General features: G+C 36.9%; 1 protein-coding gene across 1 annotated transcript; it reads right to left on the bottom strand.

Moving 5' to 3' along the window:
• Nucleotides 1-3199: 3199 nt before the first annotated feature.
• Nucleotides 3200-58846, bottom strand: LOC140160409 (sucrase-isomaltase, intestinal-like). Its single transcript, XM_072183644.1, has 45 exons — nt 58580-58846; nt 57799-58084; nt 57087-57347; nt 56345-56475; nt 55701-55849; nt 54668-54839; nt 51801-51897; nt 50594-50706; nt 49592-49717; nt 48853-48987; nt 48100-48210; nt 46373-46489; nt 45483-45567; nt 44388-44505; nt 43514-43650; nt 42992-43027; nt 42353-42468; nt 41364-41512; nt 39522-39606; nt 38836-38892; nt 37972-38096; nt 37058-37146; nt 36426-36472; nt 35048-35197; nt 34048-34093; nt 23676-23789; nt 22844-22974; nt 22506-22654; nt 21767-21944; nt 19760-19853; nt 19214-19326; nt 18653-18778; nt 18078-18209; nt 15320-15430; nt 14886-15002; nt 13694-13778; nt 13391-13508; nt 10749-10885; nt 9710-9744; nt 9395-9511; nt 8862-9013; nt 8176-8260; nt 7112-7168; nt 5432-5556; nt 3200-3344 (listed from the first exon to the last, which is right to left on the bottom strand). Exons 1-45 carry the CDS (start codon nt 58805-58807, stop codon nt 3200-3202), a joined length of 5487 nt encoding a protein of 1828 aa, XP_072039745.1. The 5' UTR covers nt 58808-58846.
• Between the last annotated feature and the right edge of the window lie 5608 nt (nt 58847-64454).

The following is a 64454-nucleotide window of genomic DNA, read 5'->3' on the forward strand; positions in this document are numbered from 1 at the left end:
TGTTGAGCCCCTCTTGAGCCAGGGGGATATCCCTAAGCTGCTGGAAAATTGTGAAACCGATTTAACCTGGAAATCGTTGATATATTCATTACCCAAAGGTGTGTTAAAATTCGCTATTAACGCCTCCATAGATACCCTGACTTCCTTTACAAATTTAAAACGCTGGGGCAAAAGACTTTTTGACACCTGTCCCCTCTGTAAGGGTAAAGGTACCTTACTGCACATACTCAATAATTGCCAAAATATGCTAGATCGATACTTATGGAGACATAATAATGTTATTCGTATATTTTTATCCACATTCAAAGAGGCTGAATCGTTTAAGTGTGGCAATCTACAAGTATATGCCGACATTGAAAATAATACCATCGGTGGCGGTACAATACCGCCCAACATAATTGCCACATCCCAAAAACCCGACATTGTTTTATTTTGGCCGGCAGACAAGCGAGTCATTCTATTTGAACTGTCGGTGCCAACTCTATCAAACATGATCGGTACGCTTCCCTTGTTTCCGACATTACCGACGCCGGGTATGATTGCTCGTTAATTGCCATCGAAGTCGGCTGTAGAGGCTTGATTGACACCGACAACAAAAGTAGGCTAACTCGTTTGTCAAAACAACTTAACACCCCAACAAAATTCAAGGTATTAAAAGACCAAATTACCAAATATGTTCTCATGTCATCTTACTCAATGTTCAACTCAAGACATGAGCCAAAGTGGAATGTCCAAGAAGTCATATAACTTTTTTCTCACCGCCATGATGTATTTCCTCATTGTTTATGTGTATATTTGCTGTTTGTAATTGTGTTTACCCTTGCCTGAGATCGGTATGGATCTCAGTTGATCTTGGGGTTATATGTTCTTCTTCTTTTGTTAATAAAGATGATTAAATAAAAATTCTTACAGGATTGCCGGTCATCGGGCTTCAACCTGATATTTTATTATTAATAATAATAATTTAAAAAAGTTCGATCCCCTAATAAGTGTGTTCTTCTTTTTTACGATGTTGCTAAGCCCAGTTGATATCCAGTACTGCATTGACCGGTGTTTTGATATTATATATTTCCAGCACCTGTTGAAAGACGAAGTAAAAATATGAGAAAATAATTAAGAATTTATTATTACCGGTAACAATTCACACTATTAGGATACAATTAACATTAAAATTAAGAATTGTTACAAGCCGTAAATGACTCTAGGCCACAAAAACCTTTTTCCCCAAATTCACTTCAGAATGCACAACAAAACACATTGTTTAATTAAGTTAAACAATGCAAAAATATACCTATAATGATGTTATTTATTCAGGAAATAAAAAGAATTTATCAAATAATGTTGAATACAAAACGAAAACTGAGAATAAATATAGATTTAATAAAAAATGAAATTATTGCATTGGAATATTAAATGACATGTTATGATAAAACATTTACAACAATTGTACGAAACAGAAAAAGAGAAAGAAACAATGTATAAAAAGCGTAAGCAGACAATTTATTGACAAAGATAAAAAAATCTCTCTCATGAACTTTGATAAATTTAATAAATAAAGTTAAATAACCAAATTAAATTATCCAGAGCACATCACACAATTTAAATTATATATAATTCGTACATGTACAGTTTTGTAATTGTAATATTAAGAACAAGAAAAAGAAAATACATAAGTATACACCCTAATTTGAACCTGTTACCAGAAGTATAATGTAGCAATCATCTTACCCCAGCAATAGGTGTACTGAAGTCGCCGTGAGCTTTGCCATTAACCGTTACAGACGTAGCCGTTGCACCAAATACACGTACTGTACCCCACAGAAGACTGCTTGCGCCTGGGTAGCCATTATGAGTTACACTGCTTGTTACTGAGCTCGCCTGAAATATTGTAACAAGAAATCAGGTAGGTAAATAAGGATAATTTACTGGGCGGGAAATTTAATTTAATTTTGCCCTCAAATAATGGAAAATAGTTTACTGGGTGGGCAGCGATTATTAATGTTATCCAGGCGGTTTGATTTTTGGACATGTAGACATGTGGGGAGTTTCCAGCTAAACTACACATCGAGACCAATGTCTTACAGCAGCTTTCCACTAGCGTTTCTCGAGGGCCCAATCTGAGGCTTATTGTGTCCTAACTGATAGAATGTGTCTTTGATCTGATGTGTCCTCAATTATCTTGGCACAATGTTTTATATTTTGTATGCCTTTTGATTTTTTTAAATCGTGATTTTTGACCAAATGCATAAAATGCAAACAAACAAACAAACAACAACAACAACAACAACAACAACAACAACAACAACAACAACAACAACAACAACAATGAAGACACTTTTGATTTGGCAAAATGATCCAATTTCGCGCACACTAATTCAAGTATTATTTTATTCAGAAAGATAAAAAAATTGGTTCAGGCGCTGAAAAAATGATATTGGTACATAAAACTATACACTTACTGTAGCAGTGAAATCGAGGAATAAGTAGGTACCGCTTTCGTAAGTATCTGAAATAGTAACAAAGAAGTCCCGTATATGATGTGAATGTCACATATTTCGTGTTTATATCGTGGTTATGCACGTCAAGAAAAAGAGCAAAGGTACCAAAACCAAGAAACAAACTCAAAACAGCTTCGAAGTAAACGGGTATAATGATATTCAATCATTTATTTGTTATTTATTGTTTCATTCGTTTACTTATTCATTTTCACTCAACACAAAGAAATAATACGATAACGCAATTCCAATGATTTTCCTGATATTGGCAATTTGATGCAAACTTTGTAAAGGTTTTTAAGGTAATAGAGATTTTGACCTTATGAGGTAATTTTTATTCTATAAATTGTATATTTGTGTGAAAATTGAGGGCGCTATTTATATATATTTTAATTTAAGTTTATCCCAATATCATGAGTAATGTCTTTCATTTCATGATAAAAATTGTTTTGCTATTTGTTACTCAATATTCAGATTTTTTAATGTCATTATACAAGTGTCTACCGGTAAAAGATTTAAAATAAATAGCGCCATTAATATTCAACTTTGCTTAAAAATTAATATAGAGTTCTACATGCCAACAAATTACCGTGGCTTACGTCACCTATGCCTCATTTAGATTACATATTCCTCCTAGCAACATGTCCAACCTGTCATTTGGTTGTGTCATTAACATGAGTAAACCGCTAATGGAAGCTCTAAGCTCATTTTTTAAATAAAGGAAAGGACGTCGTGATTAAGGAAATACTGAAATACTGACCAATAGAGTCACCATCATCCCAAAAGAGGTCGCCAAGTGCCGATTTCAAATCATCCATTGCAACAATCAATCCCATTGGTTTGTTGCGACTGAAACAGGCAAATATTTTGGTATTATGTTATTGTATGTTGATTATAGGTTACTACTCCCGATTCTAGATTAATACAGCACCATTGAAATATTATCTCCTCACTGGGAAAAAAGTTAAAACTCCATATTCAAATCAATGGAAAAAGGACCAAACCCTTATTTTGCCTGCTTTCAGACACAAGTCCTAATTCAAAATGCGTATACTCCTAATTTCACACCTTTGTCTTATTTTAATAACTATGATTATATAGGAAATATGAAGCACCTTTGCAAACAATCAGGGGCTACTTTTGCAGTCTTTACACTCAGTTTGGCTGAATTCATATCACTAGAGACGAAACGTACCACAGAGACAGCCGGGAATATGATGCGAAATCATTTAACCTTGTGTGAAAATTGAGGGCGCTATTTAAAGCTATTAAATGAAAGATGGGAACCCCTCTCATGTAATCAACTTGATCCACAATAACCAAGTCAGTCAAACCTATTTATGGATCAGGCAGCATGATTTTTGCACTGCATCATTTGCATTATATGAAACAAACCCTGATGCTCAATGTGGCCGTGAAAGTATGAGCTAGTAATAAAATGTGGAGTTTCCGGTTGTTGTTAGTATATAACATGATTTTGGGGCAGATTTATGAGTGTTAGAGTGTTATAAGTGTCAGCTATATATGACTACAGCTCTATATATTTGTTCTTAAATAAGAACACTTGTATACCAGTCAAATTTTGCATAGACAAAGACCCAGCAAACACAAAACGTTTTCGACATCATTCGCAAAAGATTAAAAAAGGTTGTCAAAAACGTTTAAATGTCGGGTTATATAAAGGGTATATTAAGGGTATAAAACGTTTTCATAACATTAAAAACATTTTTTGATAATCTACTGCTTAGCAAACACAAAATGTTTTACAGAAAACGTTTAAATGTCGGGTTATATAAAAGGTATAGAAACGTTTTAATAACATTCCAAAAACATTTTTGAAAACTTGATACAAAACATTCTAAATAGGATGTTATTTTGGGGTTGAAAAAATATTTTGCGAAAAATGTTTGCCCAAAGTATTTGCTATAACGTTTTAAAAACGTTTTCATGACCTTAATACAACCCGACATTTAAATGTTATTAAAACGTTTTGAAAAAAAATTAAGAACATGTCTGTGTTTGCTGCGTGCAAATATTTTAACATAATGTTATTTAAGTGTTGACAAAATATTTGGCAAAAAATGTTTGCAAAATAGTTTACAATAAAATTTTGAAAACATTTAAAAAATATTGTTGTAGTGTGTTTTGATACAAAACGTTTTAAAACGTTTTCATCACCTTTATATAACCCGACATTTTAATGTTAATAAAACGTTTTTACCTAAAGCAAAAGCCAAAATATAACTTACTTAAAACGTTTTTAAAACGTTTTTGTGTTTGCTGGGGAGCTACTATTTCGACCAGAACGAAGGAGATTTGGAGTACGCCAAAGGGTCACATCTTTCCCAAGAAATTGAGTGAATGGTGAAAGCGCTTTTTGAAAATTGTCATCTATGCAAGGATTCTGTACACAACGGTTATATATTAGGCCAGCTGTCTTCGATGTACAAGTGTGAATCAGGATATACATCAGTCGTCCAGAACATTGATTGCAACTTAATTACCAATTACAAAGACTGCTGGATAAGTAAACATTGTAATTCATTGATTGTATGCAAAGAACATCTTCCAATCATACTATTCATTTCAAAATTCAGATTTTGTTAATTTATCTTACCAGTGTGTTTTGTCGTGCATTCTGAAGTTTTCATGGGTAAACGGGGTTTTAGCCTTGGATCGTTTCCACCAATAACAACACGGTAATATATTTAATCAGTGGCATTTTAACCAGCAGAAAACAGGCATATACTCTGTACTGAAAATGAGTTTCAACTTTTAAGATTACAAATCGACTTTTTTTTCAGTGAAATGCCGTTTTTACCCATTTTTCTAATCGCGCTCGGTGAATCACCTAAAGCGGTACACGTGTTAGATAGATAGGAACCGTTTATAGTAAACTTTTATTTGGCATTCTGCAAAAATCGTAACCTTGTTACCTTGCAGTTGTAGTTATATCCGGCTCCTGTGTGGGTAATATATAACCTCCCCGGACATGAAGTGGTATGTAATCCATAGGAGCATCCAAATTCACTGTTTTCTTACGTAAGCCAACCTCGGCACCCTGGATAGTGATGATTTTAAGAAATTTGAAGAACAACATCAGTTTTGAAAGCAATATATTTTCAAATTGGCGTGGCTTATTGTAAATGCCAAAGACGCGCAATTAAATGGTCTAGACGTTAAGAAATTATAATCACAAATAAGAGCAAACGCATAAAACAATCATATACAGTAAGCCAAAGAAGTACCAGTTGTGTTCATTCCTGCATATCCTAAACAAAGACCAATATGTCCTAATTAAAACAAGCAGCTAATACCTGCATTCTTTAGCTCTGATTTATTTATTTGTTGAAATTGGTTGAGAATTAAAGAAACGGTGAACTAAACTCTAAGGAAAAGCGAAATCAAAAGTTGCACTTTTGCGTTCTGATCAATGAAAGTACGACGTTAGTGTTAAAGTGCTAATCTATGGAAGCACGGCGCTAGTTCTCTTGTTTGAGAACGCTTTGTGTACAAATCAATAGGGCATGCAATGGAGCAAACAGCAATTTTTAAATTTGAATATTCCTTTGGTTTTTAGATAGTCGTGTCTTTATTTTTGACTTTATTACTTGACTGTGGACAAAGATCATCATTAATCATTGGTCAAAACTATAATGTAATGCAATCGAGCAAAATGGCCGGGGCAAAATGAGTCGTTTGTAGCAAAATAACTATTTGAACAGGAATCAAAGACAAAGTTTGGTGGAGTCTGTACCTGCTAAGTAAGCAAGAATATTGAATGAATATGGCCAATCAAAGTTGCGACAACGGAGTAAAATTGAGTAGTTATAATTTGCATTCTAATATATTGATTGCATTTTGTTTTACGAACTTCACATTGTTATTCCTATTCACTGAAGCCTTTGAGTGGGCATAATTGTTAATTTTACAGAATTAGGTCTATGTTAAGGGGTGGGGTATGAACGTTTGGACAGTATTTATTGTGGGACATTAGAGCACATCAGACATATCGAATTGCATTCTGAATACGAAGAATGTCCTTCTGATATCAAATAATTTTGATTTTATGAAATTCGCAATGTAATACACATTTTATAGCAAATGATTAAAAATTGATATTTTTGATATTAATTACTCGAAGTAAACTTGATAAATCTGACGATTTATACTTAAAGTGTATGTAGGTGGGATGAAAAGCCGACGATCAATTGAACATTTTGACCTTTCGTATTGAAGATATGGATTTTTTCCCAAAACACCAAAAAAAAAAATTCTTTTTGGGAAAAAATCCATATCTTTAACATGAAAGGTCAAAATTTTCAATTGATCGTCGGCTTTTCCTCCCAGCTACATACACTTTAAGAATATATCATTAGATTTATACAATTTACTTCGAGGACTGTATTATATCAAAAATGTGAAAAATATCAAATTTTAATAACTTGTCATAAAATTTGTATTATATCGTGAATTTCAAAAAATGAAAATTATTTGATATCAGAAAGACATTCCTCGTATTCAGAATGCAATTCGTTATGTCTGATGTGCTCTCATGTCCCACAAAACGCTCATTCCTTTAATAAACTAAATAAGGATAATATGTCACTACTCACGGTGTAGTAGTCGTACCATCTGGCATCTGGAAAATAAGCATCAACATCAGTCGCACCCTAAATGAAAATAGAAATGTTCAGTTTTTACTGGTTGGTATAATAGCTCCCCAACTCGAGGCGAAGAAAATGATCATTTGGATGTCAATTACTCAAGCATAAATAACAAATGGATACAGAATCAGATCAGAATGTTAAAGAACCATTTGAAAATATGTGGTGGTGATTGCTTACAGAGTGATTTTGACCAAGACTTTTAAGTCGTTACATATGGAAAGGTTTCTATACAAAAATGATTCTCTTATGAACCATCATGCGCAGTTTCCACCTCGATACACCTGAGCACACATTTTCCTCCAAGAGCTTCCAAGCAAAGAACAACAAGCAGTGAATGTCTCCACCACAGTCTTTGATTACACTACACGGTTGAGTGCATAGCAATGTGAGAGCTGTGGAGCTTCTAGCCGAAAAATGGGCCTCTTTGATTGGTTTTTGTCGAAACCTCAAGTGTTCCCTTCATCCAATCAGATTTTTTTTAAATATCAAACGAAAGCTAACACTTTCCCCTAAAGACACTTTTAGTCACTAGGTCAACAGATAACGCAATTCAATGTCAACAGATAACGCAATTCAATGTCAACAGATAACGCAATTCAATGTCAACAGATAACGCAATTCAATGTCAACAGATAACGCAAGGCAAATGTGGTAAATCTGTTGATACCTATCCAAACACATTTTTTGACCAAAATGTAGGTTTTAAAGGTCAAAACCTCAAGTGTTCCTTACAATATTTGTCCAATTTTATGTAATTAAATGAAAAAGCACACTTATATTGTCCATACACTAGAGTCACTAGAATGAACTATTGCCAATTCTCTTTAAATTGCAAATCTTGTGCAAAAAGTTACTATTTTCGCCTGTTTTGTCATACGGTTGTAAATTCAATGAACTATGACTTTGCTAAAAGAGCGGTTGCAAATTGATATGTTGTAATTGCAACTTTGACAGTGATAAAGTGAAGAAATGCATTAATGCTGTAACGTTGTCGTAATTTGTTTTCTTACCTGATCCAAGACTGGTGTAATAAGAAATGCTGAACCCCACAGGAACTGCCTGTCGATACCATGTGTGTAGGCGTCATCGATAAATCTAAGTAACAAGTCCAGTCAAAAACTATTGTCTGATATATATATATATATATTGTTTTGACGCATTTAAGAAAGTAAAGTTAACTCCATTGGGCTATGCCTGATGAAATCCATACACTCTTATGGAACACATGACGTCTTCTACACAGGGAGAGTGAGTTTCAAATGTGGTTACCTGAATAGGTGACTCCATTTGAATTCTACATCACTTGTATGCCATATTAAGAAGAAGTCGTCAACGGGGGGTGTACGGATTTCATCAGTACTATCCCATTACCACAAATGGTATCAGATTTGCTATTTTGTCAATATTTTCACCATTTCTTAGTCTTCATTAGAACTACATCAGGATTGTTTTGTAGGGGAGCCAAAGGGGCAGGGGCAAAGTGACTTATAAGGGAGGGAGCTAAAATCTAAAAAATTCCGGTAGCTAGCATCCCACAGTGGGAGAAAGAGGAGGGGAAAATTTGTACCGCAGGGAAAAGTTGCCCATTGACCACGCCGCTTGTTTATAGGGTCTTATTCAGCATCCGGACGCAAGAATGTCCAACATCCAAGACGGCAAGTTCTTCTTTTATAGTTTATCATGTTTATGTACTTACTCGTGGAAGACAGGTCTCATAACGGTGTATCCATTGATATGAGAATGATGAAACAATGTATACAGATAAGGGAGTAATGTGTAGCGTATGAGCAAGGTCTCGCGACTGACACGGGCAACCTCACCGCCAGCCCACACTGCTGGGTCTTGCTCCTGAAAATATGAAAGAAAAAACGCTTCTAACACATGAAAGGAAGATGGCGAATAAAGGTAAATGATAAAATGAAGTACCCTGCGTTTTATAGCATTCTTTTTAGAGCAATTTAACAATTTGATATGTTGATAATATACTGTTTGATTAAGTTAACAAATTCAATTTGGGAACTTGGGCACTTCAATTAGGTGTATGGTTGACACTTAATTACACTTTCATAGTATAGGACATTTAAATAGAACTATTTAAATATGGAGTCATGGGATGAGAGGCTAATTTGTGGCATTAGGTGAGAGCATTTTACAAAATATAGGGTCATTAAGTGAGAGACGGGCTTTAGATAACGAAGTTAAAACAATCAAAACAAAAGTAGAGTGTACTCTATATCCAAGTCCATTATGATTTCGAGAGAACGTATAGAAGGAACCAAGTTGCATCCATCTCTGACACATAGATTCTTCTGCTTCGCCTATGTAACCACAGATATCTGCTCCAATCTGGAACGATACAAAATAATGAAATCATATCATTGTGTAATTTTCTACTTTTTAAAGTTTGGAGTGACATAATCTTCATCATCGGTAGACAGCAAGTGAGAATTAAACAAATCTTTGTAATGAGAATGAGTGCAAATTTTTTCTTGATCTGGATTAGATAATAAGCTGAATAATTAGCAAGGAAAATAAAATACTTACATATGGAATGCCAAACATGTTAAACTCAAGTGAACCTGAAATACCAGAAAAACCAAAGTATATCATGACATGCACTGTTAAATTGGTTATTAAAAATATATAAATACCTGTTAACCTTATGAATCTAGCAGCTGTTGTACAATTTTTACACTACATTTTCAATGTTCACAAAATGCTATGTACAATTCTCAGTATCCATGATTCGTTGCGCCACCTATCGACTAAGCGAAATCGGCCGAAAATCGCAATGCATCCATGGTATTTTTCGACATCCAAACTCGGAAGTGGCCGTGTTGCTACGCACATTGCACGTAAACGTAGGTAAACTGTTTGGAATTGTCAGATATTTCTTCGATTTTTATTTCATTTTCAACCATGGTCAATACGTGTGAGGCGGCCGAGTGTTATTCTCATACAAATAAACTTTAAAAAATTGCGTTCAAGCGAAGCTAATAGATTCTATTTGTTGCCGTAACAATTGGAATTGGTAATCTGATCATTGCTTTAGGCAAGATTCGAATCTATTTTAAATGTATATTATCTTTTAATCAATGACTAGGCTGATAAAGATTGCAAGCATTTTCCTTGGAATCACTGGGGAAGCCGGTGAAACCAAGATGTACCATTGCCATCACATGTACTACAGCGATCGCACGGGGACCAACATACGGTGTCGACGGAAGTGGCTCTTTCATGCCTATATCGCTTAGTCGATATATGCCGCAATTTATTTCGAATAACGAGAATTTTGCACAAGCTATGTATTTTTTTATTCAAAACTCTTGCTAGGTTCATAAAGTAAACATTGTATAAACTTTTACTCTCCATGCTAACAGTGTATCATCCCTGAGTGAATAAAGTAGAACATAACAAAAGTGAAAAAGATCCCTAAAAAGATGATCAAATTAATTTATATGACATCTACACTTTCATGTTCATGTTACAGGGCAATGTAATAAAGCAAGGACACATAAATGGATAAGTAATGCAATTAAAAAAGTTTATTTTAAGTACAGTTTGCGAGGAAACTTTTGTTTACCAATAATGGAATAATGTAAATTACTCCACTGACTCCAGTTATCTCCTAACCAATGTCCGGAGTACTGACCAAGTCCGGGGAATGTTGACCGGCTAATTACCACGCTGCGCTTGCCTGGAGTGGCAGCACGGGCAGCACTGAAAATATACGGTAAAGAATAATATTCCAGGGTTAACAAGGACACACGTATATACCCCAACAGAACCATCAAACCTTACGTACACCCACCATCACACACACCCCACAATTACTTACTTGCTTTTGGCTAGTGTTACTAGATGTTTTTTCATCGACACCACAAAAACCCGATCAATGTAGTTTTACCAGTTTTTGGCGTACCATGCAACCCTAAAACGAAACACTAATGTAGAGGATAGGTGACACACATACAACATCCACCCACTAACAAACACCACCCCTACCCACACATACCCCACCCACCCCAAGTAATTACCTTCGATTAATGTTGTTTCATGATGTATCATGATGCAGTCATGTCTACAGTAGAATTCATCCGGATCTCGACCTTTGCAGGACTTAACCCCATTAAAAGCTATTAAACCAAGATAACACTCATTGAAACAGCTCAACTGATTAAATCGGATCTTCTCTGGTTGTGCACAAGTGTCTGTTTTCATGTGCGATATCGCAATAAAGCTGGTATTCATAGCTTCAGTTGGGTAACCGATTATAAAGGAAACGAAAGGAAACAATGGTATGTGTGGCTTTGTTCACGAAATGAGACAATGGCGTGCTTTTTGTAAACCAGCATTCTTGAAAATGAGCAACATAATGATTGTTGACTTAACACGGTTTGGAAATAATTTCTTCATATTTTTTTTGTGTTATCTGTCGTTTACATGTCCTTCCTAAAACACAAAAGTACGACCCTCTCCAAACACCTAAATTAGCTAAAAATTTAGGACATGTTACAAAACTATATTGTCTAGAATTTTAGAAGAGTACTTTTAATATTGGCCGGTTATTTTTCACACAGCGACGTTAACTAGGCAATGTACTATTACCTATAACATTAACTAAAACACCAAAGTACGAATATTTCCAAACATCTAAATTAGCTAAAATTTAGGACATGTTAAAAAACTATATTTTCTAGAACTTTAGAAGAGTACTTTTAATATTGGCCGGTTATTTTTCACACAGCGACGTTAACTAGTCATATCCCCATACTTTTAACGTAGGGCTATTTGTAGAGGTCACGCGTCAATGGGAAAGAGCACTGTGTATTGTGTATAGGTAAACGGACAGTAACTGCAGTATGTTTTACACGTACCTATGCACATAATGTAGTTATACCAATCGGTGTACAGGCTGAGTCAAAAAGAAGTAAACTCATGTTTGAGGGGCTGTAACTCGAGATCTACAAGGAATCTACCAATAAAAATACCACTGGTACATGCGGTGCTCATAGATATTGTAGTAAACAATGGTACAGGCTGATTCAAAAAGAAGTAAACTCATGTTTGAGGGGCTGTAACTCGAGATCTGTAAGGAATCTGCTAATACTGAAAATACCACTGGAAAGAGCAAATTCTACACGTCTAAATAAAAAACAAATTGTTGCAATTGCTCACAGCAAACTAAAGTTATACTCATTTGAATACAACCACCCATTTTTGTAGCTGCACACGGCTGATTGATTTTCATCCATTTCGAATTCTACGAATCAGCAAAGTGCTAACAGGATTTATTGTTGAAAAGACAATTTTTGCTTTTAATTAATATTCAACAAAGTCCATGACGGTACTAAAGTTTGTAGGGATACCAATTCAAGTCTTAGGAACGATCCGGCAGAAGCTTGATTGGTGAATGTTGGCTAAAGGATTGGGCTGATCTTTGGTCTTGCTGTAACGCATGTCTAACTCTAGCAATGTTCACTTGTGATCTAGCAGTTCGTGGTCTGCCTGAAGCTTCCGGCTGTCTGTTCCTTAGTGTCCCATGCACATTGAGCTTGTTTACATTCTTATATATACTGCTCCCTTACATGAAACCCGGTTAGCTGCAGGAAATTGGAGACGAAAAAGACGCTGAACTTCAGTGGGACTCTTAGTTTCATGATACTTCGTCGACAGAAAGGTGCGCTCCCATGCGGTAAATTGTGGTGCCATGTTGTCATTTGGCCCGTTTTATTATAATGTAGTGCAATGAGGTAAAATTCAAAATGAAAAGAGCCCTTTAACATGTAGGAATTATTAATCGAAACCACACCTGCCACAGAACTTTATTTGTATTTGAATATCGCGCCTTACCAATCAATATAATAGGTAGGCCCCTACTTGGGAAGTGAAACCGTGTGCAGCTACAAAAATGGGTGGTTGTATTCAAATGAGTATAACTTGAGTTTGCTATGAGCAATTGCAACAATTTCTTTATTTATTTAGACGTGTAGAATTTGCTCTTTCGAGTGGTATTTTCAGTTTTAGCAGATTCCTTACAGATCTCCAGTTACAGCCCCTCAAACATGAGTTTACTTCTTTTTGAATCAGCCTGTACCATTGTTTACTACATTATCTATGAGCACCGCATGTATCAGCTATTACTTGCAACTTGCAAGAAAGAAAAGAATAAGTTAATATTTTGTAAAAATATTCATATTGCAGGCCATGCTATCCAATACTTACGGTTGTGTTTGAATGGCTTGTGTGTAGCCAAATAGATTGTGCATGTCATAGTGACGACCTAAGTAATGACATGCATCAGGACACATAGTCTTATCAGCGAGAATGTCACCAAGCACACCTGTTACAAACCAAAATAATAGATCATTGCTGAAATTCCCGAAATCCTTTGCAATCGAAACCGAAACTACGTCATCATATAAAACGGTAATACGCACACTCGAGCATTTGGCGATGTACTATATTTTTAATTAACTTAAATTACATTGATTAATAAAAGAAATAAAACAATGATTTACAGCTTACGTGGTTTATATGGAGGATTATTATATTTGTTGGTATTACATCCAGTTATGCTCCCAGTGACAAAGTTAGCTGGCTCATTCATGTCCTAGAAATGAACAAGCAATATGGGTTTAAACATGTTATGTGTTCTAACGCGGTCCATGTGATTATACCGAAAAGGCTTATTAATATTTTGGTGCTGCTGGTCCTGCCTATTATTGCTATAAGTTCTTATCTTGAGATTGTCAAACATTTATATCTGGAGCATACGAAACCACTTTATCTGGATTTAGGGTCTTCCCCAAGGTTCAGTTACTGGTCCGTTGCGTTTTGTGAACTCTACTCATGTTCGTCGTAGAATGTAACGTCATCATGATGCAAAAACCCACCTTAATGCTGATATTACATTTATAAGTCAGAGATATCTCACACCATATCCAAGCAGTCATTGTTACCATAGTTGCGTCCAACGTGTGTTTTTTAAGCATTTCAAGATTGAAAAATATAAAGGAACGCGCATACTTCTAATTGAATACCTGTATACAAAACCCACCCAAGTCCATACTTTGGCCAAATTGAGTTAGGCATGGGAAATTGTTGCTTATACATAATCCTGTCATATGTATGAAAGAACAGCTCAAATTCACCATCTACGTGTGTCTAGTATTGAGCATGTGAAATCCAGCATGTATGAATAAACCACCCAAGTACAGGACTTCAGACTTGTGTAACACGTTGATTGAAATCCAGTATGTATAAACGAACAAGTCAAATTGCAACACATTCATTACTTGAGAGTGTGTTTTGAAAAAACAAGGGTTTAATCAAGGAAAGTGTGTGGTTTATATTACATGGCAGTGTGCTTATCAACATACATACCTGTGTGATTTATTTTGTATTATCTTAATAATGGTAATCTCATTCCAACATTGTAGTCTTTGTGCATTTAAAATGAAGCCCAACAAAGTCCCTGAAATGCTAATCGTCATACCTAATCCAGTTTTACCCACTCATTTGCAAGTAAAACTTGCCCTATTGACCAGATAAATCTAGCTGAAGGAATTAAAATGATATACAGTTTTTAGTTTTCTCAAAATCACTTCTCATGGACTTGGGTGGTTTTTAAATTCATGTGTTCAATTAATAATGCTATGTGTCAGAGCCTTGAGGACCGTACTCATCTGTTAGTCGACACTCTCTACTCTCTACTTACAATCCATAGTCCATCATAGTCAATGATGTCATGGAATTTGACGCATTCATCCGTCCACCAAGTTTGTGTAATTGGTTTCGAATAGTCTGGAAAGTAAGTGTTCTCAGGTGGCCATACCTAGAAATGACACATCCGTTAGTTATATAGGAGCAATATATCCGCCAAACACATGTCTCATTAACTCGAACAAGAGAGCTAACCTCTTCTATGGTTTTTAATAACAACCTTACAACAGATGATCAAAAATACAGATTTTCAAACTGAATTGCTGAATCAATATGTAATTAAAAAATCAGACACAGAGCAATGATCTATTGAACGGTGAACTGGTCATACGCTGTTACTTTATATGCTGTTACCTCATATGTCAGTCCGTAATCCGTGCTTATAAGTACTGTAGTCACCTATAATTGAAATCATTGTTAATCAAGTACCTTTCCTTCTGCAGATGTAATGCAATCGCTGTTCTTAACCCATATATTCATTGCTTCACCAGTGTCAAAGGCCTCGTAAGATCCATCACGTATTATGGCAATACACGGATCCTGGGAAAAGTAATAATAGGAATAATAATAATTCTTAAACACTTCAGAACTTTCCTGCAATCTTATTGGTTCTTACCCGTGTGATATGACACGATATCACACGGGTCAGCGCGTGTACACAGACGCGATACGCGTACTCGCTATTTGAACCAATCGGAGTCGCCTAGCAACACCGGGACTGATCGATTTTAAGCCCTAGGTAGTTCCTTGTAAAAAAGGTATTGTTTTTAGCCGCTGTCGTGCATCTATCGTCTCATATAACACGGGCGACATCATTATTTTTGGCGTAAAACAACTCGGCTTCGCCTCGTTGTTTTACTTAAAATAATGATAAACGTAAAACAACCTCATTGCGTCGTACAAACAAACAATATTTTAATTTCAAATTGGTACAACATAATGACTACAAACAAAACGCTAAAAACCTTTAAAAATACTATTAATACGGATCAGACCCCAAGCGAAACAAGATTTCTCGCAACTCCGACCAAGTCCGACAGGAAAACACGACGAATTCGACCCGAATGGTGGCAAAATTATGAGGTCCTGGAAATATGTTGAAGCAAGTCCGTGGATAATTTGATAAGAGCGTCTTGTGTATAACACTATGAGGTATGGATAGCCAATGTAGCTGTTGTATAATCGGTGAGATGCTTTATTGCCTCTCGAGTTTCATGGCGGCGTTATAAATACGTTTACGTAAGTCTTTTGACATTGACGCCGTGGTCTCCAACGAGAATAATATATTCATTGTCAATCCACAAGGTAATGAACACATTTCTGCAGACTGCTTGTCCAGGTATAATCTTATTTTGTAGCTGAATGCCACACCAGCACGGACGGCAGATATTATTGATGTGTGTCGTCATCTGTAATGTGACATCGATTATCGAACACAACAACGAGATTCCGCGCTTCAGTCGTTGGTTCGATCAGCGAAACTCAGATCCTAAGAGACGAAAGCTTGACGAAAGCTAAAGAACTTCCGTTTATCATCTGTAAGTGAAACTTGTTGATAATTGCCCAAGACTTTGATGTCTTATGCAGTTTTCCAAGCGAGAAATAAATAGCAAAGAAAGTGACCTTCTGGCTCTTCAGAACTTTCCTGCAATCTTATTGGTTCTTACCCGTGTGATATGACACGATATCACACGGGTCAGCGCGTGTGCATCAACGCGATACGCGTACTCGCTATTTGAACCAATCGGAGGAGCATAGCAACAACGGGACTGATCGATTTTAAGCCCTAGGTAGTTCCTTGTAAAAAAGGTATTGTTTTTAGCCGCTGTCGTGCATCTATCGTCTCATATAACACGGGCGACATCATTATTTTGGGCGTAAAACAACTCGGCTTCGCCTCGTTGTTTTACTTAAAATAATGATAAACGTAAAACAACCTCATTGCGTCGTACAAACAAACAATATTTTAATTTCAAATTGGTACAACATAATGACTACAAACAAAACGCTAAAAACCTTTAAAATACTATTAATACGGATCAGACCCCAAGCGAAACAAGATTTCTCGCAACTCCGACCAAGTCCGACAGGAAAACACGACGAATTCGACCCGAATGGTGGCAAAATTATGAGGTCCTGGAAATATGTTGAAGCAAGTCCGTGGATAATTTGATAAGAGCGTCTTGTGTATAACACTATGAGGTATGGATAGCCAATGTAGCTGTTGTATAATCGGTGAGATGCTTTATTGCCTCTCGAGTTTCATGGCGGCGTTATAAATACGTTTACGTAAGTCTTTTGACATTGACGCCGTGGTCTCCAACGAGAATAATATATTCATTGTCAATCCACAAGGTAATGAACACATTTCTGCAGACTGCTTGTCCAGGTATAATCTTATTTTGTAGCTGAATGCCACACCAGCACGGACGGCAGATATTATTGATGTGTGTCGTCATCTGTAATGTGACATCGATTATCGAACACAACAACGAGATTCCGCGCTTCAGTCGTTGGTTCGATCAGCGAAACTCAGATCCTAAGAGACGAAAGCTTGACGAAAGCTAAAGAACTTCCGTTTATCATCTGTAAGTGAAACTTGTTGATAATTGCCCAAGACTTTGATGTCTTATGCAGTTTTCCAAGCGAGAAATAAATAGCAAAGAAAGTGACCTTCTGGCTAGAACAATGCGTAGACTTGAGTATCGTTGGCAATACATGGCATGCTTGATACCGTGCTTGGAGATAACATTACTCAAGGGAGTACATGGTGAAGGGTGGTGATGCGCAAACGTATTCTTGTGGTACACCGTAAGGTAAGGTAAATCATGCGTGGCTGATACTTCAGTGCCGATGTTTACCACCTGAGAACTCCCGCACAGTACAGGTAAAACGGAAACCAACTCAAAACCATTCCTACTATGCCGAATCTGTTACAAAGATAATGCGATCAATTGTATCAATTGGAGATAGGGAGAGTAGAGGAGTAATGGGTATCAATTTATGACAGGACTGAATAGAAACGAGAGGCAGCGTGGAGCAGAGGCAGTATATAAAAATGAAAAGGACTGTGATGTTAGAAGGATATATTAAATAAATTCTAAGCTTACACAATGCACCATTAATGAACAACCGTTTCCTTAATACTGACACATGAAGATTTTTTTAAGAAATGGCCATGCCTTACCAAAATAATAATAACATGCATTCCATAACCATGAAGGGTGTCTACATAAGCAGGTAATCCAGCAAAGTCAACTTGATTGTAAGTAAAATCTCTTTCTTCATCCATGTAGTCAATATCACCGTATTGAATGTCCTGTATAGAAGTAAGAAAATTAGAACAGTACTATAAACCATATCATGTGATGACTTTATTTATTAAGAAAGACTAGTAGAGATTCGTCAGGTTTTTTTTTTTTTATTGTTTAGCTATTAAAAATGTTTTACAAAACCAATACAATAGTTGTGAAAGGATGGTAAAACTCACCAACTGACATTTCATCCGTCTAGACCAGTCGGAGTGTATGTAGAGCTTCACAACTCTGAAAAAATCTGACTGGTCTAGACGAATGAAACGTCAGTTGGTGAGTTCTACCATCATTTTACCGCTATTCTATTGATTTATAATAAAAAAAACAATCTTTAAAGTTATTATGATGGCTTTTTAACAAATGGCTATACCTTTTAATGATTTTGGAGTTGGACATTTAATTTTAGCTTCATTTCTATTGTTTTATTGATACCAAACTACATACTTACATAGGGAATGCCAGCTGCCCTATTACGGTCAACAGTTGCTTGCATTGTGGCCAAACTATTGTATCCATATCTGCATAGTTGAAACCCCAAGGACCAGTATGGTGGCATAAAAGTACGGCCGACGACCTGTCAAGGTGAAATTGATAAATATGAGTAGATGCAAACATCGTGAACTTTATACCGACATGTTTCTGAATTTTCAAAATAATAATTGTCTCTATTTCTAAAAAAATATAATGAACATGCCTAGGGGGAAAGACGTGCAATATCCGGGGTATCACCGAATTGGTTTATTTAAGAGATCTTTAGTCAATAATTGGACCAACACCATGACTACTGAATACGGCATACACATTCCTAACACTAACCGTACTCCCAACTTCTTACTTTGAGCAACAATGTTGCTAGAACCCTTCTTCTTACATATTGATTGGCGTTTGGTATCTTTATCATTTTCCGTGAGTTACTTTTTCATCAAATAGTCATTCACTTTGTTACTCTCAGTTTCATTTTAGTAAATTATATCAACAGTAATGCACATTTTTATTATAACTAAGTCACCTGTGTATATTGAGAAACCAGCATCTCGGGTGTGGGTCCCATAAAGATGTAGATATCCAGGATACCACCAATAGTACGATAGGTAATGTACGGAGCTGGTGACATTGTCACGTCTGTTAGTAACAAGATTATTATTGTCACTTCTTTAAAACTTGCACACGATGTAGATGTTACGAGCTTTAATGACTCAAGACCAAATTCACAGGAATGCGCAACAATAATACACTGTTTGATTAAGTTAACAATATCTGAGTCTTTTAAGAAAATTAGGGTTTAACAATAATCTTGGGAGTGAATATAAATGCATACAATAAATCAAAATTAATCAATTTCATTGTGTTAAATAATGTTACTTTGCCAACAGCTTTCTTGTTGTTGTTAATTTGAAAGTTCTGATTTCTAAATGTTCTTGATGTATATCATGATTCACTGTTCAGCGAAGTCCACTGAAGAATTTTATATCATTTGCATAAAATGCAATGACAAAATAGCAATTAAAAAGACAATAACAAATACACCAGAGATGAGATTATTTATAACACAAACCTTGTGCATTAGCGTTGAGAACAAAAACACCGTGTGTATTGATGCCGTCTTCGATGACCCACCAGAATGGATGCACACCATATAGATTAGCATCCTAGAAGATTGGAAGACGAACATATTTACATGAGTTATGAGTGAGTCATGACAGATGCAGTGCTCGGTATATAAGGCGGGCACTCGGCCCGTGAAAATCACAGTTACGGGCCCACAGTTACCCTAAACGTCGTGTCCACAGTGCCCTTGAAACTATCACTAAAGTCAGCAAGACGGACTCAATGTTGACATCAACATCAATCAATGGCATATTGATTACATGTTATTGGTTTGTGAGTTATTTGCAAGACATAACATGATGCAGCCATGTCTACAGTAAAATTCACCACGACCTTTGCAGGACTTAAACCCCATTAAAAGCTATTAAACCAAGATAACACTCATTGAAAACAGCTCAACTGATTAAATCAGATCTTCTCTGGTTAAATCCACACAACACATGTTTCTGTTTTACCTGTGCAATGAGCAATGAGCTGGTATTATAGTTTCAGTTGGGTGAACGATTATGTAACAATACTGTGTCGGCTTTTGTTCACGAAATGAGACAATTGTGTGCTTATTGTTAACCAGCGTTCTTGAAAATGAGAAGCATAATGGTTTGCAGACTTAACACGGTTTGGAAATAATTTCTTCATATTTGTTGGTGTTATCTGTCGTTTACATATCCTTCCTAAAACACAAAAGTGCGAATATTTCCAAACACCTAAATTAGCTAACAATTTAGGACATGTTACAAAACTATATTTTCTAGAATTTCAGAAAATACTTTAAATATTGGCCGGTTTTTTTTCAAACAGTGACGTTAACTAGGCAATGTCATATTACCTATAACATTCACTAAAACACCAAAGTGCGAACAGTGGCGTAACTTTGGGTCAGGGTGCCCGGGGGCGAAAGTAGTTCGGGTGCCCCTAACCAAGGGTGTGCATGGTGCAAAGCTAATCACTTTTGGATTAAATTTATTTCATGTTTCAATGCAAGCTAATGCAGTTCATGTTAATAAAACAAAATGTTTTCATATTCTCCAATGTCTTTACTTTTGAAAATTCGTCACTAGCTGCAGTGACGTAGCTAGTGATTGTGGTGCACAGGGGCAAGAATACAAAACACCCCCTCTTCCTAAAACAATTGCGTGCGGGCGTGCGAAAATGTGCATAAATACCACTAATTTGGTATTAAATCAATTTGAATTTAGGTCTTTAAATGCCAATTTATGTTTCAATGTGCGCGAAGCGCGTGAAAATTTTCTGTTGAAGGGCACCCAAATGAAGAGTAATTCTATGCATGGTGGGTAAAGGTTTCCACTTCTTTCCTATAACAAAGTATTATCGTGTCAAAGGCTATCCAGGCTTGGGTGCCCCTTAGCCGGGTGCCCGGGGGCGCGACCCCCCAGAGCCCATAGGAGTTACGCCACTGAGTGCGAATATCTCCAAACACCTAAATTAGCTAAAAATTTAGGACATGTTACAAAACTATATTTTCTAGAATTTCAGAGAATACTTTAAATATTGGCCGGTTATTTTTCACAGTGACGTTAACTAGGCAATTGCCTATACTTCTAACATACACTACTTGTAGAGGTCACGCGTCAATTGTGAGAGCCCTGTGTATTGTGTTAAAACGGACAGTAACTGCAGTATGAAAGTCTTGCAAAAATGTCCCACAAATGTGGACCATTGTAGTAGTAAAATGTTACAATTTTAGATCGGGCACGTAAATGCTGGTTATTTGTTTATTAGATTTCAAACCCAAGGGCCTGAATTTCCCTTGAAGATTTAGGCTTATTTTGAGCACTGGAGAAATGATAGTTTTGAGAGAACAATGGCCAATAACTTAATAACTTTTAATGTTAAAGGAAAGAATGAAAATATCGTTTGACAAAATGGCGCTTAATTTGCTGAATGATGTCATAATTACTTATGTCACGTTGTGATGAACGCTATTCATACGTACCGCCACAGGTGGCTGGTCCCTGGCCCACATTCCCATTGTTTGCCACGTGCTTGTGTCATGACGTAATGACGGATGTTCATGCTCTCCTAATCCAAATACCTCACTGTCACGAGGCATCTTGTGAGTAAATTGCAGAAATTGATCTTCATAGACAAATCCTCCGAGTGATGTGTCGAATCTTAATTGAACAAGTATGAAATAGGTTAACAGTAGACCCAAAATATTTACCATGGTTCAGTGAATCCCACTTGGTGAATAAATTAAAAGATACTGTTTCCAGTTATAATGGTTCTCGGGTGCCAGGTATACGGCATTTGTACAGGGTGCTTGATTCTGGATCCAACAAGTCTAAACTGACATCCAGTAGGTGCTATTTGCTCATTAGGTATCTAGGATAACAAATTAAATTTAATGTCTTGTAAGGAGCTTATAAGGCACCACATCCATTTTTGTCCTGTAGAACTATCGGTGCCCTACCCGATAACTCTTAACATCGCTCCCTGGAGGTGTAATACATTGGATCAAACATAATAATGAACATTTGCATAGTGTTATTGGTTTTCATTTAAATAAAAAACGAATGCACTGTACAAATGTTCAGGGTACGATAAAAAGTACCATCGGTACCTCTTTGAGCACCGATACCACTATAGGACTAAAAAGATGTTGTGCCTAAAAGTATTTGCGTTAAATACGCAGATATAAATGAACTAGGAAGCATTGGCAACAACATACTTACATGACACTACCTGTGTCTTTCCTTTTGACGTTGAAGTTAAATATGGGGTTATTATTGACGTTGAATTCGTAGTTTGGATTGGTTGCTTTAGATGTAGGTGCAGGTGTATCAAGAGGAACCTCAAAGCGAGCCTGACCTGCGTCTGTGATCTAATAAACAGAAAAATTAACTCGAACATGTTTAAGACTGAAGCAAATTACCTTAGGGCAACAGGTGGACACTGCCAAGATCCACAATATTAAAGCTTTTTTTTATTAATTCACATGACTAAGTGAAACTGTTTGTGAAACGCAGCAAGATGTCCCACTAATTTTAATATAAACATATTGTTTTGATACCTTGATATGGAGTCTATCGACTGTTTCAAAGTGAACATCCATTGTGAGAAGGTTTATGTCTCCTCCAAATAACGTATCTGTCCCTTGCTTCTGTAATACTAAGCGATAACCTGTGGGTGTGTCAACTTGCGCTGAAAAGTATTACAAGACAAAGATATAATGAGCAATTTTACCTTATCTTCATTAGGTGGGGAAAATCCTGCTACCACGTAATCAGCAAAAGGTCGCAAGTTGGTAGTTTCCAGACGCCCATTGGTGCTCTTTATTTGCCGCGCACCTGTTCAACCCAGTAGTATATCTGTATGGCCTTCGTGAATAGGGCACAATGGGCCATTCTCGAAGAACATACTACTAGCTTGTACAGGTGCACGACAAACAAAGAACATCAACTCAGTCAACCTGGATGTCTTGAAACTACCAACTTGCGACTTTACACTCATTGTGTGGTAGCAGGTCACATATGTGCATTTTCACTCTTAATTATTTGGTAAACAGGTAACAGTGACAAATTAACGATATTGCCATTTTCTAGGGGTCACAAAAACTAAATGGTGTTTTTTATTATTCCACATTTGCTAAATGGGTAACCATGGTAACAGTGAAAACGCTTGAGGTATTTCCTGCCCAATCAACGTTAAGTTACATGTATATAGCTCTTATTGGAAATGGATAATGACCTCACATTGCAAGCATTAAGACTTCATTGTGTACTTAACAACCCCTCGGATGCAGCAATGGTTATTGGGCTCTACACATGTATTGAACATTATATAAAATTTACTATCCGCGGGCTTAATTGAACAATGGCGGAAACATCGACATCCATACTTACATGTCATTAAATATTCTCTATCCACAGGGAAGTAACACCAAGGTACAAGATCAACAGGGGATTCGCACCAGATACAACCACGAGCTTCACATTCCTCTGGAGATGCATTGGGATCTGCAAGAGAAAATTATTGTCCATCGTCAAGGTATGCTATCAACAAAGTCGGGAGCCCATTTCAAAGAGTTGCTCAAAAATATCAAGATAGATTAAGGGGTGGGGAGCAACGTTTGAGACCATCACTGATCGTTGATTATCACTATATATAACTAGATTTCGCGGTTCTCGGGTCGGGCAGTTCTTGTAATAGGCCTATCTCTAATTGCCCAACACTCGTTACCAATATACCTGCCTTGACCTTTTGAACTACCATGACTACTATGATATAGGCCTAACGCCTAGGCCTACGTCTACCAAGGAGGATCCCGAAAATACCCCGAAATAATAGTAAACGCAATAACGCCTATATAACGGGTTATAATGCCTTACCATAACTGATTATTTTAATGTTAACCATTCTGGATGACCCCGGAAATACTTCTACTGAAATAGGCCTATGCACGCGTTCTGTATTGAAATATGTGTTTAAAATAGGCCTATTGGTCCGATGAGATGCACCTGGTTGTCACCCCAGACACTGTTAGGCCTAATGCGTTCAGTTGCACACACTGCGCCCGTTGGTACTCAGCGAAAGCGATCCGCTCGCACGCGATTTTATAGCGCGCGGACTCAACGCAAGCGCTCCGCGCAACGCAATAGCGCGCGGACTCAGCGAAAGCGCTCCGCGCGACGCGATAGCGCGCGGACGGACGGACGGACGGACACTCTGTAAATAGTATTATGATATGCCTATTTGATATCCTTTGGCCGGCATCCTTTGGTTTGTGGAGTGTTTTAACTACCTACTTTTAACAATCACAACAATTACAGTCTTCCAGTCTCATCAAATAATTTAACAGTTTGTGATAAAAATTCTATGGTTTGTGGTAAAATATACAAAATAGAGAAAACAAAAATTGAAATTTCATAAATGCTTTGACACTTTACAGGCAGGTTGTTTGATGGCATGTAAACTGTAGTCAATTTAAAGAAAAGTTAAACAATGAGGGCGCTATTTATCTGAAATCTTATTTGCATCTTTACCAAGGATAGACACTTTAAAGTGGTATTAGAACATCATAAAAAAGACCAGCAAATGTCAATGCAATTTTCAAAACACTTTTTATCATAAATGTAAAGAATAACTTATACTATTTGGGTAATTTAAATTTAAACCATATCTAAATAGCGCCTTCAATTTGCACATGCAATTTGCAAATGTACAGTTTGATAAGTGTGATAGTGGTTGGTATTGTCCATGTCTAGAATAGAACATTATATCATGTTTTGTTGGAAATAAATGATCACACCAAATAACCGTGCTGGTGGGAGTTGCAATATTGTTGTCCATTCAACGGATAGAAAATCGTTAAAGTGACACCACACATGACATAAACATACATTTCACTTACCCGGATAGCAGTCAACCCTGTTAAATTCAGGGATATGAACCGGGCAATTGCCAGGTTGACGTTCCGGGTAGCTACACCACGGTACACCAGGGGTACCGTCCTCACACCAGTAACAACCGCGACTTTCACATTCTGCTCTGTTTGGCGATGGATCGGTGTGACAATCTACTCGCTCGTTTGGAGGTATAGCCGATGGGCAGCCGGGTGATGTGGTAGGTGGCGGTGTAGGCTCCTGCGTTTAAAGGTTGAATAAAAAAATTCAAGAGGCTATAGAGCCCTTTAACCCTAACACTACCAGGTACTACAAAATACTACTTGATATATGCACTGTTCGTGCGTCCATTCCATGTGATGTGATCGCCCTTATTGATATATAGCACGCTTTCGATGGCCAGGCCAGCGCAAGACCTAGTGCTTGGCATGCGAGGGTCTCGGGTTCATATCCCATCCAGAGCAAACAATTCCTTCCTTTGTTTTCTCGCTTTATTCCTTCCTTCTTTCCCTTCCCGTCACCAATAAGGCCCTGGGGCGGTAGAGTTAACATTGTCAGCAAAGCTTTAGTTCCCAAAGTTCATCATGCAGCTAAGGAAATGATATGACCCACACGAGGATTCAGTTACATCAGAATGGACCTTGTTCAATCCAGCTTTCCAGAAAGTGACCTTTATATGTTTGTCACATGTTGACAGTTGGTAACAGGTGTCACGCTAAAAGCATTTTTGGCCATAGCATGATTGAATGAGTTATTACCGCCTTTTCTGCTACATTTGCGATAATCCTTGTCATACTACCAGGGGAATACCGTCTTAAGAAACACACTAACCTTACCTCTAAATCCTGGAGCACCAAGTCTATCCCTAGCGCTCCAGGAGCGCTATATGTTGGCGAAATCTCAATTTTGCTGGATAAAGCCGACCATCAGGGTAGACTCGATCCTCCAGTCCTCGAATACTCACGCACGGCCGCTCCACTGTGCTGTATTGAGGCAACGTGGAGGATTGTGGGTAAAAAAAGGCGCCGCCATTAGAGGCCAGAAGGATTCAGGCTACCATCAGGGTGGTGGTGGAGAGCAAGGTGCAGTGTGGTCTACTATAGGTTTCCTGGACTTTTATTTTTACTTTATATTGAAATAGTTATTTATTTCCATATTGCCCAAAAATCCAGTGAAAATCGGATGTTTGTTTGAGTTTAGCACTGGGTTTAGCCGAAAATTATTTTTGCTTAATATACATAGTATACAATGCCCGAATTTCCCAATTTTGAGATAGCGCGCTCATATTAAAACGTACAGAACGACATTACGTGTGAAAGTTTGGTAGCACTGGATACAAGAAACACATAGCTATAATATTTTTCACCCTGATGTGGCAGTGACGTCAACATGTGGAAGTTTTTACTTATTTGGTATCACTGGATATAGGAAACCCAAATATGATTATATTTATAGCGGGATGTTAATAAAAAAATATAGCGGGATGTTTGTTCTTTTCTTGAGTAGACCTCAATCTCATTCATACATCTGGGTCATGTACTCTAATGACAACCAATCATTGAGTGTGTTTATGTACGGAGTTGTTAGATATATTCCGCAACTGCAGCTGTACAACGATATCAAACCTGAAAAGAACAGTGTTTATATACCATTTCCGGCAATACCGTACCAAATTTATCATCGAGTGTTTTGAGTGCTCCAATATGCATCTGTTTAGAAGGATATTAATGTCGGTACATTCCCAATACCCGGCTGGTGTTTATAGTGAGTTTCTGACCAGAATTTAAGTACCGTACACCAGTCTACTCCCACTATAAATGAGAAGATGCAACATTTGTTTAAGTCGAAAGTAACGTAAGGAACATTGGATTCACGTTACCTATACATTGTAATGGTATTGTGGTAATAAACCAAATTTTGTACTTAAATTTGGGCCTTGGTTTATTCATTTGACCAGTGAGACCCCATGTCACAGCATGCTGGACCTTTCCGTCTACAATATTTAAATGTATTATTAACGTACCGGTATTGTGTCGTCATAAAAGCACCATGTGTAATCAGCTACTGGACACCAGACGCATCCAGCATTAACACACCTAGCATTAGATGGGTCAGCAATTGGCCAACAATCTACACGATCTTCTAATGGTATAGTGGACGGACATTTACCATCGTAACCTGGTTTAGTGTTATAAAAACACCAGGGTAAACCGGTTTGGTATGTCGCACACCATGTACATCCTCTGAAATTATACGGTTATTTGATATCTGTCATAACCTGGTTTATAGTATTATAAAACAACGAGGATAACCCGGTTCATGTTTCGCCTTGTACATCATCTGGATTTAGGAGTTGAAATTACAAGTTCATTTGACGATGTCCGTCATAACCTGGTGTAGTGTTATAGAAACAACATGCTAAACTGGTTTATGTATCACCCCAGGCCCGTAGCCAGGATTAATTTGAGGGGGGTGCGGGACCTCAAAAAGTGGACCTTTTTGGACCTAACCCCCCTAACCCTCCTACAAAAACCTCATTATTGGCCCACATTATGACAAAAAGTGGACCTTTTTAGCACTTTTGGCAAATTTGGGTGGGTGCGTCGTAAACCGGTTTGGTAGCTATATGTAGCGTTCTAATATTGTCAACATCAACCTCTTGATAACTACTCACGAAAACGGAAAAGATAAAAAGGCCATTAAATTCTTACCGAGATATACAGACGGGTTCACTTGCCGGCTCGTCTGGCATACAGTCAATCCTGTTTTCCTCTAAGATTTCCGTGGGACATTCATATGGCAGATACCCACATAAGCCACCGGTGATCAACCAAAGAAATATTAACTGGACACCTTGTTCCATTTTGCTTGTATGTGTGCTCAAGAGCACGTTCACAATTGATATAGGCGATGGTGACTTTTTTATCGGTGTTTTATCACTGTACACTTGTTCGAATATGTTATCGTTCTCACGACATCAAGAAGTGGCAATTATCATCCCAATTGCATTTGCAACAAGAAATTATGGTTATATACCTTTTCAATTTGAGTCATTCTGATAAAACCAGAAGCATGAACTAATTTACCCTCTCGTGCGCGCATAAAAGTACCTCTTCAGCATCATGTACAGTGCGAAATTCCAATGTGTAACAAGCATCATAAACTACGATGAACTTTCGACGGTCAATTATGGATGGAGAGAGGTACTTTGGCCAAGGATACTCAATGTGCAATCAAGCGTTTGATGATATGTCTTGTGTAAGAGACTGACTTGTGGAAGAGGTGATGCATAAAAAACATTCTGTAAAAAAATATTTACAGACGAAAAATTACGAACATTTGATCATTTCTTTCCATTAGTATCTTATTGGGAAAAATCAAGTAAGATGAGCTGAGCTCAATATGCTAGGAACATTTTAAAACCGATGACCCCATGTACACATTGGCTTAATAAGCTGTATTTTCGTGAAAAAGGGTACCGCAATTCATGACATTTCTTGTCCGCCAGTTTGGGTACAATTTGACCCCTGGCTTACTGAATAAATAGCGCGGTTTTCTTTTCTGAACATGATATAAAATGGTTTATGACATCACAAATTGACAATAATTATCCCAATTGCAACAAGACATGCTTCTATACAAGATTGTACTTTTTCCAATAAAATATGACCTTATTCGTATACGCAGTCTGTTTTAAAATAAAAGGCGTATACGATTTGATCTGTAAAATTGTATTAAGTTATCATATAAAACCATCACTTTTGTTAACGAGCTGTTTATGTGTATTGGTATCTCGTGAAAGTGATATAGGAAATACAAAAATAGATTTGAACAAATTCGGGTCGAGATAGAGCTAGTATAAAGGTCGGTTCAACATATATTATGAGACGTATTTAAAAACAATGCCTGTAAAACTGTGGAATTCCAATTAAAAACGGCAAGTTGCTGTTAAACATGAAATACCAGACATTTTTAACAGTGTAAATTAGTATTTTGATGGAGAAAAAGTGGTAATGAGGCTGTTGATCGGATTATCCTGGTTTAAGGGATCTGTCAACTAAGGAGGTGCTTCCCCGAATTTTCTAAAAATGTAACATCATTGTAGATAAGCCTTTCAGCTACAGACTTGACATTTAATATGGAATACTTTTTCGCAAAATTCCAAGACTGGTCTGGTAGAGGTCTGCATAAACGGCACGGGCTAAATATTAATTGGGGTGTGTCGGGAGAATAATTGTTTGACATTATGGCGCTCATAATGTAGTAAATTAGCCTAAAATGGCGGATTTAAGGAGACTGAATTTGAATTTTGTGGGGGTAAAATGAATTTGAGCAACATTATTTTGATATTTTCAAATTTATTGAGGTTTGAGGCAATTTTATAGAACCTAAATACCAATAAGTGTTCGTCAGAACTGAAATTCACCTGTGATCTACCAGTTTGGAAAGTGGGAGGAGCTTTAGAAAATATGGCTCTATAAAGTGGTATGCACTCAGAAAATTTGAATGGTCCCCTGGGGCCAAATGTTATAACCTTACTGTACCCAAAGAAACAGTGTGAGTTCACTGGACACCCAGGAATCCACACAGTTGTTTTTGTACCGTACGTTTATTACATTTGACCCCAGGGGCCATTCAAACTTTCTGAGTACGTACAGATTTTAAGAACCCAATTTTTAAGCTCCTCCCCTGTTCAAAAACTTGGTACATTGTAAGTGTATTTCAGCTGTGATGAATGCCAGTTGCTGACGAAGTTTAAGAAATATCACCTCAAACCCCTATAAATTTGATAATGACAGAACCACGTTGCTCAAATTTAGCCTCCCTAAATCCGCCATTTTAGGCAAATTCGCTACATTATGAGCACCATAATGTAAACATATCGAAAGCACATTTTCTATCAAACAATTATTTTACACCATCTCCCGACACACCCCTATTAATATTTAGCCCGTGCGGTCTATGCAGACTCCGTCCAGACCAGTCTTGGAACTTTGCAAAAATATTCCATATAAAATGTCAAGTCTGTATTTTTTTTCTGTGTAAACAGGTACTAAAATGCATTGCGCTGTCCTCGCCTTCGTGTATTTGCGCTGGAATATGAATTGCAAGGGCCTGGTTGGAAGCCTCTACCTCTGCTAGCTTCTACCAATCCCTGATTATTATTTGCTTTTCACTGCTGTTCTTCTTCCTCATAAAATGAAAATAATACTGGAACTTTCTGGCTCTGATGCCGTCTCTCATTAGTAGTCCAGATTCAGATTGTCTAATCTGTTCTATTATCTTGCCAGGATACTCTTAGAAGCCGTCTATTATAATAACCCACATTTAAAATGCGTTGATTCGTTGGATCATCATGGTTGGTGCCTAAGATTCGCATTCGTAGGTAGCAATGGCGTAGACTCTTTAGAAAGAGTAGCTCTATGGGCATACCTTTAATTTTCCAGATGTTGAGCATATTTTGACTTGTACTCTATTGATTTCAGCGATGCTGTCACTTTTGATGTTCATAACCTACTCTCTCTATAAAAAACTATTATCTTGGTCTTCATGGTGTTAAGAAGCAGACCATTCTTCCAACTACATTGCTTGACACAAAGCAGAAGTTCCATCTAATAAACTGTATGTCAGCTGATGTACACACATATATATATTCTAGTATTTTGTAGCAATTTTTAACACGTTTCTATATCAAATTATTCATCTTTTCTGCTTTTTTGTGGCAATTTTAGTTCTATAAACTGTGCATTTCTGTGCAAATTGAGGGCGCTATTTAATAATATGAGTTCTACCTTACATTTCATGATAATTTGTTTTGAAAATCCGCAGCCATTTATTAGTATGTTTGCTGATGTTCTAATACCATTTAGGCCTAACAAGTGTCTATCCGTTGTAAAGATGCAAACAAAATTTTAGATAAATAGCGCCATCATTGTTGAACTTTTCTTAAAAAATGACCCAGTTTTACATGCCATCAAACAACCATGCTCCAAAACTGACTCCTCCATTAAATCCTTCTGAGGCTTTCCTCATGATTTCTTCTGAATATACATTAAGAAGAATCGGTGATAGTATATAGACTAATTCCAATCAGCCGTCTACACTTCGCATGTACTGTGTATACTTCGTAGTGACGACTGATTATCTTGCAGTCCATATCATGACGGACTTCTGAAAACTATTCAATGCGACTTTGATTGTGCGCCGTAGCGCGACTGACTAGCGGCGCCCGTATAACGCGTCGCTGTACCGCGCCGCTGTGACAAGATCGCGCTTTGAACTTCTAAAAACAACAAACTCGGTCAAAAGGTCAATTTGGACACAACTGCGCACGCTCTATGCCACAGGAATCCTGTTGCAAAATCCGACACTTTTTTTCCACGTAGTTTTCTCAGTCGTCAATCCAGACGGTTGACGACTGAGGGCAGCAGTCTAGATAGTATAGATGAGGTGACATGTGTTTACATTTGATACGCCCTCTGTTGGTTTGTGATCAAAACTGTCAGGCAAAAAACACTATAGTTTACATTGAAGAAGTTAATTTTTATTCATTAACTTTGGTTTCAAAGCAAATAATACCAAAAATGATATCAATCTTGTTTATAAATGCATCAAGCTATTATACATAATATCACACAAAACTTCAAAGTTTATTTTGCCTGACATGAAACAACAGAGGGCGGTCTGAATGTAAACATGTGACATCATAGGTCACCTAATCTATACAACCAGGACAAAGACCGCTTCCTATTTTAAACCATTTTGTGTCGCCACCGCTTGTTCTCATGAAAGCCCATCCTCTGCATGGTTGCCCACTTTTCATTATGGCTATTAACACAGTCGAAAGCTTTGGAGTAGAAGATGAAATATCTATACTATAATTTAACCCAAATCAATCAATAGAAGAGTAGTGATATGTCTTCATGGTTTAAGAAAACACCTGATGGGAATATAGGAGTTTGAAAGAGCAATCAGTGGGCGGAATTTAGAGGTGTTTGAACCCGGGACCTCCGATTGTAGTTCGAAGTGTAAGTATTGACCGTCTATGTAGAAATAATTATGATATGTACATTAAATTGCATTTGGTAGACGGTTTGCACGGTAGACGGCTGAAACGTCGTCGCAGAAGACGCTTGTCCAAGCGCGTATTATGTAGTGCGTTGTATAATAATACGCGAACGAGGGTAAACAAGTTTCGTTCATTTCAGAAAAAGGGGCGTTTTCACGACGGTTAACTTAATTTTTGCTAATAAAAACAGAGTTTAGTTATTAATATATTATCTAACTGACTAAGAATGTTATTTTCTAATTTGTATGTGTTTATGTGAGGTGTCATAACGCTACTTAACCTTTCGGGATGGTATTGAAGAGTTTTAACTGTGCGTGTTTGAACATAATCAGGAATGGGTATTGCAATTTCATTTACATTGTCGTATGCCGCGCAAAATATAGAACAATAAATTTCTATGAAATAATGGGATTAAAGCAGTATACATACTTTTTATTGTACGTAAAATATTGTATGTACAATATGTACGTTATTTAATCTATTGTCATTCTATTTCCAGTAATGTTTAAGTTCTAACGAATGTTTGATGACGTAAAATCGATAATATATTTCTGCTACATATTGTATGTAACATATTATCGATTTTTCGTCATCAAACATTCGTTAGAACTTAAACATTACTGGAAATAGAATGGCAATAGATTAAATAACGTAGATATGTTGCATACAATATTGTACGTACAATACTCGGAGTCTGTGGAGCGCTTTACGAATCTTGAAGATATATTTATAAAATATTTCACTCATATTCTCTAGTTGTTGTGCGGTACACATACACTATTGTGTAATCATCCCGGGAACTAAATACCACTATATATGATGAGTGCAGATTGATATTTTTTCACACGAGGACACAAATACGAACACACAGACAAATACGGCGCCATGATGTAAGGTCACGTGAGGTGCCAATTTATTGTTTTTGTGACTTTAAATACTCACTTGTATTTCTTACGTTATACCTGTCATGTATTTCCTTCGTATTATTGACATTAAGTCCTAATATTATCAGCATGAGAGAGAAGTAGCTGTAGTAGTAACTGTTGAGAAGTACCGAGTACATTATGCGTCATATACTTTGAGTATATTAAAACAATACTGAGATAAATATCAGATCAAAAGTGAATGTTCGTTCTAAGATGTGTTTACCCATGATTTAACGTAATTATATTATCAGCATGAGAAGTAGCTGTAGGTTAAATACCACTAATTATGTATTACACGGGTTTCAATGGGAAAATGGCTAATTTCGGGTGGAATTTTCTCATATTCAGAACTCTCACAGTTAAATGCCACTAAGATCATGTGAAACTATATGATTTAGATGCCAAATGATCAAAAATTCAACATAGGTTGACCTGAGACTTTTCTTGTTTTAACGTACTGAACCGTAAACACCTTACAATGGCAGTGCGCCCTCGAAGCCAAGTTACAATATGGTAGGGCGAATATTTATTAAAAACCGAAGCCATGCGTATGAATTTTGGTACTATTACAACAAAAATGTCATACAATGAGTGAAAATATAACATTTTGAAGCATCAAGTAATTTTCTGGCTATATAACTTGATCAATTTCATCGATTTTAATGCAGTCTTTTCAGATACCATGCAAACAAATAGTTACTCGTCGTATTTCCATGTATCGCCCAGGCCTATTAGTGGTATGTAACCTGTAGTAGTAACTGTATAGAAGTACCATATTTTTGTACTGAGATCAAGAGTTAAAATCTTTCAATATACATGTATTACATTATCACTTTATAGATATCTAGTTGTTAGAGAGTCTATCCCCATGTAATACTCAATGCAACATCAATTGGAATCTTCACATTGTAAATCTCCAACACCTAAAAAAGAGAAAAAAAAAGAAAAAACAAAAAGAAAAGTAAGAATGATAAATGTTAAATCATGTAAGTGCTATTCAACAACTCTTCCTATACCTTTGTACAGGAGCCAACCGTTGTTAATCCGTGATGAACCAACACTTTTACTGTAGCGTATACGCGAACGCGAGCGAGACTACGCGTTACGCGAGAGCGCGTAAAATTTGTCATGCCTGGAACCTTTGTGCGTATGCCAGCTTACAAGTTGATTTCTGTATCAGGAAGCGGCTAAACATTGCCGTTTTATTCTGTAGTTTTATTGCTGATATCAAAAGAGAAATCATCGAAGTTTTTGTAAGGCTGAGTGGCAATGATGAACTGACATTCCTCGTAAAATAATCGTGAATTATACGATTTTAGCTTCTTTTCGTTGTTGAAAGGATTCAATCATGTTTCACCGTTGTTCATCACCGATTAACAACTCGCGTCCGGCGCGTCTGCGTGGTTTACTTCGCTCGGGCAGCTAAAGCTGCCCTCGCGAAGTAAACCACTCAGACGACGCGGACGCATCGTTGTTAATCGGTGATGAACAACGGTGAAACATGATTGAATCCCTAAATCAACAACACTAATAACATAAACTCATTTGCTCACTTTAAAAAAAATCAAAAGCTTATCATGGTAAGAAATTTGTTAGCTTTAAATTAAATTAAATTCAATTGGTTGCAAAAAAGATTATTGTCATTTATTGATCCAATCAGCACTAAGGTAAGAATGGTGGTAGGGCTGGTGAATCTTAACCCATGAGTACTACCTGCTGTTTGGTCAGAAGAAAACTATAATGATTTATTGAGAATGTTGAGGGCTAAAGATGATGGAGCTTAAAATCAAAGCTGGTCTCTTAGATGATTATCATCATGTAATTAACCAATCAGAAGAAAGGCAGTAGTTCTCATGGTGTTTTTAAAATGGTCTTACCCCAGCAATAGGTGTACTAAAGTCGCCGTGAGCTTTGCCATTAACCGTTACAGATGTAGCCGTTGCACCAAACACACGTACTGTACCCCACAGAAGACTGCTTGCGCCTGAGTAGCCATTGGTTATGATGGTACTTGTTAGTGATGAAGCCTGAAGGGTTGACGAAAAAATATTATAAATCGATTTACCGGTCAAGAATAGGGAAATATAAGAAGCTCGTCAACAAATTCAAATATATATCTTAAGTATGTTGATGAGTACGAAAGCTACTGGACTTAAGCGTTACGGATAGCTTCAAGACCCTGTCGCCGGTCAACTACCGCTGCGGCGCCCTGCAGAACCGGTGATTGGGACTAGTTTATAATTGAATACATGAATTCAAAACCCACCCAAGTCCATGGGAAGTGATTTTGAGAAAATAAACATGTGTATCATTTTAATTCCTTCAGTTAGATTTCCTTCCTTCCTTCCTTAAAAGTGCTGCCTCAGATGGCTGAGGAAAACGCACTGCGTGTGTGCATGGGTAGGAACAATTATACATGAAGATGAAGACAGGTGCAAAAATATATATACAGTGCTGATTAAAAAGCTGGATGTGGAGCTACACCAGGAGACGATCCCTCAGCGCTAGCTTGAAGGCGTCGAGGGATATGTACTCAGCCGGGTCCTTCTGCAAGATGTTCCAGTCTTTGATGGTGCGTGGAAAGAAGGAGTTGGCGTAAACTGATGAGCTGGTCTGAAGATATCTGAAGCGAGATTTGTGGCCTCTGGTTTGAGATGTTGATTGGGTCAGATACTTGGTCCATTCTATGTCTACAAGATCTTGGTCAATATGGTTTTCGTGCAAATGAGTGCGTTAAATTCTATTAGGTATGACAATAGCATTTCAGGGACTTCGTGGGGGTTCATTTTAAATGCTGGACTTGGGTGTTTTTTTAAATCATATACAAAGACAACAATGCTGGAATGAGATTACCACTGGTAAGATAATACAAAATAAAGCACACAGGTATGTATGTGTTACAAGACTCAAATCCTGGACTTGGGTGGCTCTTTCATACATGCTATTTTTCACATGCTCAATTGACACAGAGGATGAATTTAAGTGGTTCTTTCATATATATATATGACATGCCTATGTATAGCAACAATTTCCCATGCTTAACTCAATTTTGCCAAACTATGGACTTGGGTGGGTTTTGTATTCATATATTCAATTATTGCATGTTCTACCAGGTCACAGGCGGTCAACATGGGTTGGTTTTGATGCTAAAATTAAAAGATTTACCAGTTTGATTTGTTACCTTAAGCCACCTTGCTCTTTTTATATTGTATTATTATGATTGAAAGGAGAGTAGTAATGCACTAGGTGTCTTACCGTCGCTGCAAATTCGGCAAAGTAGTGGTTACCCGTCTCATATGTATCTGTGCACAGGGATTCAAGAGGGAGGAAAAACAATATGTCAACGAATCATTACATCAGTAAAAAGGAAACTATTATAGCTGAAACTTTTTAGATGATTTACTTTTGGACAGCCCACCTATAAATTCTTTGCATCTATGTAATTTATCTATGTAACTGGTCCCTTCCAGTTGTTGAGGCGTTTTGGGTCGGCTAACTCTAATCAAGCCGAAATTAGCGAAGCAGAAAACAGAACGCGAGGACGACTGTTTAGGTTGGGTACACAATCGTCCTCGCTTTCAGTTATTCGCTTCGCTAATTCCGGCTTGATTGGAGTTAGTCGAGCCAAAATGCCATCAACGACTGAAAGGGCCAATCATAAAAAACTCTATTGAGCAATTAGAGATCATGCTTTACCATTATTTATTTTAGCAAATATAAGTGGCCATTTAGAATACATTTACTAATTTATCCTTTTCTTTTAAACTGAAAATGTTTGTGTTTGTCAAGTCCTTTTCTTTCGGTATGATTTGGTTTGGTTTCTGGTGATACGCGTATATCTAGTATGCTTCGATCAATTTCGTAATGTATTAAATCACTTGACTTACCGATAGAGTCTCCGTCATCCCAGAATAATTCCCCACTTGCTTGTTTGAAGTCATTCAAAGCTACAATCAAGCCCATTGCATTATTACGGCTACAAAATAACATAAGATAAATTAATGGTGCAACACATCCAAACCTAAACCCATACCCACATTGCGATACTGATGTAGGATTTCCACACTTCTACAAATATAATGATGTCACAACCCACTCACTACCCACGTAATAAGGCATATATAATACTGTTCAACCAAGATTTTTTTAACGTTGTCCATGAAAATGACACTATGATCAACTTGTACCAAATGTGGAAACGTAGAGGGAACTTTAAAAATCTTAAATACTAGTATGTACTAACTTCATTGTGGGTTACGAGTGTTAAAATATTTTAGAACTCTTTCCGGGGTTCATCACAGTAACACAATATTTGCACTTTTCAAACCTAATGGGGTCTATATAGACCTTTTTTTTATATCCCGACAAGACAAAACTACCCCATTAATACGGACGCGAAAGCACCCGTATCCCACAAGTATACGGGTCTATGAATAAACCCACCCACCACGCCCAACCATAACACAAGGATATGCGGGTAGAGTGTGAGAGTCCACCACCACCACGCCCATCCACAATAACACAATTGTGAAGAAGTCAGTATCACCAATTCTTAAAGCAAGAAACAGATAAAACAATGACGCCAAGACATCATTATCACACAGAGTCATCAAATCCAAATCTCCTCTAACGTACACCACCTCGCACACCACTCCCCAAACATACACAATTGTGATGCTATGTACTATGTTTTCCAGGCTCCGGATTTTCAATACTAGTAGCTTCAATCATGTAGCAGCCGGCATTTCAATAATAAATTTTGTTCATGACAAATGTTTGATTTTGGTATAATTGAAGTTACCTTATAGTAGTAGTCACTGCTGGCTCTTGTGTAGGTAGTATATATCCTCCTCTTACATGAAGAGGAATATAGTCCATTGGCGCGTCCAAATTGACAGTCTTCTTGCGGAAGCCTGCCTCGGCACCCTAAAGTAACAGACAAATTTTGTCAGCTGGCTACAGCCTCCCCAGTACAAAATTATCAAACTATATAGAATCTATTTTTTATGTCAAGCATATCTAGGCATTACAGCTGAAATCTAGGAGATAACGCTGACAAAACATAGATCAGGCACAAATGGCTGCTGAAGGGGTTGCTATTTTATTTAAATTTCTTGCATTTTTATGCAATTACAACAATTGTTTCGAAGCTTTTTTCGAAATTAAATGAAAATAATTATATGTTATATAATAGGACCAAGATAAAGAAATGGCAAAAGTTTTATTTCCGCCACGATATTCCATGATAAAGCTTAGATTTATATAAACCGACTTCGAATTAAATCCTACTCGTCGTCGTTGGGCACTGAGGAAAAACCTCGTATATGTAATTGGCCCCTGAACATGTTTAAAACAAAACCTTCTATGTAACCTCCTGGCAGGGTTCTTTTTAAACATGTTCAAGGGCCACAAGTGCATGACGACCTCATGTCCAACGACCTGAAGTACCAAGTAATTTTGACTTCGAATTGTTGGACTCGTGAAAGTTTTGAGAACCAGTTACATGCACTGACACATATTTAGATGTTTGAAAACTTAGAATCATCAATTGTCGAAACGTCGATTTTATCCAACTAGCGGTCACCCGTATTTCGCGGTCATTGTCTTTCGCGGTCACCGTCTTTTGCGGTACTGATATTTTATATTTCCAAACTACAATACTTACTGTGTAATAATCGAACCACCGAGCGTCTGGGAAATAAGCATCTACATTAGTAAAGCCCTAATGAAAAATGAAAAATAAACAACGAATATTATAAACACATCCATAAAAGAACGACCATACTACTTGGAAGAGTCATAACTTTGAGCACAATTAACCTAAACCAATAAAATTGATAGAGGAACGTGTGGTTATTTGGTTAGCTGCAGTATGATAAGTTATAACCCCTAAAGGTAGTGGGGACTTGAACAGATTAAACATCGTCTTTTTTTTCGTATAAAACGAGAATCACCTAAATTAAATACCGTGTGTAGATTCAGAAACTGATTTGCAATTAAATATTATCGTATCTCTTATACAGTCTGTATCAAAATGATTCTTTCCCATTAGTTGGACTATTCAATATTACGTCTTCTAAATGCAACATTGGATCCTCTTGAAATGACCCGAATTCATAATTTTATGACCTATCATATCTGAAAATTAGGAAACTTTTGGGTCAATCACTTTAATTCAGACTTTAGGTGGTTTATATTTATACCAAAATGAGTGTAATTTTGCATTACAAACTTGTTTTACTGTGGCTCTTTTTGTCAATTGATTAAGTCATAGAATAGTTTGATTTCTATGAAATGAATGTACAATTTCAGAGTTTGAAATTAGTAATAATTATATTATTTTCATATTACATCTTCTAGAACAGGAGTAATAAGGAAAGCAGGACCCCATAGCAGCTGCCTGTCGATGGTGTGTGTATACGCATCCTCAACGAATCTGAAATTGGATCGGAAGTAATATTTAATCAATGAGAATGCAAAAATGTAAGTTTGAAAATCTGTAACAAAACATGTCATTAGGATTATATGGCCTACCAATGAAGAGGCATATAAATAATGTCGTCATTTGTGATTGCAGTATTATACGCCAACACAGTCTCCATATTAAAATGATCATATTAATCATTTTAATGCAGTGATAGCGCCATCTGTTGTTATTGAGTCTATGCCGTATAGAGCGTACTCAATAAACCAACCGGAACGGTTTAACAATTGAAATGTCAGCAATAATGGAAAACAGTTCTAAGATAGCTTAAGGGACAGGTCTCTAGATCGATTCCACAACCATCCATACCTATTGCCTGTTTTATTGTATTATCATGTAAATTGCCCCGTGGTACGTTATGGAGGACAAAGTTTTATTTAAATGAGTGTGATTCTGTCATGAGAGACGTCGTATATAACATTTTGAAACGCAATTTTGATCAAATAAAATATATAAATGAATAAATTGTGAAGTTAAAGCATCTCGGTGGTGTGGTGGAAGGCAGGATGGAAAAAGAAGGCAAACAACAAAGCAACAGCCATCAACATGATCAAGGTTGCCTTGCAGGACTTTATGGAGGACAGGGTTTTATTTAAATGAGTATGATTCTGTCATGAGGACGTCATATTGCATACCCTCTATATAACATTTTGAAACACAATTTTGATGCAAATAAATAAATAAATAAATAAATAAATAAATAAATAAATAAATAAATAAATAAATAAATAAATAAATAAATAAATAAATAAATAAATAAATAAATGAATGAATGAATGAATAAATTGTGAAGTTAAAGCATCCCGGTGGTCTGGTGGCGGGGAGGTGGAAAAAGAAGGCAAACAACAAAAAAGCAATAGCCATCAACATGATCAAAGTTGCCTTTCAGGGCTAAAAAGAAACAATAACCATGAAGGTTGACCGCAGGGCTACAAAGAATGAACAATTGTGATCAAACTTAAACTATAAATTAGCCCCCGATAGAGAGCAAGGCCTGAAGAATGAGAGAAATTGTGGGTAAATATAAAAAAGGTAAAACTATGAAATGAGTGACGGGCTGTCTCTAAGTCTTTTACCAATGAAGTTGGCGGCCTCAGCCCTCCAGGCTTGTGAGCTTTATGTTTTTATCTTAAGCTTAAAAATTTGTTACTGTTTTTTGTTTTGTTTTTTAATCTACAAAATGTCTTTAAATATTATTTTCTTAACTTTAAAAAACCTTGCGTAACTTTAAAAAACTGGAAAGTGAAAAACAACGGATGGCGCTATAACTGCACTAAAATGATTCATATGGTCATTTTAAGACCACTGTTGTTTGCATGATTGATTTGATAATGTACTTTTAGTAAAGTGACTAGGTCGCATAAGCACATGTTTTCTTATAGCTCTCACTCGGTTACTTGCTGTAATTGCTTTACTTGCATATATTTGAAGAGCTTTGTTTCAAAACCCCTTACATCCACTTGCCCAATTTTAAAATTGGGCAAGTGGATGTAAGGGGTTTTGAAACAAAGCTCTTCATTTATTTTTTCGAGATAATGAATGGAAATATTGATATTGGTATTTCTTTTCATTTTTACACATCTCTCTCTCTTAATCACTACTCAGTAGGCTCTTTGAGTATTCAGTCGATCAAAATCAGGCAATGCTTTATTTTCTTTTACATTTGATACTTTTACAAAATCTCCCAGAGCCTCTTTAATATAACCTACTCATGGAATAGTGGTCTCATCACGGTGTTTCCATTGACATGTGCATGGTAGAACAAAGTGTATAGATATGGTAGAAGGGTATATCTGATCTCTAGAGTCTCACGGCTAACACGAGCTACTTCATCACCGAAGGCTGCTGGATCTTGCTCCTATATGGAAGATTGTAAATGAAGATAGATTCTCCTTTCAATATTATTACTTGTGGTTGCACAAATTGTTATCACTTTCTTGCCTTGAGTATTGTTTGAAACCATATTCCTTCCTACACGTAGTGAGTTTAAGTTATATAAAACTTTACAAGAAAGCCTGTTTATTAGCAATTGAGGGGCAAAGAGTAGCTCTATTATGAATAACACTTGCTCCCTAGTATGGGCAATGGCTGAGGTCCAATGCCCTCCGACATTTTTCCAACTTCCAAGATCGTTTGGAAGCGCGAATTTGCTATATTTGAAATAACGTTCCTTTTAAACATTAAAATGCTTTCATGGTATTTTATATGCTAAGGCACAACATCTTTGTGGTCCTATAGAGCTATGGTGCCCGAATAGGTACCGGTGGCTCTCTTTATCGTACCCTGAACATTTGTACAGTGCATTTGTTTTTTTATTTAATTGAAAAACAATAACACTATGCAGCTGTTAATAATAATAATATATTTGATACAATTTATTATATCTCCAGGTAGTGATATTAAGAGTCATCGGTGATTAATCGGGCACCGATAGTTCTATAGGACCAAATTCGATGTGGTGTCTTAGTTTGTAGGTCATTTCGCGTAACTCCTTATTAAGGACTAAACACATTTCATCGCCAACACGTCATCGATCATCGTTGATGCGTACTCTCGACAACTCGAATGTACGCATGCGTGCTCATCGATTTGCAAAGGATATCGGGAATACCGAAAGGGTGAACGGTGTACTGAAACGAAAGAGGAAGGTAATAAACCAACTTGGTGTGGGGAAACGAAACTGAATTGCAGGCTATACCTTATAGTTGATACCATTGTGATTCCTCGAAAAGGTGTAGAATGCCCCTAGCTGCATCCATCGTTGACACATGTCTGCATTAGAATCTCCGTTGAAACCACAGATATCTGCCCCCAATCTAGGGAGTAAAGTAATGACAATAAGATACAATTATAAAGTTCAACAAAAATATGAATGCTACAAAATTATTACAACAAAGAAAATAAGTACATTCTACATACAAAAAGGTCATGTGCTCTACCAGTAGCTTTACGGCACCATTATTTGATGACGATGCTATCGATATACGTAGAAATCTAAGATAATAATGACATTTTAAGACTTTTTATGGTTTCTGCAAACTATTATAGTATAACGTACTATGGCCGATGACTTTTGCAAAGCTATATACAGGACACGATTTGAAAATTGAGAAAATCTCATAGGAAAATTGTCGAAAAACGGCTTGTGCCCCCCTAATCAGACCCGGTTGCCCCCTCCATCTTCTTGATCTTGGTCGGTGATCCCCCAGATGACTCAAACTACGCCATTGCAGATAAATAAATTTTAGTAATAAAACAGTTACAGTAATGTATAATTATTGTGATATGCTTGTTCTTCAAAATGGTTTTGAAAATCGCTGTTTTGTCAATAAACTTACATATGGGATACCAAACATGTTGAATTCCAGAGAACCTGTGAGTGTCAATTGATTAGACAAAATCAGAGTAAATTAGCGTTAAGCTTGATAAGTATAAAGTAAATACCTAGCTGGCACCAGGTTTAATTTGGTACTACAACACCATGAACACTATCAGCTACTATCGGTGTCTTTTTAGGCACCGATGACTCTTTTTATCATAGGCCGGTGATGTAATACATTTGTATCAAGCATAATAGTTAACATTTGCATAGTGTTATCGTATTGTATTTCATTTCAATAAAAAACGAAAGCATTATGCAAATATTCACGATAGAATTAGCCACTTGCACCTATCGGGCACCGATAGCGCTATAGGACCAAATTGGGCGCTGTGCCTAAGTTTTCTATTAAAACGTTTAACGTTTTCTTTTATTTATAATGTATTAGTGCTTATACAGTAATCAATTAATCTTGAAAGGAATAATAAAAGTCATTTTAATTGTGTAAATTTATAACTTATTGTAAAGACTGTAACTCACCAATAATGGAATAGTGTAGGTTACTCCATTGACTGTAGTTATCGCCTAGCCAATGTCCTGCATACTTCCCAGTCCCAGGGAAGGTAGATCTGCTAATGACGATACTTCGTTTACCCGGAGTCGCAGCTCGAGCGGCACTACAGATTGATATAAAACTGTCTCAGAAATTCGGCCATAAGGATTGCTTTATGCATAATATAGTCAGACATTCTGTGTTGGGGCAACTACAAACTACATGGATATTGAAGAGAATGGTTTGATTGGCAACTGAATCCCCACATCATCCCGGTACGAACTCGAACAGCACATTAGGTTTTACTGCCTGAACAGAAGTGTTCATGTCTCACCTCCCTTTTCAACCAAATTGACGGTAATAACTCTTGTAGTGAGGATCAACATTTAACTACAAATTGTCTCAGGCAAAACTCATTTCCTGGGAACTAAATACCACACAAGGTCATTTTTATGTAACTCATTGACCCATCTGTGTCATATACTGCATGTAGCTATAATGACAGCCTGGTTATCCGGTCACTTCATTGACATACTAATCCAAGGAGGGAATTCAAGTTGTGTTCAATTCTCTTCAACCAGTGAAACCTTATGACATTTTTAACACAAATCGTATTCGCCGAAAGCGCAGAATTTCAGATACTTAAGACAGTTTGAGTAGCTTCCGTTCTGTTCTGGTATTGGTAGGCTTGAATAAAATGAATATGCATTATGTAAATATTCATTGTCCAATGGCATACAGCGTAGAATATGCACTGCCAATGCTGCCTCTCTTCCTTCCCGTCCTTCCTTCAAGGTCAGACTTCGCCTAAATTGTGTATTCTGGTACAGTATGTAAAATGTTTGCATTACATATACTCACGGTAATGTTTGTTTAGATTGGGTGAATCCGTAGAGACTGTGCAGATCATAGTGACTACCAAGATGTTGACAGAAGTCAGCACACATGGTCTTATCGGCCAGTACATTACCCCAGATTGCTGCGTGAAAATTGTAACAAATAAATCATGTTAGTAATAAAACATAAGAATAAGATCATAAGGCGTAGATCACAGGGGAATGGGGGAGAGGATAAATCCCTCCAATATCCTGCCAGGGGGATGGTCCATATACTCATTCCCCCCCCCCCTCATGTTGACGCCTGTATGTTGATTTCTGGCCAAAATAACCTCATATTTGACCATTTGCTTTGGAACCATATTTCACCGGTTTTGCTTCAATATGGCAAAACAAATTCTCGCGCTTCGCGCGCATTTGTACCATCAGCTTATTTCGTAGCCAAAAGGTGCTGGATTCACATTACTTCAAGAATTTTTTTCCAACCCCCATCCCCCAATGTCAAAAAGAAATCTACGCCACTGAGAACCACGTATCGCACACTAACATATTTTAACATGAAAATACAATAGAAACATAACATGAATAATAGGCACAAAAGCCAGAGAAAAGACCCTGGACAAGTGTAAGTGAAAGAAATAATATTTCAGGAATTTAGTTTTAGTTTTAAGCAGACATGTCACTATCTACCAGTAATTTTATTTTACAGCTTAATTTAGCCATGTTTATGATGCTTTGATTCATAATTAGAGCCGACCTCGCTTATTTTGTTCTCCAAAAATAGGATAAAAAGTTTATCATTTCCTCGTGTCTAATAGCTGTGGACAAAGGTTCAAACTATTACAATGAATGTATTAAATTGTAATGTATTTGTGGAATTTTACAATTCTCTACTTGCATGGTTCCGCCATTATGCACTATGTGTGGGGAGAGCCTCGAACTGGCAGCATACATGAATGGGAGTTGAACCAGTCATATAACATTCTGTGTAAGGTTACGTAATTCTTCCTTTCATGTATCTTGCCAGTTCCAGGCTCTCCCCGCACATAGTGCATAATGGCGGAACCATACAAGTAGCGAATGTCGTCTTAGCTAAAATAGTTTAACAAACCAATATTACCAGGGAAATATGGCGGGTTGTTCCATTTATTGGTTTGACATCCTGTTATACCACCAGTTACGAAATTTGCAGGCTCGTTCATATCCTGAAAAAAAAAATGGATTTACAATTTTAATAATTATGAATAAATCTTCGCAATGAGCTTGACTGGGTCATTATCAACTTGAGGAACCTCAAAGCATTAATACTCGCAACGAATTAAAAAAAAATCAGTCCCGATAGACAAGGATCGAATTACTTGTCTCTGTTGACAAGAGGTGGTCTTCGGTGAACGGCTCTTTTTAGGGCCACCAACGAGGTCTGTTTGCTTCCTGGGTTATTCCTTCATGTAATTTTACACGAAATTAGGGTTAGGGTTAACTTTAGCTTACAAGGGGCAGCCATCAGTGGACGGTTTTTTTTTTCAAAGCCATTAGTAGGCATGCTAAGAATTTTGGAAGGTGACGCGAGATCGAGAAGAATTATGGAATCCATCTGGATAAGGAAGAAATCCCCGCAAGTCATGAACAGAGACGAGGGGGCCCATTTTCAAAGTCACATCTATGACCCAATCATCTCCGCAAGTAGTGCGCCCTCTACAGGCCGAAATTCGCCGGAGAAGGTGTGTGGACATCATAGCTCACTCTGAGGAAGAATGTCACCCCACGACACTCGAAACTGTCAGGTCAGTGAAAAAAGTATCTAATTGCTTTTGAAAAACGAACATTGTATTTTGATGTGTACAGTTTCCCATTTAATAACTGGGGCCTGATAATATGTTGGTTTGATGGCAGTGGCGATATAGTTTTGTTAATGTATTGATTGATTAAAATAACATTGTAGAAATGTATTGAATTTCATCCTTTTTATTATTAATCCTCATTATTTATTAATACTAAAAAAATACTAACAATCCAGAGTCCATCGTAGTCCAAAATATTATGGAATTTTACGCATTCATCCGTCCACCAAGTCTCAGTTATTGGTTTGGTATAGTCTGGGAAATATGTGTTCTCTGGTGGCCACACCTAGTGTTAAAAAAACAAAAGAAAATAATGCAGTAATATGACAGTGAGTTTACTACAGGTAAAAAAATGATGATATCCTTAAACCGTAAAACCCAGCTGTGAATTGGAATATCTTTTCGAGTTAACTAGTAAATGTGGTATGGTGTTAAAATAACGCCCGGAAATAACGTAAAGATTATTATACTAATGTTTACTATGTCAACATTAGGTTTCACTGCCTGAAGAGAATTGAACACAACTTGAATTCCCTTCTTGGACATGTTGGATTAGTATGTCAATGAAGTGACCGGATAATGGCATTATTGCCACAGCAGTATATGACACAGATGGGTCAATGAGTTAAATAAAAATGACCTTGTGTGCCCGGGCTTGTGTGGTATTTAGTGAGTTTTGCCTGAGGCAACTTGTAGTTAAATGTTGATCCCTCACTACAAGAGTTATTACCGTCGATTTGGTTGAGAAGGGAGGTGAAACATGAACACTTCTGTTCAGGCAGTAAAACCTAATGCAAGTATTCGGGAAAGAACAACCATATAAAGACTGCACAAAAATTAACGCAGCCGTTATAAATACGAAGTCCCCGAGCAAACTGAGCAAAAATTACATGAAAGGGAAAAGAAAGAAAAGAAGACCACATATTCTTTTAGCGTGGTGCCCTCGCTTAATGATTATACTTGGGGTTCAGGTCAGATGTTAATGAAAGCACAGCCTTGATGACTGAAATTGTAAATATTATTGTCAATTATATTGACTACTTATATTAATTAACGTACCAGATCTTCATGGGGCTCTGTAAGATTGGCTATAAGGCAGTTGCGGTTCAATTATAAATGCCATATATTTTCCTGATGACTTCTGTTCATTTTTACTGTATGAAAGTACAATGCCTTAGTGTTGTGGCATAATGATTGTTTATTGTCAAGTAACAAAAATGCAATAATAATAATAATAATAATAATAATAATAATAATAATAATAATAATAATAATAAAATAATGTTCACGCCTGGATGTGGGTTTATGATCAAATTAACCTCATATTTCGCTATTTTAGCTTAAAAAGTACAATTTTTGTGCTCATCGCGCTTCGCCCCCACGTCCAACAACTTATTCTGGCACCAAAGGCGCTGGATTCACTATTTTTGTCCAACCCCACCCCCATGTCAAAAATGAATCTATGCCACTGGCTTCAGACGTTTCAGAGGAATGAATGTTGTGTGATGGTATTATTTACTTTGAAAAAAACAACACTTAGTACTAACGGCCTTCTTCGAATGTGGAGAGAATTGTAGATGGACTTAGGATTTAAAGGGGCCTCGCACTGATCTTTGTCTATGGGCAGATTTCATTATAATTAAATGGTATTGATAGAATATACAAAAACAAGTATTGATTCAGAGACTCAATACTTGATAAACCAGAATTAGAATATTTAATTTATCATTGTAAGAACGCATTGAAACAACGGTGATACAGTCGACTAACACTGCCTATTTTGTGATCTTTGTCGGTTTTTTAGATAGGTAAAACAATACCGGCTTCACAGAATGTAATGAACGGGGCTTCGGACAGCTCTGCAAATACAAACATAACCCTTCCTTGCTAACATACCTTGCCTATTGCCGATGTACTACAGTCGCCTTCTTTAATCCAGACATCCATAGCCTCACCAGTGTTAAAGGCATCGTATGAACCATCGGTAACGATTCCAATGCAAGGATCCTAAGAGAAATGCGTTGATAGTTTAAATTAATTTAATGATGATAATGCACGTCAAATTACTACATTTGAAGTCTACCACTTTCTGAGTACTAGGTCATGTCTTCCATGTGTTGCGTGGATTAAAATCTGAATAGCCCAATGTGTCAACGTACTTACCAAAATAGACTATGCCATAGTCGAATTTTGATAAATAAAAATATGTTATTATTTATCATGATGAACGCATCCTGTTGGAACTCAAAATTATACTGATGTGTATTATAATTTAATAGTAAAATGGTCATAAAGAGTTTATATAATTAGTGACAGTAAAAGTAAAGTATATTTATGTTATTGAACGCAGCATATCTTGCATAATGGCTCACTTTAATGCTGAACAATTCTGATTTTGGAATCTACCAGTTTATTGATCGCAAAAGCCCGAGTAAAAGCTAACAAACAGGGGGAGTACGGTGACTGAAAAGATCAGATGTGCAAATCTATCAATTGCGCACAAATTAATACAAATCAGAGTTTTATGCTTAAATGTAATAGCCAGAGTATGCAAAATGGGCAAGTGGACTACGGAGAAGTCTATGACCAAAATTGTAATCTAAAATTTGTGATTCACAAACTGTAATATCATCAGTTGTTGTTACTTACCAAAATGATAATGTAGTGCATTCCATACTGACTCCTAAGCTTGTCCACATACTCTGGTAAACCATTATAATTCACAGGGTCTATGGTAAAATCTCTCTGCTCGTCCATGTAATCTATGTCGCCGTATTGGATGTCCTGTAAAGTGCACAGTAATTATACGCATTGTCTTCTAATTCAAGTAGGGATATACGATATGATTATGCTATGTCTAATTCAGGGTAATATTGAAATTCTTGGATAATGGTCAAAATATTTAAAAAATAATCCGGAGCAAGGAAAGCCTGCATTGACATTTGCAGTAACCCATCAACATCAAATACACATTTAACTATACATAAACAATAAGCCTTTTTTGAAATATGGCGGGTACAAAAGGAGAGGGCGTACTTTGAAGTGAGTAATCTTTTGTATGCTTCTCAGCTGACAAAAGATTACTCACTTCATAGTACGCCCTCTCCTTTTGTGCCTGCCATATTTCAAAAAGGCTTATGCCATTCCAGTGAATGGTAAGTCACTTACAATAATATTATCATATACAACATTATGATGTTTTACAAGTTTGATATTATATATATTTGCACTCGTAAAATTAATAAAGCGCGTGTTTACGTAAAAGTGCGTTTGTTTATAAGAAAGTGAACGTGTTGTTAGTCTTTTACTATTCAATGAATGGTTGTTTATTTACAAATTAAAGTTGGTAATACAAAGGCGATTTGCAGTGATGAAATTTTTTTCTTACGTATGGTATGTTGTATGCCCTCATACGATCCACTGTTTCCTGCACCTTGGCTAGACTCATGTATCCATAGCGACACAACTGAAAGCCTAGACTCCAATATGGCGGCATGAATGGTCTACCTACAGTCTGTGCAGAAAGAAAAGTTCAAGTAATAAAGGCATTATTGTAAAAATTATTTATTTGTAACTGCTTCTAGCAAATGAAGAGAAAACATTAAAGTAAATTAAATTATATTTTTCTTCAGATACCGGCGCCGAAATTTTCTTTAGCAATGACGTCATGATTACTTGTGCTCAGTTGTCATCATAATTTCATTGTGTTACTGGGACGTCATTGCCACAGACAATCTCGGTGCTCGGGAAATTTGAATATCGCGTGTTGAAAGACGGCAGTTTTTATTTGTTTTTAAGGTCAATATGAGTTTCTTTTAAATAAAACCATATGATTCGTGCTTGATAATTATTTCTCTGACATATAAGGCATAATGTTGCGATTGTCGGACTGTTTCTTAAACATTTATCAGCGCTGGGGTTTGAAACAACAAACTTTTTAGATTAGTTGTCATTTATCTGCATGCCTTCTGACTCTTCGCCACTCTCATTTGCTGTTCATATTCATTCTTGTATATCACCATTTGTCATTTTTGTGCCATTACATCGGACTACTCTTACCAGCTCTTAAAGAGGGCACGGTGGCTCAGTGGATACGGCCTTGGACTCATAATCTGAGAGCTTGCTCGACGTGCGTGGGTTCGAGTCCCCGTCCCGCCACCGTGTCGTGTCCTTGGGCAAGGCGCTTTGCCTCGCTTGCCTCACCCCACCCAGGTGCAATGGGAAGCTGTTAGGGGTAGTCACAGTCTTTGTACTGATGAACCCTGCGCCATTTTGTAGGCTGCAAACGTGGTTCCGATTATTCTAATGACGGCGGAATAAATGTAAAGCGCTTTGAGGCTGTTTACGGCATAAAGCGCTATATAAATATCTACATTTTTTTTTTACTTACCTCAGTATACTGGGATACTACATCCTCTGGTTTTGGGCCTAAGAATACGTATATGTCAAGGATACCTCCTATTGTGCGGTAATTTATATAAGGTGCTGGAGATAGCGTCACATCTAAATAATACAACATCGGTAACATAATTATTAAAAAATATGGTCAATTTCGAACAATGGCAAAACTTACGAAATACGCGACTACAATTATATTTGAATACAATGAAACTGCTACAGTTTTCTAGTAGCAGGTACCGTAATACCAGGGCGTAAGGACTGTTATGGTAAAGCTGATTCACTTGGCTGCCGATTATGAGGATAGTTTTTACCCCAGTTTTTACGAGTCAATAATCATAAGTACTTTATGCTTAGTATGATTTACACAAAAACAGACTAAGTAAGTTTTTGATGACTCTCCAATATACGGTCCGTGATTAATGTTGACTTTGTTGACTCATGTGGGAGACCATCAGAAAGTAGGGTAGGCCTATACAGTTGATTGGAGCGGGGTTAAGATCCTCGATAAAGAAACGGACTGGTTCCGGAGGGGCGTAAAGGAGTATATTCACATCAGGACTAATACAAGTGACTTGAGCCGGGACCAGGGCCGCCATAGACTTTCTGGAGCTTACAACTCCCTACTGCGTCAGTGCCTGACACGTGACCTACGTCACGGTTCGACGGTTACTGACCAGCAGTAGTAAGCATCGTTCACCAGTCAATCAACGAGTGAACAAGGTATAGGCCTAGTGTTACATTCCGAAAGCTCTCAGGTGAGCAAAATTAAGCCTTGAGTAAATGTTTAACTTCCTTCATCTTGACTTTGTATTGTTGACACCAACCACTTTGTGTGCAACAATTGAATGTAGATTTTGGTACTTCATGAACCAGTGCGAAAAACTTCGCAGTACCCTATTTTACCTATAAACACGGTGTCTTTACTTAGATATAAAAGGAAGATACACAGGGCGAGTATTGCTTTATATTTACTTCTATCAGGATCATAGGGGGACGTCCCCCATGGAAAGATTTGGGGAGAAAGTGTCCTCTCACCCTCCTGCTTCAGTGACATATGGGCATTATAAGTCTCTCTTAAAAGACCGCGCCGCATAAAAGAACAACATAGCAATTAGTGCACTCAGTATATCCCTCAAATAAGTTGTCACATTTTAATTGTCGGTTTTAGAAGTGATTTTAAATGAGTGTATTTGTACCTTGTGCAGCAGCATTTAATATGAGAACTCCGTGAGTATTGATTCCATCTTCGATCACCATCCACATAGGATACACTCCATACAGATTACCATTAGCCTGATATAAGGTTACAAAAAATACATTAGTCAATAAGTAGAGAATATTAAAGTTGATATTATATATTCAGTAATGGTTCCATATTCCAGTACTTTCCTTTTAGGGCCGCTACAGACTCCGAGTATTCGACGTAGAATATTTGATGTAACATATCTACGTTATTTAATCTAGTCCCATTCTATTTCCAGTATAAATGTTAAAGTTCTAATGAATGTTTGATGGCGTAAAATCGATAATATGTTACGTAGAATATCTAGTAGAAATATATTATCGATTTTATGTCATCAAACATTCGTTACAACTTTAACATTACTGGAAATAGAATGTGAATAGATTAAATAACGTAGATATGTTACTCTGATATGTTACATCGAATATTTTAAGTCGAATAAAAAGTATGTAGGGTCACTTAGGTAACTTTCGTTCAATTAGAATTTGTATACTGTTATCACGAGGTCTACAGATGAGGAAGAACAGATGATTAATTTTCAACTGATTGAGTGTCCCAGGGTACTAGAAGAAATAAAATAAAAAGGTCTTATCAAGTAACCATGGTAAGGGAGTGTTCATTAATACTTTGGTGGGGGGGGGGGCTGGTCTTCCTCCAATTTTTTGCCCGAAAACTTTTTGGACCCCCCTCGATGGACCGCTAAACTTTTTGACCCCCTCTTTGACAGACAAAACTTTTTGACCCCCCCCCATTATCGTATAACAAACATTATACTTAATAGTGTTGTTTCCAGTGGTGTGGTATCTGGGTCACGTGCCATTGAGGGAGGCAAATGTTTGAAACATTCCCGGTGGGACAATTGCGCATGAAATACAAGCACAAGGAAATTTTCATTTTATACTTAATTTAGATTTGTCCCAAATCAGGGTGTTTATCTGATTTTACAGGGATAAATGAAATAGAGGATTTTTTTTGCGGTTCATAGGCACATCAGCATAATTTGGATCTGTGGCTATTATGATAGTACAAATGCGCGAGAGCCGCGCAAAAGATTTGGTCATATTGAAGCTTGAATGGTCAAATATTGTTAAAATTGGAACTAATTTATGCAAAAAGCTAAAATGGTCAAATATGAGATTAATTTGGTCACGCAAATGTACACAGGTATCAGTTTTGTCCCCAAAGACCGTGGCACCGGGCTGTGCCCACTCTGCCCTGTGCTAAATCTACCCATGGGCCTATGTGTACAAAATAATTTTGCAATGAGAAATAGTAAACTGAAGTGTGTAGTTTACGTGCAAAGAAATCCAATTTATTTGCAATATTTTCTTGATTTAGTTGTATTTTGATCAGATTGGTACATAATCATGTTTGTAGCCTTAGGCCTATACTTTGAACAGATATAAAATTCTATGATAAAAAGTGCCAGTATTTCGTAGACCAACCCAGATGTTGCTGATCATCTTTAATGTTATATTAATTTTAAAATTAATAGATAAATTGTATATCATGTTTACACTAAGTGCTATAATTATTTTCAAACAAAAGCACTGAAAACCGAACTAGCCAATGTTAAAAGTGATATAGAGGGTCTCAATGCGCGCGCAGCGAGCGATAATTTTGGGTTTTAAAGCGGAAAACTTTTTTGGCCCCCCCTTTCCTACCACCTGAAACTTTTTGGTCCCCCCTCTTTTAAGGTCCAAAACTTTTTTGGCCCCCCCCCCTCCCTTTTTACCAGCGCCCCCACCAAAGTATTTCTGAACACTCCCTAACCATTGATTTCAAAGTAAAGTAACAATTAAGTAGTAACAAATATCTGTTTAGTTTTGATTAACCGTGACCGCTATACAAAAGATGAAAATTCTGATCTTGTTTGGATTGTATTTAAATGTATCTTAAAATATCACCCATGTTTATCAAATTTTTTATTCACACTTTATTTCATACCAGCATGACACTCTATAAGGTTGGGTTTGGGATATAAAAGGTCATGTAACCGGGGAACAACACATAGGCCTAATAAAATCGGGCCATCCCCCTTTAAGGCCACAAGACCTTGTCTAGGAACCTGATGCCGTTTACCGCATGTAACACACGATAATAATATCGTTATCTTGTCATTCGCCAAACTCGTGTTTTGGCATGTTCTTATCAATACAGCTGACACGATTCCCATTATGATAAGATATTCAGTACGATATTCATGCCAATTATTGCCATTTTTTATTAGGATCATGGCTTGATATTGGGAAATAATAATAAATTATTACAAGATATAAAGTTTGTTCGCCTTTCGTGTTTTAGGCCTATATTATAATATTACTCAGTACATAAATTTTATTGTATCTGCCTCTGAAATTGGCCGACTGAAAAATATTTCAATCTTTTAACGATTGATGTTAGGACTCAATCTTAATAGATTGAAAAATAGAACTGTTTTTGTAGACTGATTTCACTATCCAATCATGTGTTACTCCTAATGTACTGCCAAATGGCATATTATGTTTGGAATGAGATATCAAGCTTTTATAGAGTAATATTTTCAATCTTTTTTTCAACTGGAAAGGATTTGTCCCTAATTCAGGACGGCAAAAGATTGAAAAACAATGAAAAACAATTCTTTCTACTGAAAATTCAATCGAAAAAGATTTGCCACTAACTTTAACCGCTAAACGATTGAGAATCACTATATACTTTTGTTTTAAAACGATGCAAAATATAGTACTCGTCTTCGACTCGTAATATTTTTCTATCTCGTGCAATGTATTCTTGTATCGCAGCCATTCAATATTATAACAATTTTATTATTATTATATTTACCGCTGGTGGTTGATCCCTGGAGTACATGCCCATAGTTTGCCACTTAAGTTCATGTTGTATTGAGTGATGTTCATGTTCTCCGAACCCATATACTTCACTGTTTGGTGGTAGTTTGGTTGCAAATGAGAGGAACTGGTCCTCATAAACAAATCCACCAAGGGAGGTATCAATTCTGTGGGAAAAATAATTATTTACCAAATCTACGATAATGCAAATGTACAAACATGACCACCATCGTGTCAAGCAATAGACATTTAAAGTGAGTAACTCGATTGACAACCTCATGCGCATCCCTCACAATCAAACTTTTGCCAGGTCAATATCCCAGCAAGTTTTGCATCGCCGGGAATCGAACCTAGGAATTCATTCACCAGAAGTAAGAATTATAACCTCTGAGCAACGCTCTCCCACATGTAAACACGATTTTATTCCTTAGTGATTGATTCCAATCCTTCTTTACCATAAACCTTGTTCTACGGGACCCGACAGACCAAGATTTTACGTTTTAGGGATTTTTTAGCCGTATGAATTTTTTTTTTAATCCAACTTTTCAATTTTTTTTTCAGATTTTTCAAGCTTAGCTTCTTATAGACTTTGAAAAAAAAAGGATAAACCAAGCGACGGAAACCGACCGACCCTGCTTGGCAAGCATGGAGCAGAGATTATTTCGTCGTCGCCTATAGGATGTTCGAATCTATAATTTCAATAATACTTTTCAATCAACCGTTGAAATAGACATAATCCACAAGTGAACCACTTTAAATTAAAATCAAAATATCATTTTGCAGTTAATTGTGAGAAAGATTTGGCTGAAAAGCCCCGTTTGTACAGGGGTGTTTCCATAGACATACTTGTTTGTCTGGGGGTGTTTCAGTGTGAGTCACATTTTCGTCTCAACTTCCTTTGCCGTTCCAACTTTTCAGGGGAAAGGGCGATTTCCCCTAGCTCACCTCTGGCTACGCCACTTCATTTGCATCAGAAAAGCACTACAAAGCACTACAATGTAAATCTTCTCTCTCTCTTTTATACTCACATGGCTACTCCTGTGTCTTTTCTAGTGACATTGAAGTTGAAGATGGGGTCGTTGGTGAACACGAATTCGTATAGAGGATTTGATGCTTTGGATGTAGCTACTGGTGTTTCAATAGGAACCTCAAATCGAGCCTGTGTCGCGTCCGTAATCTGTGTGTGAAACGTTTACAAGCATGATGTTATTTTGTATTGGAAACATATCGTTTCTAAGATGACAAATACGGTATATCCAGATTTTGGTATCTAAATTTTCAGAAATAAAGGGCTTACCAATGATAGCAAAAAGTTATGTCCATTTTTGACACTTAACATTATTATGAACAGCGCATTTAAAACTTTGCATCGGCGCGGCGTTTACCAAACAAATAAACCCTACACACAAACAAACACGCCCCATTTCTTAGGCACCACAGCGAATTTGGTCCTATAGAACAATCGGTGCCTGGTTAAGTACCGATGACTCTTAACATCACTCCCTGGAGATGTAATAAATTGTATCAAGCATAATAATTAACAGCTGCATAGTGTTAATATTTTTTCCTTTAAATAAAAAACGAATACACTATAGGGTACGATAAAAAGTGCCATCGGTACCTCTTCGGGCACCGATAGTGCTATAGGACCAAAAAAGATGCGGTGCCTTACCTTTATATGTAGTCTTCCGTTAGTTTCAAAATGTACGTCCATTGTAAGCGTCTCTACGTCACCGCCAAACAAAGTATAAGTTCCTTGTTTCTGTAACGTGATCTTGTAACCTGTCGCTGTGTCCTCTTGAGCTGACAATGACAAAAATATAAAGAGGACCATTTTTTCAAATCCCTTCGCCTATTTTGTGCATCTTGCTATAGGAATATAAACACGTTTTCTCTGACTTGCACAAGTAATTTTTTACGCTGTGTTTCAAGATAAGTACTGACTTTTAGAAAGGTGACTTTAAATCGGTGACAAAACTGTTGAATACTATAGCTTTGAATAACATGTTTGAATTGATCGAGCTTTTCCCTCCAATCCGCCAAATTGAAACTCTTCATCTCCTTGCACGATTCTGGACGTACAAGATATGAGATGAAGTCCGACATTGATTGCCGGAAGACCCTTAGAATCCGGGCTTAACCCTATGAGAACTATCAGCCGATTGGCAAGAATTAATATTGTGTCAAAATTTTGAACCAATCAAGGAGGATGTTAATAAGATCATCTGCAAATGCAAGTTTGACGCGGGATGACCACAAATAGTTTAAAGCTTAGTCATGTTAGTCATAATAGGAAATTGAAACGAGCATTTCAAGTTATCCACCAATCAGAGGTACTGTTAGATGACCAGTAGTATCCAGGGGGTTAATAGGACGTGTGGGATAAAGGGGATATTGTAGCTTATTGTACATACCAGTCATTTTATAACCTCTGTCTTCTGGAAAGTAACAAATTGGTGCGTTCGGTACGCTAGTACCCATAAAGTTACATCCTCTGTTCATACATATATCGTTATCAAATCCGCCATCGGGTGCGCAGTCTACACGCCATATATCTTTCTCAGGATCCGAACCTTCGCCCGTGATGTTAAAGAAACACCATGGTACTCCATCGGTGCTGGATTCGCACCAGAAACAATCCCGTGCTTCACATTCTCCTTTACTTGCTCCGCCACCTGTAGCAATGAAATAAGACTCAAAATATCATTGACATGAATTGAAAACAATCTCAGATTAAGACTTCTTTTATAATGATATTCTGTTATTTTTATATGGAAATATATTCATAACATCAGCACCTGTATTATGATTTAACCTTGGTAGATCCAGGATATGAGACTTCTGCTCTCCCATACACACGACCAGGCGTTACTGTGATCGGAACTGGCCGCGAGATCTTTGTTATTCACTGTATCTGCTCCACAATTCAAATGCAGTAATGGAGAGAGTGAATAATTGAATGTAAATTTTGCTTCCACCAGGGATCGAGCCGGCGACCTCTTGCACCAGAGTCAAAGACCTTGACCACTTTGGCCACGCAAATATGCCACTGCGTCTCAGTATGGCATTGCGACGTTAAAATAAATCAGTATTTCGTTGATTCGACTGTATTTTATCAAAACTTACCCGGAAAACAATCTATCCTGTTTGGTTCTGGTATTTCAGAAGGACACGTCCCAGGATCGCCTGTTGGATTCGGAATATTTCGATCTGGATAACTGCACCATGGTACGTTGGGAGTGAAATCTTCACACCAGTAACAACCTCTACTCTCACATGCTGGTTTGGATGCGCCATTCTCAGGGTGACAATCTACTCTCTCAAGTGGAGGAATGGTTGATGGACAGCCTGGGGCTGAAGTCGGTGGCTCTGTGGGTCCTGTGGGTGGGATAGTTGGACCTGTCGGGGGTACCTGTCAACATAGAATCATAAATATATTCTATATCCTAATTGTAGCTCTTTTTTTTTTTTTTTTATTGTCATGTGTTGAAACACATGACAATTAACACATCCAACACTCTTAGAAAAAAAGGGATTTTGGCGGGAAAAATCGTCTGCTTCGGCGTCGAAAAAAAAATCTGCCGGATCCAAACTCCCATGCCCCTGACAATCAAATGATGCGTCCCTAAGAGTGAAATACTCCTTATCCCGGTATACCTCACCCGTGAAATATGCAATGCGAATTTAACAAAACGATAAAGGTTTGTACATAAGACTAGAGAAATATGGGTTTAATGCAATTAGGCTATGCATAGATAAAGAAAATAAACATTCGAAAACAAAATAGAAGACCCGTTCCTTTGTTTAGAACAACAGAAACAGGCTCCAACCGGACGGAACAGGTGGCCAACCAGTGGTTGAGTCAAGTTTTGAAGCCGTCCCTAATATTAATTTATAATTAACTCACCGTGTCGTCATAAAAGCACCAAGCATACCCATCTAGTGGACACCATGTACACCCTGCATCGACGCATTTAGCATTGGAACCCTCTGGTTTAGGCCAGCAATCTTGTCTTTCATGTGGAGGTATTGTGGAATAACATGTACCATCATATCCTGGCTTCGTGTTATCGAAACAAAATGGAAAGCCATCAACGTATGTCGCACACCATTCACAACCGCTGCAAATAGACATATTGGATATTTTGAGGTCCTAATTATTAACATGATTAATGTGTATACTTTTTGTATTTGGGGTGCAGATTGGCGGAAATTCGTGAAAATGGTTCTGTGCAAAGATGTGATTTTTCAAGGCGTGCAAAGCCAATGCAAAAGGAAATAAAAGTTGATTTTATATCAGTAAAACAAAACAAAATGCAACATAATTTAATTGTGCGAATATGTGAACCCCGGCATCTGAAGGAGAATAGTGAACCTCGCAGCCAGGGTGAGGTACATGATATCGTGTTTCGGAAAAAAGATTCGAACGTAAAACTGTGACACGGGCAAAAAAGGGTGGAAATTCATGGAGATATAAATAATACCATTTTCATCTGACTGAAACGATTTTCGTGAAAACGAAGTTTTGGCCCTTTGGAAAGAACGAGACTTGATCACAAGACAATTAGTAAAAAGGAAGAAAGACAAAATGAAAGAGGATACCAGGGAAAAGACAAAAAAAGGGCCAGGGGAAGTTTGGGTATACCATGGATAAGAAGGTGCCACCGGTAATCTGATAGTGGACTGATCGCTAGGCCCTATACCAATTTCCAAAGAATTTGAAACCATCTATAGATCAAAAGTCCAAATTTTTGGCAAAATTTAACACAAATTGCAATCCTGAGTTTTTGCAATTCTTTCCCTAAAACGTTAACCTAATTAATGTTGGCTAAAGTGAAACAAAATTGGGCTATTTTAAGAGAATATTTTAAGCAGAAATTTGAGAATATTTTGAAAAAAAAAGACTCATCCATACAACAAAATTGGCCTAGAAAATGGGGTCATTGATATGATATACCATATGGCCGAAACTGTGACCCCTAGTACGGTCATTTTGTAGTTAGAAAAAAAAGGAAAAAGGAACGAGTCAAATGTAATACTTTAATTCGACAGAATTGCATACAATACATACTTATTTCTGCAAGAATTTTCATCAGTAGGCTCACCAGGCATGCAATCCACTCTATCTTTTTCCAGGAGTTCTGTTGGACAGTCCCACGGATCCCACGCCAAGGCACTGCCTATGACGAGGCAGAGTAATAACATAGACGCCTTCATAGTGCAAGTCAACGATGTATAGTGAAAGTGACTTACCAAAACGTGTTATACATGTATTTATCACGTTCCAATCATTATTACTTATCTGCAAGGAGATAAGTAAGCCTAACTGACACATTTGTGTACAGCAGTGATCGCCATACGCCAAGTGTTTCTAGAATGCTGCTAAAATGAGAAAAATTTTAATGCTAATTTATTGCACATTCTAGGGAAGCGTGGTTACCTTTTTGAAATCGCCGAGTGGGAGAGCTGGTTTTCAATGAAATATTTTTGTGTTAAAACCGAAGCATTCTATGTATAAAAGAATATATGAAAATTAACTGCACATCATATATAACGATTCGTGATACCCAATCGTGCTAAATTGATGTGGTTTTGGAGGCAGAGAATTTTATTTCAATTTTATATACGGCAAAATATTTTCTGAATTTAGTCAAAATTAACACTGAATTGATGGTACAGGTCCCGACTAAAGATTACTGTTTCGTCTTTATGGGAATCTAATCTTTTAATATCTGAAAGAAACTTTGGGGACCTACGTGGACTTTTCCTATAAATTGGAACAATTCAGACCGTCTTACAAGAAAAATGGTAGGCTGACTGGGCTCCATTCCTCGCAACCGGCCGACGCGATGTGATGCAGAGCACGTGGCCGAAATCAAAATCGATTTATGTATTGTGTATGTATCATAGGCTCCTCGTATTAATTGTCTGTATGCGATTGAAAATTCAACAATATTAATAATAGTAGCTCTATTATAATACACATTAATGTTTTAAGCAGATAAAATTTCAAAATATGGTCATAGTGCAGTTATGTCCACCGCAAATTCACCGTGACCTTTCCAGCCATAAACCCGCTTAGTGAAGATTAAACCGAGATATGCAGTACTAAACCATTATAGTAATCGATTGTCCAATGCAAATTTATTACCACGTGATAATATTAATTCAATGAGCGATCGAATTGTCCGCTACGGTCGACTAATCCAATCGATAATGACGCTATTGACATGTACGGGCGGAGCTCCACTGACCGAGTTTTGGGGTATTTGCTGTCATTTACTCATCAAGGCGGTCCCCGTTATTATACATTGTTATAAGGACTATGCTAATGATTTAAAGATAGACATGTAGAGAATAAACCATACTTGATTGACAGAAAGTACTAAATTTGTACCTATTACGGTTTCGTGACACCAATCTTCCAAATACGACCAAGCCAGAGCTACCCGGTGAAGCAAAATGTGCATTGGAATAACACGGGAGTTTGGATAGATGGTAGGATTTCTTTCTCATACAAATGCATGGTCCCCGTTATTAAATCTTGTACCGGGTTAAGTAATTGAAACATAAAGCAAGTACTAAAATCATAGCTTTTATACTTTTTGATATATGACGCTAACTAGTTCATCTCCTATATCTACTACACAGCGCTACCAGTAGGGGTCAATTGCCTATTGTGAGTGCCACTGTGTTGTGTGCATACATGTAGGCAACAATAACTGCATGATGTTCGTAACGATCATCCCCTGGTATGTTGCAACACAAAGTTAATGGGATTTACAAAAAAACTTCGCAGTCAGGAATTGTTCGATCACTCACAAACTTGTAACCGAATCATTGGTTGATCATCATCAATTATGCTAGAAAGTTAAATGTTTCGTTATCAATTCATAAATATCATTATGATAATTTTCGATTGCACGTGCAAGCATTACAATGAAATAAAAATTCCTAAGCTTTAACATTTTTATGGTTACATTTTTTGATATTAAACTTTTAATTACTTCATTGATTTTTTTTTTATCATAAGGGAAATTTTACCGTTTCGTTATTACATCATAAAATATTATTTTATTATGAATGAAGATAGAACTTCATAATTAACGAATGCAATTATTACCATGATTACTATGAACATTTTAAAAATAAAAAATTACCTCACGTACGTTTTATATTTTTATGGTTATATTGACCCGGGCATAAATGTTCTGCTGCTTTTCGTCTTGTATAACGTTTGAAATTGAAAGGTTCCCAGAATGCCAAGCATTGACATTTCTATGCATTGTATTTGGGGAATTATGCAGTTATTTGGATTCATGTTATTTAGATAATAATAATAATCAAACATAATTATAAGCAATACAAAATCTTAACTTCTTTCAAAACCGATTTTTTGTGTGCATATTTGTAATAGGCTTACTTACACATGTTCCAACTTACATTTATGAGCAAACTGTCAAATTCGCCCTATTTGTAGTAAAACGGGGTGATTTTCTATTGGTCCGACATATTATCATAATATTTCAGATTATGATAATATGTCGGAACGATCGCAAATCTTAATCTCTATACGAGGCCAGTTTGGTTACCCTCCCTCCACACATATGGAGGGAGCATAACCAAACTGGCTGTGTAGGAGACTAACTCTAATCTAATGTCGCACCCCTCCACAAACCCCAATCTAAAACGTGCGAGATATTTCGAGTGATAAAGGTGAAGTTTATGATGCTGTTTCTTTGCAAATTTCCAATGTTTTTCGCGTCCAAATGTATTGGGAACTTTCATAATGATTGCATTATGAGCAATTATACAAAACACACAAATTATATTATACACACCTCTGGTGTTGCAGACATAATTATTCCGCAAATCTCAGTTTTATGTATGGAAAATGACCAAACCAAAATAATGTTATGATCATGATGATGAAAGAAGTGTGTCGTATATTCGTAACTCGCAAAAATCCGACGAATATGCAGTTTCATTCATATCTTGTAAAGAGAGCATGGCTGCAGAGGGATGTTTAAATATTTGTTAGCAATTATAAAGGCATAAACCAAGTGATGACAAAGACGACAGGGTGTCACTATGGTCACCGAGGAAAAGCTTATTTCGGGTAAAATACATTTAAATTAATCATGCATCAAACATGAAAGCCCATTGACATTGCCGAAAACCAACCAGTGCTCCTCAATCAGGCTCGGTTCTCCAAACCATAATCGAAATACTCACGCTTTTTGGCCTTCTGAGCATCTCCTCATTCAAATGTGTTGTTTTGCTGTTATTGTATTGTTGTATTTTGAATGAAATAAAGACTGATTGATATGCAACTTTGTTAACCTTAGTTCCCATGTTAACATTTCTTTTAAATTTGGGCCCTTATTGCATATGAGGCCAAGTTATGTTTTACCTTTGGGCCATTGTTAATGTAACATTTAAGCTATTGCAGCTTGTAAATGTTATATATTTGGACCCATGTATCCAAGATTGACACATAATTTAACTTTTAACCGGAGGGGGGGTAAGTGTCAAACTGCACGGATAGCACTGGGTATAAACAAACGTAGGGGCCCGAAGGCCAAGTTGGCAAGGGGGTCCTGTCAGCAACTGCTGACTTGCTGACAGCTTAAAGGGCAGGTCTATTGCAAAAACAAGTTTATCTCTATTCGAAGAGAATAATTAATACTTTACAAGTTGACAATCGTTGCAATTTTTATGCGTATTTCTCCTGAAAAAGAGAAATTGTGTGGGTAAAATTCGGGCTCGTACGTGTTCTTCCCCCGTTTGAAGTGAAATTTTTCTGATGACGTACCGGTAAGAAAATGAAGCGGACACTATAATTATCATGCTCTCATTAACTTGTGTGGTACAATCACAATCACTTTGACAAGTTTGACATTAGCAACAATGAGTTGTACCATTATTTAGCATAACAATGCTGCATAACAATATGCAGACTATTGTTCTCATTTGGGAAACAAAGCGTCACACAGTATTGTTACTATGCGTTTGCTTTGTAATATTTCATCCAACTGAAACTATAATAACTATTATAGCATTGCAATATCGCACAGGGAAATCAGATACATGAGTTTGTGGACTAAACACGGTTTATATGCTTGTCTCAGATTGATCACGCTGAAATTCTAAGCTCAAATTATTTTTTTATTTTTTAGTCCAAATATTTCTCATGATATTGATATACATATGAATTGTAATATCACAATTTACTAATATATAAAATAAGAAGCGGCTGCAATACTTAATTCAGAGTTTTTTTCTGTGAACATCAACAGTATACGTTCTGTGCATTGAGAATGTTTATAGTCCCTTCTCGCAAAGCAGGCACAGTCATTTCATGACGTCAACTTTTTTTCTAGGTCAAATCTGTCTCGTTCGAAGGAACTCATCGCTTAAGTTGGTTTTTGCGGAATATCAATTTTAAACGTCTTATTTTCTCAAAAAAGAGTAATTTTCATTGTCCTCATAATATTATCTTGCCAATGATATGATATTGTCCGAGCAATATATATGACCTTTAAATCCGCCACTGTACGAACCTCTGAGTGTGTGTATGTGTATGTGTGTCCCGCATATGGCACGCCAGAGTGGACAAAAGCTAAAAAAACACATTGAGAAAAAAAAAAACTCCACCGAGAAAAAAAAAAAGCACACTGAGAAAGAAAAAACACCATCGAGAAAAAAAAGACATTGAGAAAGAAAAAACTCGCACTGAGAAAAACAGAAAACTCTTCAAGAATAAAAAAAATATCATCGAC

This window comes from Amphiura filiformis, chromosome 9 (genome assembly GCF_039555335.1).
Source record: "Amphiura filiformis chromosome 9, Afil_fr2py, whole genome shotgun sequence".
NCBI lineage: Eukaryota > Metazoa > Echinodermata > Ophiuroidea > Amphilepidida > Amphiuridae > Amphiura > Amphiura filiformis.

Excerpts from the sequence above, each read along its gene's own strand:
- LOC140160409 (XM_072183644.1), bottom strand. The coding sequence starts at position 58,807 with ATGTCTATTTGCAGCGGTTGTGAATGGTGTGCGACATACGTTGATGGC. Across the intron at positions 45,568-46,372 it reads ACTACGATGGACTCTGGATT|GATATGAACGAGCCTGCAAA; the intron begins GTTAGTATTTTT and ends TTTTTTTTTCAG. Across the intron at positions 44,506-45,482 it reads CAACCCGCCATATTTCCCTG|CAATCTGGGGTAATGTACTG; the intron begins GTAATATTGGTT and ends ATTTTCACGCAG.